The 60,948-nt window shown below is 38.0% G+C and overlaps 1 protein-coding gene across 1 annotated transcript; it reads left to right on the plus strand.

The window, feature by feature from the left end:
• Positions 1 to 10,625: 10,625 nt before the first annotated feature.
• ZC3H12C (zinc finger CCCH-type containing 12C) lies at positions 10,626 to 60,733 on the plus strand. Its single transcript, XM_067466558.1, has 6 exons — positions 10,626 to 10,935; positions 44,503 to 45,260; positions 52,036 to 52,175; positions 55,341 to 55,575; positions 57,586 to 57,692; positions 58,341 to 60,733. The coding sequence occupies exons 2-6, from the start codon at positions 44,575 to 44,577 to the stop codon at positions 59,735 to 59,737; spliced, it is 2,565 nt and encodes an 854-aa protein (XP_067322659.1). The 5' UTR covers positions 10,626 to 10,935; positions 44,503 to 44,574; the 3' UTR covers positions 59,738 to 60,733.
• Positions 60,734 to 60,948: the final 215 nt, after the last annotated feature.

Below are 60,948 nucleotides of genomic sequence, written 5' to 3' on the forward strand. Positions count from 1 at the left end.
TGTGTTCACTGTGTCTGTGAAGACATCTGCCCTTGCACTTTGCTTTTCTGCTGCTGAGCACACATGCTCAGTATGGAACACATCTCACCATGTTAAAACAGTGAATATGGCTCTTAATGAGACATTCTGCATTATCACAAGTTGTCTATGCCGCACACCACTGGAGAAATTATACTGTTTATCTGGTATTGCACCACCCGACATCCGTCGGAAATAGCAGCCAACAATGAAATTACCAAGGCAGTGACATCTCTGGCCCTGTTTGGATATCAGCCAGCACATCAATGCCTCAAATCAAGAAAGAGTTTTCTAAGATCTATAGAGATACTTGCAGGAAGACCCCAGCAAGCAAAAGCCCAAAAATGCAGCGCTAAAACCCAGAACCTCAAGCCATGGCTGATACTGAACAAGAGACTCCCTCCTGGGCACACAGAAGAATGGGCAATTTGGAAGGCACTGAACAGACTGCACTCTGGCACCACGAGATGCAGTGCCAAACTTAAGAAATGGGGCCGCAAGGCAGAGTCCACAACATGCGAGTGTGGAGCAGAGCAACCACAGACCACTTATTACAATGCAGTCTGAGCCCTGCCACAAACACTATGGAGGACTTTCTTATTGCAACACCAGAGGCACTCCAAGTGGCCAGCTACTGGTCAAAAGACATTTAGTATAATACCAAGTTTTTTTAATTTTGTTTGTGTTTTTAACTCCCTTACAGCTGGTTCACTTCTGACACAATAAATAAATAAATAATTTAGGTAATGCTGCAATTAACTTTTTTGCAGTGTACCGGACTAATGGGTAATTAAGTGTAAGAAGTGGCACTAAAGTCTGAGCATTTATCTTCATCCATTCCTAGTTCCCACCAGAGCTCACAAGCTCAGCATGAACGTATTTATTTATTTATTTACTGTATTTGTATACCGCCTTTCTCAGCCCGTAGGTGACTCAAGGCGGTTAACAGGGTAAAATTCAATGCTTACAATATCATACATACAATTAAAAACATAACATATAATAAAAATTAAATATATCAATAAAATATAAATTCATAGTGTCTCCTTGTTAAAAACATTGTCCAGTCTCATTGTCGTCTTTCCATTTTACTATGTCAGTTACTCTACATTTGGAAACATTTGTTCAAAAAGCCACATCTTGACTTTTTTCCGGAATGTTAAAAGGGAGGTGGCCAATCTAATATCTACAGGGAGGTCGTTCCACAGCCGAGGGGCCATCGTCGAGAAGGCTCTGTCTCTCGTCTCCGCCAAACGTACTTGTGATGAAGTCGGTAATAAGAGCAGGTCTTCCCTAGATGATCTTAAGGTCCTAGATGGTTCATAAGGGGAGATGCATTCGGACATGTAAGTTGGGCCAGAACCATTTAGGGCTTTATAGGCTAAAGCCAGCACTTTGAATTGTGCCCAGTAGCAAAATGGCAGCCAATGGAGCTCGCACAACAGAGGAGTTGTACGCTCGCTGAGCGCCGCTCCTGTTAGCAATCTGGCTGCCATTCATTGGACTTTTGAAGCTTCCGGACAGTCTTCAAAGGCAGCCCCATGTAGAGCACTTTGCAGTAGTCTATATGGGATGGACTACTGTGGCCAAGTGAGACTTCCCAAGGTACGGGCACAGCTGGCACACAAGTTTTAACTGGTCACCACTGAAACCTGGGGTTCCAGGCTCAGCGATGAATCCAGGATCACCCCCAAGCCGCGAACCTGCATCTTCAGGGGGAGTTTAACCCCATCCAACAGAGGCTGTAATCCTATGCCCTGTTCGGCCATACAACTTGTCTGGATTCAGTTTCAATTTGTTCGCCCTCATCCAGATCGTCACAGCAGAGCCACTGTAGAACATATGGGCTCTGCTTATGCAATGCTGGCACAACAAAAGCCAAGAAGATGGGTCTGAGAAGAAAGCCAGTGCCCTCGAAACATCAAGTCATTTGCTGTAAGCTTGGGAACTGTGATTCATGGATCTTCTTGTTGCACAAGTCATGGCGAACAGCAATGCAGGTCCTGGGGGAGGACTGGCTGTAGGCTGGAGGTGAGCTACTGCAAGCACCAGCAGCAGTATAACACCTGGCAAAAGTCCCCACCTGTCACATCTGCTGTAAGTAAGGTCATGCATAATATAATAAGCCCACGAGGAACTGGTGCCAACTGGTATAACTGCCAGGCATATGTTGCTGCCCGCCAAGTTGACCAAAATCCCCTTCCTTCCAGTTGTTCTGCTACCTGGTCACCCTGATTTTATCTTGATTCCTGGCTCATTTTCCTGGATTACCATTATGCTCATTTCTATTATAAGCTCACCGAGAAGTCGTGCTCTCTTGCTCCCACATCCGTTGCCTACCTCATGTCAAGGACTTACTCTAGTCTTATATCACAAGGGTCTACCTCCTGATCTTGGGTTTGTGACCTCAATATTTCAGGTAATGGGATGCTGCTGATCTGGCAACCCTATTATAGTTGGTCATCTACATTTGTGGGTTTGACTTGGAGATCTGATTAATCATTGATTTGATTAAAATGTTCTCTTTAGGAATATCTAAGTTCTCCAGTGTGGCCACCATTAACTGCTGCCATACACTGGAGGACCCAAAGTTTCCTAGAGGGAATATTTCACGCTAATCCATTACTTATATTTGTAGAGGCACAATTTTTTCGAATTACTTCATAGGTGGTGTGATAACCAATTTTTTATACTTGCAAGAAATCCATCATGTACATACAAAATCTACTTCTTCCTAGGCTGCCTCCTTTGGTCCTTGTGAGGGTTAACAATGTATCTAAAGATTCATGACAGAACACAGATTTCCAGAAACATGCTAGATGGAAACACTGAAAAAACGTTCCGCATTTCAGGCATTAAATGCTGTGTACACTGTGCTGAAGGGATAGCACTCTGAAAATAATGGTCACACAGATAAAAATGGCCTGGCATTTCAGCAAGGGTAGGAGCCTAAATATCTTGAAGGCACCTGACCCCGTCTGATCTTCAAAGTTAGACACAGTCAGGTCTACTTAATACTTGAATATGGGGTCACCAAGGAATATGAGATTTTGGAAGTTATATTTCAGAAGAAAGCAATAGAAAAACTACTCCCGGGTATTCCTTGCTTAAGAAAACCCAATGAAATGGTATTGTCATAATTTCACAGATGACTTGAAAGCACACCCATATGCACAAAGCACTCTTTGGGGTTGAGAAAGCAACAGAGGAGGAAGAGAACACAAAGAAGAGGAAATAATAAATTATTACAAGATGTCTGTATATCACTCTCTTGGGTTCTATGAAGCTGACCTTTAAAATGAACACTGCAAACACAATTATAAACTTGGCAAAGGTTTGCACTTAATGCAGGCAATTTTTAAATAAACATAAGCATATACAGAGTAATACATATCTTCCCAGGGTTCAATGCTCCAGTCTATGAGTTGCTCAGATAAGTGTTCCAGAAAGCCTTTACGTTCAAAAACAAGGCATCAGTCACAAAACATTCTTGTTTCCTGGATTCTTCACTTGCACAGTCCAGCAATACTGGCAATAGGAAACAATCTTAAAACAATGGTAAGTAGGTAGGTAGGTCGATCAATAGATAGATAGAAACGAATAATTCAAGCACAGCCTCTTCCATGCCACAGGGATCACACTAATAATTTTTTACCCAACTTTAAATCCTCCAGGTATATTAGACTCAACCTGTCATTGACCTAAGTCAGTATGACAAGTGATGGCTGCCAGTTATTACAGTTATTTTCCAATACATCTAAATGCTCCTCCATTCCTTACTTTGCTATTTGCTCACATCCTCTCTTCCTCAAATTGTACCATTTTAAGTCTCTTCTAGATTGTCTTATTTTTCACTATCTTATCTGAAAGATAAAGTGCCTGTGAAAGATTTATAAGTGCTAAATAATAAGGAGAAAATGAATAGATTGTTATCCAATAAATATGACATTTGGAAGTCTCTCTTTTTTAAAACTCCAGCTTTATGACACTGATTTCATAGAGAGAATTGTTCATAAAACAAGGAGTTTTCTGCACTCCAAGGCTGGAATCACCTCTGTACATAACACACATCCCAGTTCAAGATAAAATAGCAAAGCAGTTTGTTGAAGTGTGTGTGTATATATGTGTGTATATGTGTGTGTGTGCATGTGCGTGTGTGTGTGTGTGTATGTGTGCGTGTGTGTGTATATAAAGCAATCCAGCAAAATAGTGTAAAAACCAGGAATAATCCTCAGAGTTCAAAGTACATGAAATGCATCAAAAACCAGGAATACAAAAGCAGGTATAGTCCAAACATTCAACACAAGAACAATCCGCAGGAACATGAAACATGGAATCAGGAAGCGTGAACAAAAAGAAGCATAGAACTAAAAATCTCCTGGAAGGCTTGACTTGACTCCAAAATCAATGTTGTCTGAATTAAGGGAATACTCTACTGGCCTTTCAAATATAGACAGAAAGCTGTGCCGTTGCCCTCCCAAAACTGATAAGGGCTTCATCGTTAATAGACGAGCTGACCTTCGCTGTGCTTCATGAGACACCCTATGTTAATGGAACATTAATCTTCTATATAACTGTTGCTCATTAGCTTGTCCACCTGGAGTTGTCTTGCTCTCCCCTGAGCTCGTTTCTGCCTCTGACTTTGCATCTCTAGGGAACTGCCTTTCTGGAATGTGGGGCAGAGAGCTCTCATTCTTGAGACTTAAAATCTCCTAATTCTCTTGCTCATTGCAGGCTCAGAATCCCCACTGTCAGAATCAGGCTGCCTACCCGGCCCAGGATCCCCAGTGAGATCAGATACAGGCACAATGAAAGGCTGGACTACAGTAGAGTTTCTCTCCCTTCTTTTTTTTTCACATGCTCCATAACTTTATTGAGAAAGTTCTAGGAGTTCTAGAAGCTCCCAGTCAAGCAGGTTTATTAAGTATCTTGGCCTGGTGAGTGAAGGAAGCATCCCAATCTTGACTATGAAATGTCATGGTCCAGCGCTGTTCATTTCAGCAGCATAATTTAGATCAGGGAGTAGGGATGGAATGTGGTTAAATTAGTGGTAGTCAGATATTCCCGCTGGTCTACTGCAAAACACCCCAAAATTTACCTCTGCCTTAGTTCTGCTTCATATCTATCTTCTGGCAACTGTCTTGCCTGTCTTGTTGATAAACATTTGTGTGCCACCAGTAGAGTATACATTTATTATCCTATGAATGAGATTCTTCTCCAGCCTCCTCCTAGCAGGAGGAGATTTAGTCTTGAGATAAGTGAGCAGCTCTGAACACAGACTTTCCCTTACAAAAGGAATTCTCACTCATCAGTAGCATGAGGGGAAGGATTGACGCTGCGATACTTTAGAGAAGGTGCAAACCTTCTGTTAGAAATTTGGGGGGGGGGGGGACAAAAAGCATTTGAAAATTCCCTGTTTCTATCTCTTGGAGCAGTGCATGACAGCAGGCAGCTTCAAATCTCTCAGTCAGTCAGATTGTTCAAGAAGGATTTTTTTTCATCCAGGCAACACAGAATGTTATTGAATTACCAGTAGCAATAGATCCTTAATGAAATCTACCAATTTCCTTATTCCTTTTAATTATGTCAGAGCTTGCCATCAGCCTCAGACAAAAATCAACCAACATTTGAAAAGCTACAGACTTTTGGACCGATTTAAATTTGAATGGCAGCAGGATAGATAGCAAAGCTGGAGAATTCATGTGACAACCAAAAGGAACAAGATGACTGAGCCAAGACCCTCAGGTAGGTGAAGGAATGTTTGGGAAGCATGGAATGTGTGTGTGTGGAGGGGGGTAAAACGGGATAAGAAAGAGAAAGCACCAGATAATTTCTGGGAGTGAAATAAAGGAGGGATAAAGAAAGGTATGTGGAGGAGAAGATCGGGAATAGGGGGATTATGTCCAGTGAGTATAGACTGTGGAACCCTGGTGTATATTTCTCAGCTGGAGGCAGCTTACTATTCTAACTTCTGGTTGTAAAGCTAAATAGTAAAGAAACCTGACAGGGAAAATAACTCATTTGGAATGTCATATAAGAGTTTCTATAGATACCATGGATTGCAAAAGTACAAATAAATGGCTACAAGAGAAAATCAAACTCAAACAATCCCTAGGAGCAAAAATGATTAAATTGAAGCTATCATATTTTGGGAGATAACATTAGACACATTAGAAAAGATGACATTGCTTGGTAAAGTGGAAGGCAGTAGGAAAAGAGGAAGACTACATAGTTCAGTTCAGTTAGGTGATCTCTCGTTGTCCGAGTATGATGGCCCTCCAAGTGTTGTGTCTTAGTGGTGAGTCCATAGGTGACTGTGGAGCCCTATTCTTGACCCGCATGTTCTCTCGAAGTGAGGACATTGGTTTCCAGGTGGAAGGCAGTCCCGGTCAGGGTTGGCTTGACGAGCCTTCCTCTTGGCACATTTCTCCCTTTCGGTCTCCATTCATAACTTGTGGTTTGACTCAGCCAATTCGCAAGCCTTTATCAAGGCAGCTAATAACAGGATGTCTTGGAGGACTCCCATTCATAGAGAGATCCCCAATTGACTTCACCTCATCATAAGGTAAAGCCAATTTGACAGCAATGGACAAGAACATGGGATGTGGTGGAAGTGGGTCATTGGATGTGAAGATCACAGAAACCCACATTTGGAAATAAATAGAGGGTGAAAGTTGAAATACGGTGAAACTAATAGGGATGTCAGTGCTAGGTAATGAGTCTTTTTTGAATCACAGCATCACACAATACTCCAGTCATTCCAATCACTATAAAGACCTGTTCCTAAGCCATTCATTCCATGCATCTGTGGAAGAAGACTTAGGGTGCATCTGCACTGTGGAATTAATGCAGTTTGACTGCCATGGCTCAATACTATGGAATCATGAGAGTTCGAGTTTGGTGAGACACCAGCACTATTTGGCAGAGAAGTCTAAAGACTGTGGGTGCCATAAGACAGAAACAACTTGAAGGCACACAAGTAGTAAGAGAAAGAAACAGAAAAGAAGTCACAAAACTCCGTTCCTGAGACCAAGGTTTGTACATAACCGCAAGCTCCAAAGTGTCTAACATGACTACCTGAAAACTTCTATTGCCATTATCTACTGCTGATTTATCATCAGTCTATGAATGATAAGGATTCAAAATCCAACAATTATATCTATAATTTCTGCAACCTGGTCTAGGAGCTGAATGAAAAGACAGAATTCTTTCATTCCACCAGGAATATCCTGTAAAATAGATGTAATTAAAGTATGACATCTCCCTTGGTAATGTTGCCTGGTAATGTTGTTCTAAGTTGTATGTTATGGCAACCTCATACATTTCATAGGGCTTTCTTAATAAGAATGACGTGTGTGTAGTGTATGTGCTTTCAAGCTGCTTGTTGACTTGTGATGACTCTATGAATTTAATATAGCTTTCTTGGGCAAGAGATACCCAGAGGCGATTTGGGCAATTCCTTCCTCTCAAATATAGCCTCCAAGCTCTTGCTGTCCCTAAGTGGTATCCCATCCAATACTATTCAGGGCTGACACTTAGCTTCCATGATCAGATGGGGCCTGGTGTATTTAAGCTGACAATGACAGCTGTATAAATATATCAAACTTTTTAGGATGATATGTATGTCTACGAATATGATTTCATCATATATTTCATAGGAATTTCTTAGCCAAGGAACACCCAGAAGTGGTTTTGCCAGTTCCTTTCTTTCCGATATAGCCTTCAGTATTCCTTGGTGGTCAAATTTTTGTACAGTGGCAATTATTTCACATGCCAGTAAGGTAATGCTCAAGATCCTTCAAGGTAGATCCAGTAATACATGGAGTTAGAAAACTCAGAATTGCAAATATCCGCTGGCTAATGAAGGAAGGCAGTGAGTTTCAGAAAAACATCTATTTTTGTTTTATTGATTGTTGTAAAGTCTTTGATTGTGTGGATCATAATTAATTGTGGCAAGTTCTTGGTATTATGGGGATCCCAAGTCACCTTGTTTGTCTCCTGAGGAATCTGTATAACAACCAAGTAGCAACAGTAAGACCAGACCACAGAACAACAGACTGGTTCAAGATTGGGAAAGGCATACAGCAGAGTTGTATACTTTCATCCAAGCTATTCAACTTGTATGCAGAATTCATCATGCGACATGCAGGGTTTGACCAATCCAAAGCTGAAGTTAAAATTTCTGGAAGAAACACTAACAACCTTAGATATGCAGATGATACTACTTCTATGGCCGAAAGCGAGGAGGAGCTGAGGAGCCTTCTAATCAAGGTGAAAGAAGAAAATATAAAAAGCTGGGTTGCAGTTAAACATAAAAAACGAAGATTATGACAATCAGACTGATTGATAAGTGGCAAATAGAGGGAGAAAACGTGGAGGCAGTGGCAGGCTTTGTATTTCTAGACACAAAGATTACTGCAGAAGCAGACTGCAGCCAGGAAATCAGAAGACATTTATTTCTTGGGAGGAGAGCAATGACCAATCTCGATAAAATATGAAGAGTAGAGACATCACACTAGTCAAAGCAATGGGATTCCCTGTAGTCACCTATGGATGTGAGAGCTGGACCATAAGCAAAGCTGAGAGAAGGAAGATAAGACATTGCTGAAATGTGGTGTTGGAGGACAATTCTGAGAGTGCCTTGGACCCCAAGAAGATCAAGCCAGTCCATACTCCAGGAAATAATGCCTGACTGTTCACTGGAAGAAAGGATATTAGAGGCAAAGATGAAGTACTTTGGCCACATAATGAGTAGACAGGAAAGCTTGGAGAAGACCATGATACTGGGGAAAGTGGAAGGAAAAAGGAAGAGGGGCCAACCAAGGGGAAGAGGGATGGATGTTATCCTTGAAGTGACTGGCTTGACCTTGAAAGAACTGAGGGTGGTGACGGCTGAGAGGGAGCTCTAGTGTGGGCTTGTCCATGAGGTCACGAAGAGTCGGAAGCCAACAATGTTTTGTCGAAGGCTTTCATGGCTGGAATGGCTGGGTTGTGAGTTTTCTGGACTGTATGGCCATGTTCTAGAAGCATACTCTCCTGACATTTTGCCTGCATCTATGGCAGGCATCATCCGAGGTTGTGAGGTCTGTTGGAAACTAGGAAAATGGGGTTTATATATCTGTGGAATGTTTAGGGTGGGAGAAAGAACTTTTGTCTATTTGAGGTAGGTGTGAATGTTTCAATTGGCCACCCTAATTAGCATTTAATGGCCTAGAAGTTTCAAGGTCTTGCTTCCTACTGCCTGGGGGAATTCTTTGTTGGGAGGTGATTAGCTGGCCCTGATTATTTCTTGTCTAGAAGTCGCATTTTTGAGTGTTGTTCTTTATTTACTATGATTTTAGAGTTTTTTAATACTCTAAACAACAATAAACAACAAATTCCTTGGTGCTCTCCCACCCAAATCCCAATCAGGGCCAACAGTGATTAGCTTCCAAGATCAGATGAGAAAGATATAAATATGGCAGCTGTATAGATAGAAAGAACTTTTAGGATAATGCATGTGTGTGTCTGTCTGATTTCAAGCTGAAAGGAGAAAGAGTGAAAAGAAGATGAGAAACACAGCTGTATAAAATCCAGATTATCTGCTTTGAACTGGATTATATGGCAGTCATATAATCCACTTCAAAGCAGATGTAGATTATCCGCCTTGAGATTCTGGATTATATGACAGTATATGTGTGTGTGTGTCTGAATCTGATTTCAAGCTGAAAGGAGGAGAAAAAGGGAAAAGAGGATGGGAAAGGTCCCTTCAACACAGCTGTAGAAAATCCAGTTTATCTGCTTTGAACTGGATTATATGGCAGTATAGACTCATATAATCCACTTCAAAGCAGATAATGTGGATTATCTACCTTGATATTCTGGATCATACGGCAGTGTAGACTCATATAACCATTTTAAAGCAGATAATGTGATTTATCTACCTCGATATTCTGGATCATACGGCAGTGTAGACTCATATAATCCACTTCAAAGCAGATAATGTGGATTATCTACCTTGATATTCTGGATTACAGGGCAGTGTAGAGTCATATAATCCACTTCAAAGCAGATAATGTGGATTATCTACCTTGATATTCTGGATCACTGGGCAGTGTAGACTCATATAATCCACTTCAAAGCAGATAATGTGGATTATCTACCTTGATATTCTGTATCACAGGGCAGTGTAGACTCATATAATCCATTTCAAAGCAGATAATGTGGATTATCTACCTTGATATTCTGTATCACAGGGCAGTGTAGACTCATATAATCCACTTCAAAGCAGATAATATGGACTCAGATAACCCCAGTTCAAAGCAAATATTGTGGGATTTTCTGCCTTGATATTCTGGATTATATGGCAGTGTAGAAGGGTCCAGAGAGAAAGAGGGAGGACCCTTCCTCACAGCCCTTTATCCCTGAATATCAAGGCAGAAAATCCCACAATATCTGCTTTGAACTGGGTTATCTGAGTCCACACTCAGATAATGTGGGATTTCCTGCTTTGATATTCTGGAATATAGGATTAAGGGTTCAAAGAGAAGGAGGAAGAGGAGAAAGGAGATGGGGGAGGCCTCGGGCTTTCCTAGGGTCCCTTCCCCGCCTCCCCTCCCCTGGTCCGGCTTGGACGCCCGGTTAAGAGCCGAGGAAAAGGAGGCGGCGAGGCGAGGGAGGGAAGCCCTCTCTCCCTCTCCCTCTCTCTCCGGCCCAGTTCTGACGAGGCAAGGAGAAAGGGCTCCTCCTCCTCGTTTGGGAGAGCGTCCCGGCCTCTGAAGAAAGAAAAGGGCCGTGACGTGGAGCAGAGGGAGGCTGGGCTGGACCCCGGGCGGCGGCGGAGAGGAGGGGACGGAGAGGAGGCAGCAGAAGGAAGGAAGGAAGGAAAGGAGGAAGGAACGAAGGGCCCTTCGCCTGGCTGGCTGGCAGGGATGGAAGGTGAGAAAGGGAGACAGAGAGGAAGGAAGGGCCGGGCGGGGGAAACAACATGGAGGGAAGGCGAGCAGGCTCGCCCCCTTCCCTTCAGGAGCTGGGGAAAGGCCTCCAAATCCTATAATTATTCCCCCTTTACACTGCCATCATTTCTGTTTCAATCCCTCACTTCATAAAGCCCCTCATATTCCTGCCAGGGGGTTGTTTGTTGTTGTTCTTGTTGTTGTTGTTGTTGTTGTTGTTATTCTCCCTCTCTTTCATGAACCCTCTCATATTCCTGTCAGGAGCTTGTTGTTGTTCTCCCCCCTCAAGTTTGTGAATCCCCCCCCTCATATTCCTGTCAGGGGAAATAATAATAATAATGATACAAACAATACTAATGATAATTACTATTATTCTCCTGCCTCTACTTTCCTGGACCCCTCATATTCCTGTCAGGGGATATGATGATGATGATGATGATGATGATGATGATGATGATAATAATGATACTAACAATAGTAATAATTATTACTATTATTTTCCTGCCACTACTTTCCTGGACCCCTCAAATTCCTGTCAGGGAATATAATAATAATATAATAATAATACAAACAATACTTATTATTATTATTATTATTATTATTATTATTCTCCTGCCTCTACCTTCCTGGACCCCTCATATTCCTGACAGGGGATATAATAATAATAATATAATAATACAAACAATACTAATAATTAGTATTATTATTCTCCTGCCACTACTTTCCTGGACCCCTCATTTTCTTGTCAGGGGATATGATGATAGTAATAATAATAATAATAACTATTATTCTCCAGCCTCTACTTTCCTGGACCCCTCATATTCCTATCAGGGGATATGATGATGATGATGATGATGATGATGATAAATATTACTATTATTCTCCTGCCTCTACTTTCCTGGACCCCTCATATTTCTATCAGGGGATATAATAATAATAATAATAATAATAATAATAATAACTATTATTCTCCTGCCTCTACTTTCCTGGACCCCTCATATTCCTGTCAGGGGATATAATAATAATAATAATAATAATAATAATAATAATAACTATTATTCTCCTGCCTCTATTTTCCTGGACCCCTCATATTCCTGTCAGGGGATATAATAATAATAATAATAATAATAATTATTATTATTATTATTATTATTATTCTCCTGCCTCTACTTTCCTGGACCCCTCATATTCCTGTCAGGGGATATAATAATAATAATAATAATAATAATAATAATAATAATAACAACTATTATTCTCCTGCCTCTACTTTTCTGGGCCCCTCATATTCCTGTCAGGGGATATGATTATGATGATGATGATGATGATGATGATGATACAAACAATAATTATTATTACTATTATTATTATTACTATTATTATTCTCCTGCTTCTACTTTCCTGGACCCCTCATATTCTTTGTCAGGGGATATGATAATAATAATAATGATGATACAAACAAGACTAATAATAATTACTATTATTCTCCTGCCGCTACTTTCCTGGACCCCTCATATTCCTTTCAGGGGAAATAATAATAATAATAATAATAATAATGATGATGATGATAATACAAACAATACTAATAATAATTACTATTATTCTCCTGCTGCTACTTTCCTGGACCCCTCATATTCCTGTCAGGGGAAATAATAATAATAATAATAATAATAATACAAACAATACTAATAATAATTACTATTGTTCTCCTGCCGCTACTTTCCTGGACCCCTCATATTCCTGTCAGGGGAAATAATAATAAAATAATAATAATAATAATAATGCAAACAATACTAATAATAATTACTATTTTCCTGCCTCTATTTATCCCCTCGTATTCCTGTCAGGGGATATAATGATAATGATAATAATAATAATAATAATACAAACAAGACTAATAATAATTACTATTATTCTCCTGCCGCTACTTTCCTGGACCCCTCATATTCCTTTCAGGGGAAATAATAATAATAATAATAATAATAATAATAATAATGATGATGATAATACAAACAATACTAATAATAATTACTATTATTCTCCTGCTGCTACTTTCCTGGACCCCTCATATTCCTGTCAGGGGAAATAATAATAATAATAATAATACAAACAATACTAATAATAATTACTATTGTTCTCCTGCCGCTACTTTCCTGGACCCCTCATATTCCTGTCAGGGGAAATAATAATAAAATAATAATAATAATAATAATGCAAACAATACTAATAATAATTACTATTTTCCTGCCTCTATTTATCCCCTCGTATTCCTGTCAGGGGATATAATGATAATGATAATAATAATAATAATACAAACAATACTAATAATAATTACTATTATTCTCCTGCCTCTACTTTTCTGGGCCCCTCATATTCCTGTCAGGGGATATGATTATGATGATGATGATGATGATGATGATGATGATACAAACAATAATTATTATTACTATTATTATTATTACTATTATTATTCTCCTGCTTCTACTTTCCTGGACCCCTCATATTCTTGTCAGGGGATATGATAATAATAATAATGATGATACAAACAAGACTAATAATAATTACTATTATTCTCCTGCCGCTACTTTCCTGGACCCCTCATATTCCTTTCAGGGGAAATAATAATAATAATAATAATGATGATGATGATAATACAAACAATACTAATAATAATTACTATTATTCTCCTGCTGCTACTTTCCTGGACCCCTCATATTCCTGTCAGGGGAAATAATAATAATAATAATAATACAAACAATACTAATAATAATTACTATTGTTCTCCTGCCGCTACTTTCCTGGACCCCTCATATTCCTGTCAGGGGAAATAATAATAAAATAATAATAATAATAATAATAATGCAAACAATACTAATAATAATTACTATTTTCCTGCCTCTATTTATCCCCTCGTATTCCTGTCAGGGGATATAATGATAATGATAATAATAATAATAATACAAACAATACTAATAATAATTACTATTATTCTCCTGCCTCTACTTTCCTGGACCCCTCATATTCCTGTCAGGGGAAATAATATAATATTATTATTAATAATAATAATAATGCAAACAATACTACTAATAATTATTATTATTCTCCTGCCGCTACTTTCCTGGACCCCTCATATTCCTGTCAGGGGAAATAATATAATATTATTATTAATAATAATAATAATGCAAACAATACTACTAATAATTATTATTATTCTCCTGCCGCTACTTTCCTGGACCCCTCATATTCCTGTCAGGGGATATGATGATGATGATGATGATGACAATACTAATAATTATTATTATTATTTTCCTGCCGCTACTTTCCTGTACCCCTCATATTCCTGTCATGGGATATAATAATAATAATACAAACAATACTAATAATTATTACTATTATTCCCCTGCCTCTACTTTCCTAGACCCCTCATATTCCTGTCAGGAGATATAATAGTACAAACAATACTAATAATAATAATTACTATTATCCTCCTCCTCCTATTTTCTTAGCCTCTTCATATTCCTGTCAGGATATTATTATTGCTGTTTTTATTTTTATTTTTATTCTCCTCCCTCCTCAACTTTCCTGGCCCCTTCATATTTCTGATAGGGGATATAATAAACAAATAAATAAATGTATAAATATTATTCTCCAGCCTCTATTTTCTTGGTCTCTTCATATTCCTGCCAGGGGATAACAACAACAACAGCAGCAGCTATTATTATTCTCCCACCTTTACTTTCTTAGCCTCCTCATATTTCTGGGCTGCCTCATATTCTGCCGGGGTAATAATAACAACAACAACCACCACCCAACAGGAATATGAGGAGGCCAAGAAAATAGAGGCAGGAGAATAATTGTTGTTGTTGTTGTTGTTGTTGTTATCCCACTTCTACTTTCTTAGCTTTCTCATATTCCTGTCAGGATGTTGTTGCTGCTGCTGTTGTAATTATTATTATTATTATTCTCCCACCTCTACTTTCTTAGCCCCCTCATATTCCTGTCAGAGGATATTATTATTATTATTATTATTATTATTATTCCCCCTCCCTTACTTCATGGACTGCCTCATATTCCTGTCAGCGAATATTGTTGTTCTTGTTTTCGTTTTAATTACTACAGTTTTATATGTTGTGGAGTGATTTTAACATTTAAAAAAAACTCTATTGTGATTAATTCTATTTCAATGTTTATATGTTATAGGATTCAAATCGTAATTTGTAGGGTTTTAGAGTTATGAGTCTCCTTGAATTTCCTTTAAGAGAAGAAAATGGGATGGTAACAATCACCATACCCCCCCCCCCCCCTTTTAATATTCCTGCCAGGAGACTATGATATTATTGTTGTTGTTACAGTTTTAATAGTATTTGTTTGAACTATTTTGTGTTGAATTCTTTTTTAATGTTTATATATTTTAGGTTTTAAATTGTAATTTGTTCTGTGAGCCACTTTGAGTTTTATTTAAGAGAAGAAAGTGGGATATAAATAGTAATAATCAGATTCCTACTTAGGGAAGAATAGGAATTTCTTTTACAGAGTAGGAAATGCTCTCCACCCCTTCCTAGTTGTAAAACTACTTTGTTTCAGTAATTGATTGATCAATTAGCTTTTCCTTGTCATTTAATTACTTTATTTGATAGCATGTTTATTTCTCAGCACCACCCATCCTGTGTTGTAATAGTATGGGATTCTAAAATATATATAATTCAAATATAATGTATTGTCAAAGGCTTTCATGGCCAGAATTACTGGTTTGTTGTGAGTTTTCTGGGCTGTACGGCCATGTTCCATACATGGGGGTGGTGACGGCCAACAGGGAGCTCTGGCGTGGGCTGGTCCATGAGGTCACGAAGAGTCGGAAACGACTGAACGAATGAACAACAACAACATGGCCATGTTCCAGAAGCATTCTCTACTGACGTTTCGCCTGCATCTATGGCAGGCATCCTCAGAGGTTGTGAGGTCCACACAACCTGTGAGGATGCCTGCCATAGATGCAGGGGAAACATCAGGAGAGAATGCTTCTGGAACATGGCCATACAGCCTGGAAAACTCACAACAAATCAAATATAATGCTTTGGGAGTAAACCCAACTATTAGGACTTCCTTATGAATATGGGTCAATCTGGCCTGTTGTGGGGTGTATCTCCATTATAGAATTAATACAGTTTGGTACTACTTTAAGTGTCATAGCTCAATTGTCTAGTGTCCTAGGAATTGTAGTTTTACATGGTCGTTTGGCTTCTTTTCCCAATAATACTGGTGCCTCACTCAACTACAACTCCCAGCATTTTACAGCATAAACACATCACAGTTCAAGTGGGGTCAAACCGCATTAATTCTACAGTGTAGATGCACCCATGTTCTCACAACGATTGTATGAAGTAAGTCACAAGTTAATTTTGCCTCATTCAGTATGGGTACCAAAGTGTAATATGCATACAGTGTAAAATACATACAGGCTGTAATATAGTAAAAGATTGAGCTCCCTAGGTGTAAGACATACTTCTAGATTTGGGTTGGGGAGAGTGCAACTTAAATCTCCTCTCAGCCACGAAATTTACTGAGTGACCTTGACTTTGCCTTTTACAATAGCCTGCTTCATAGGGTTGTTGTGAAGGTAGGGAAAAGGGATGTGTATGTCAGCCAAGCTCCTTGGAGGAAGCAGGATAAATGTGTGTTCTTTTTTTTCTGTTTATATAGTATGTGTTTATCTAGCGTATGTGTCCGTTCTATTTATATATGTGTTCAGGGCTTAGTATTGTACTGGAGCACAGATAGTAAAATGTGAGTCAGCTCTATAATGTTCACCCAGCAAGCTCATAAATAAGGAAGAATTTTGATCAGGTTTTTCCAGGTCCGATATCCAATGTTCATTTCTCGGCAGTACTGTATTGCAACTTCCAAAATTAAGCCTGATGACCTACTGCTAGAAGTACAAATTTACAGAATGATTTAGGGAATAGATTGTGTCCCTGTAGTCCCTTGCAAGCAGCAAAACAAAGTAGTTAGTGGGTTTTTTCACTTTACCAAACAGACCCTGCAGCTCAATACTTGTCAATATATATTTATTCAGAAGTAAGGCCCACTGATTTTAATGAGACTTGGGATACATTCTGTAGTATTGAATTCTTGCAGTTTGACACCACTTTAACGGCTGTGACTCGATGCTATTGAGTCATGGGAACTTTTGTAACAAAAAGGATCAGTGCTTCACCCAACTACAACTTCTATGATTCCATAGCATAAAGCCATGACAGTTAAAGTTAAATTGCATTAATTCTACAGCATTGATGCACTGTAGTGTATGCAGGATTGTGGCTTTAATTAGTATCCAGTTTAAAAGAGAATGTGCTAGACAAGCTTTTAGTTCACTTACTACTTGTATTTTATAAAGTGTTATTCGGAAAGAAAACCGTGTGTTATTTTGAAATGTAACATATTATTAGTTAAAACGGTAGTAAGTACATGTGCCATTGATTTGACAGCAAATCTCAATGAAAGTACCGTACGTGGGCACTGTTGTAAAACAGGCACTTGCTATCCACATTTCAGTTGAATATTTTATTATGTTTTCACTTTTGCAAAATGTTATTTGCTTTTTTGAATAATAATGAATAATTTCATCTTTCAAACTTTTGGTATCCAAAGAGTTTGAAAGAGAGAGATGTGAGGTACTATATCTGTCTTTTTTTAATGGACAAAATGGTGTGTTTTTTAAAAAGGTTTTACATAGAGCAGTTTTTATTTTCCTTTTTTAATGCAATTGTTGAGACTTGATTTGAGCTGTAATTTCTTTCTCAGCAATCAATTGTCCTTATCATATTAATAATCATAATAATAATACCCTGTATTCATATTCTGCCCTTCTCCCCTATGGGACTCAGAGCCGATTTACAGAAGACATAGGCAAACATTCAATGCCTTACAATCAATGAGACACAAACATAGGCAAAGGCTAAGGCTTCTCCTTTCATTTCCGGCTTCTGAAGGCAGTGCTCATCTCTGGCTCTGGGGGAGGTGCTTTTTCTCCATTTTCAAGGCAGGGAGCCTGTGTTGTCACCTCCTTGTTGTGTGGTTGGCGAGATTATTTGGAGCATCTTTTTTGCCTTTTCCTGCCGGAGTGGTATCTATTTATCTACTCACATTTGCATGTTTTCAAACTGATAGGTTGGCAGGAACTAGGACTAACAGCAGGAACTTACCCTGTCATGTGGATTCGAACTGCCAACCTTCAGGTCAGCAGTTCAGCAGCACAAGAGTTTAACCCATTGCACCATGGCAGCCCCTTTCAAATTAAAGAGTTTGTTTGATAGGTGGAAAGTAGTTTGCGTCTTCTGTAAGTCCATTGTATATAATGTATTTTGTTAATTAGTTACTCAACATTATTACATAGTGTCCTAATTTTAAACACTTTTATACAGTAAAACATTGTGTTTCCTGAAATATATTTGTACATTTTAACAGAGAAAAATATTATTTGTCCCAGGGTTGTTGTCAGTCAGGGCCCTTCCAGACATGCCCTGTATCCCAGGATCTGATCCCAGGTTTTCTGCTTTAAACTGGATTTTATGATTTCACACTGCCAGATAATCTGGGATAAACAGAAAACCTGGGATCAGATCCTGGAATATAGGGCCTATCTGGAAGAGCCCTCAGAAGTGTGTGTATTAGAAAACGAATGACTAAAAATCAGTTGGTAAAAGGTCAAAGTTGTGTTTATTTCCATTGGGACTAAGAATTCTTCTGATAAATTCACCAAATCTAGTAACTATTTAATTTAATTTTCTATATACTCACGATACCTGGCCTGAATACAGAGGGAAGGCATCCAAACTTAAAGTGGGTTATTACAAAAACCAAACTGATTTAAACATCTGTCGTAGTAGTTTGGTGATTCATTGCAATCACTAGCAGATGGCAGAAAATCTAAAAAGGCAATCAACTTTGGGCTTGTCTGTAGACATGTGCTACTTACTTTAAAAGCCCTGTGGCACATATTTTCTCCTTCTCAACTGGGGACAACTGCTTTATAAAAATGCTGTGCTGGACTATACAAGCTTATCATTATTTCACATACCTCATGAAGTTAGTTAAATGGAAGGCTGCACAAACACAACAAGGACCAAGTACCGAAAACACAATAACCCCAAATAAAAAGCTCAGGGGAGGATGTCAGGGGCTCACATGTCTTTACACTAATGCACAGAGCATGGGAAATAAGACGAACTCCAGCTTTTAACACAACCCCACAAATATGATGTCATAGGCATTACTGAAACCTGGTGGGATGACTCCTATTGCTGGAATGTAGACATCGAGGGCTATAACTTCTTTCACAGAAACCAAACAAAAGGGAAAGGAGGTGGAGTAGCCTTATATGTCAAAAACTGTTACACTGCAGAAGAGATGCAAGACAGCAATCCGGGAAACCAGCTTGAAAGCATCTGGATAAGAATCAAGGGAACTGGGACTCAAAAAGATCTCATTGTAGGCATCTACTACAGACCTCCAAGCCAGGAGGAAGAATTTGATGAAGTCTTCTGCCAACAGTTGATCAAACAAGCACAAAGAAGAGATGTAGTGGTCATCTGATATTCTGATATTTGCTGGAAAATAAACTCGGCCAAGAGTACAAAGTCCAACAGATTCCTCGCTTGCCTTGCAGACATTTTCATGGTCCAGAAGGTAGAAGAGGCAACAAGGGGGCCAGCTAACAAATGCCGAGGACCTGATTGATGCGGTTGAAGTGGTCGGATCCTTAGGGGCAAGTGACCATATGCTCCTGCAATTTGAGGTACAAATTAAGGCCGAAACTAAGACAAGTCAAACCCACATTTTGGACTTTAGGAGAGCTGATTTCCAAAAAATGAAGGAAACACTGAGCAGCATTCCGTGGACACAGATACTAAAAGACAAGGGAGTTACGGATGGATGGGAGTTTTTCAAGAGTGAAATACTCAAGGCGCAAGTGCAAAGAAGCCAGAATGGATGTCCAAAGAACTTCTAACTGTACTAAGACTCAAAAGAGACATGCACAAGAAGTGGAAAAAGGGAGAAATCACCAAAGAAGAATTCAAAAAAATAGCCAACTCCTGTAGGGAAAAGGTCTGCAATGCTAAAGCATAAAATGAGCTCAGGCTTGCCATGGACATTAAAAACAATAAAAAGGGCTTCTTTTCTTAGGTCAGTAGACAAAGGAAGAACAAGGCGATAGGGCCTCTTCGAGGAGAAGATGGGGCAATGCTGACAGGGGATAGGAAAAAGGCAGAACTACTTAATACCTTCTTTGTCTCAGTCTTCTCACAAAAAGAAAGTCATCTTCAACCTCAGCAAAATGGAATGGATGAGGGATTAGAGGATATCCAACCCCAATTTGGGAAACAAGTCATCCAGGAATACCTGGCCGCTCTAAATGAGTTGAAGTCCCCTGGGCCAGATCAACTATACCCAAGAGTATTGAAGGAACTAGCGGAAGTCATCTCGGAACCATTGGCAATCATCTTTGAGAGTTCTTGGAGAACAGGAGAAGTTCCAGCAGATTGGAGGAGCTGCTGAACAGCTCTCACAGTCAGGAAGTTCTTCCTAATGTTCAGATGGAATCTCCTTTCTTGTAGTTTGAAACCATTGTTCCGCCTCCTAGTCTCCAGGGCAGCAGAAAACAAGCTTGCTCCCTCCACCCTATGACTTCCTCCCATCTCATTTCCAGGTTAAGGGGCTGAACATGTTTCCCCCCTTAATGGTATTTAACATCTTCATAAAACCTCTGAAAGAGATCTTCCAGAGTGGTTAATGCTGTGCCATCAATATGCAGATGACACCTAAGGACTACTTTCATTCTAAGACAAGGGGGCTTACTCCTAGTCCTAAACCAGCACCTGTCATCAGTAATGGCCTGAATGAGGACAGACAAGTTGAAATTGAATTCCGTGGACACAGATACTAAAAGACAACGGGGTTACGGATGGGTGAGACAGAAGTACTCCTCGTTAGTTAGACAGCAGATCTGAGAATACAGATTCAGTCTGTGCTGTATGGGATTACACTCTCCCTGGAGACACAGATTACACAATTTGAGCATTTATTTTTTGTATAGTCTGAGAAAAAATAGGGTACAAACAACAACAACAACAACAACAACGATAAAACTGTTGCAAGTCAATAAGTGACTATATTGGGCCAGATGGACCGGTCATCTGCCTTCTGTTAAATGTGTTTTTATGTAATCTTTCCTGTACTCCATTTGCAGAAAAGATACTTTTAAAATGTACTCCTAATCTTAATATTTTCTGAGAAGTCCTATCTGTTTGATGTCCATGTAGGTATTGTAGTTCTATGTAACAATGGACTCTTTCTACACTGACTCTGAAAAAAATCCCTATTTATTCCATAGCATCCTAGCTTAGTGAAGAAAAAAAACAATTCACCGTTACAGCAGACTATGTGAATATTTAAAAATATGTGGTGTGATATACAGCAAACTTAATCTATTTGATCATTTCAATGAACTGTCTCATATGTTCTGAAAATAAAATTTGTGTAAATAAATAAAATTGTGTCTCCCAGATTTAAAACAATTGCATTCTTAGCAATTTTACACGCAGTAAATTTTTATTTATCACTTCAGCAAAACTGAAGAACAGATGTACTTTGAATATTCTTTAGCTTCAGCAAAAGCATATCAACTACCTAATTTCCTCTTGGTTTATTGCCTTCTTTTGCGGGAAAAATAATGCGCAAGCTAGTATTTTCCACATGACAAATGATAGTGTATATGTTTTTAGACTATAATTACTTCATGTACATTACAACCGATTTCTAGTGAATGCATTACTAGAAAAGAATGTGATGGTCCTTCTGACTATCTTGTAGCCCCTTTAATTTGATGTGCACCTCTAAAATGTGCATGAAAGCGACCCATGCTGCAGTTGAGAAGATCTGTATGTGCATAATTACTATGTAAATATATTGCATCAGGGACAGTAAAGGGGAAAACCCAATATCTTCTTTGTGGTATATAGTGGTAATCTAAGAGGTTTAAGGCCCCATGTTAGCAAGTACATAAGGCTATGGCTGTATCATTTACTAGGTTTGTAAAAATGCAGCTTGTTCTTCTGTTTACTAACTTCTTTTGACAAGTTACTATTAGCATAATCATCAATGGAAAATTGGTTCTTTGGGGTTTTTTTTTATAAGGACAGTAACTAGGAGAGACAAGTAGTAGTCATAGAATCGTGGTTCACCAACAATGTATTGATTAACATTTCTTCAACAGCCCTTAGCTGAAGTATATAACCATGAGTTGTTCTTCAACAAATGCACACACAGTGTTGTCAGAGCAGAACAATTGGACTTCTTTTCTAGTTCTGGAGCATAACTAGATTGATAAGTAATTTTGACACTGAGAATCTTTAAGGACATTTTAATGGGTTAGCTGCATTGATGAAAGATATTAATGTCATTACTGATTTGTTCACAAAGAAACAACCTCAAGACATTGTTGTAAATGTTATGATTGTCAGTAGAACTTGAATAGGAGAACTATTGTTTTCTATTTCTTTACAGCACTCTGGATAGTTATCTGAATCTAAATTTCAGATTAGTCTCCCATGTTGTGTTTAGCAAATATAAAAGTAAGTATTTCTGAGTTTTATGTGTTCTGACTCAGTAGATCAGTTTCTCCCTCATTACTTGTACCTTTTTCCATCTCTTCTGTTCCTATCCCACAGTTCTTTTTGCCATCCACTGATTCCATTCTGTATATATTTTCCATTAGTTATAGGCATTTCCATGAAAGGTAACTTATACAGAATCTGTATTGTACTCCTGAGCACTTTTATCAGGAGATGAATCGGTTTGAAGAACACTAGCTACAACTTTCCTCTACATACCACCAACTAGAAAATGTCAAAACAACTATAGTAGTTTCTGGTTTCACTACCTTTCACGTGCTAAGAGAGAATTCAATCTAATTCAGATTTAACTACTTTTCTTTTTTTCTCATCTAGACAAAGGCACAAAATTGTGTTCTTTCTTTCTTAGCAATTTAGTCTCTACTTGGAGCCGTTCCTATGAGCAGTCACAGAAATTGCAAACATAGTCAGTTTTAAACATTGTGTATAAAGATAATTTTCTGTTCTTGATGGAACAGAAATTTTATTTCCTGTCTTTTGTTGCCCTTTTATCCGTAGTACCCACATCACCAAGAAAATAAGTGGCTTTTGCTTGCATTGATTGTATCCCCCCTCCCCAACCATTTTTGCTAATAAGAGAAGTAACATCTGAGACAAAATGTAGGCCTATGCCTCTAACATTGTCTATTTTCTTCTTCTGTATAATGTGTAACATCTTTGCCTGGTGAAGAAGCTAGTGAAGCATTCTTGGGAGTTTTCAGGATACATATTGTACATTTGGCCAATTTTTTAAAAAAGCAATATTTTGTGGATTTGACATTTCATTGCATTTTGATGCACGGGCAACATGGTTACCCAATGTTGACCATGCATCAAAATACAATGAAATTCCAAATCCCTTTAAAATGTATATCAGGTAGTTAGGATCACTTATGTTTTATTCTTGTTTATCTTTGACCTGTATCTAGAATTCTAGGTCTGATAAAAATAATTATAATTATTAGTACTGCATATAAGAAATTTATAAGGGAGATTTACAACATTTTTATTTTAAGAGATGAAGTTATTATTTTCTGAAGGTGGATTTCATTTTCTAGACAAGGGTTTGTATCTTAAGCCACTTCTAACACTTGCAGTGAGAAGACTTCATGTTATTCTCGTTTCAGATCAAAGCCCAGAGGAACATTATCTTGGTTCCAGAAATATTACAGAAAATAGAGGAAGCCATCTATAAAATGGCAGCAGAATGTTATCAAAAATTTTAATTGTCCTTCAGTATTAATAGACCCTGTTTTCCTAAAAAGCTAGACATTCAAGCTAAATAAGCAGCTACCCAAAATAAATGTTGTGCCCATAATACACATAATTACTTGAGCTGTCATTCATTTTACTGTGTCACCTGTGTATGTGCCTAGGGAGCCCCCCAGCTTTTGCTGATAACAACTAAAATCTTGATAAGTTCTGTGTTCGTTTTAGCATTTAAATTAATTATCTCTCTGTGACTGAAGAGCACTCAGATGTGCAAAAGTTCTTCAATGTATGTTGGAAAATGTGTAAGTAAAAAAGGGTTTTTATTTTTTTTAAAGGCTGTTGCTAAGTGATCTATCAGAAATTCGTTAGGAAAAGAAATCGACTGCAAAAAAGTTAGACATTAATGCCATTTTTAGCCATTCAAGATCTTGCAAACCTTTATACATATAGATATTAATTGTTCTGCCATTTCTCGTTTCCATGGCAAGATTGTCAGGTTTTTCGTTTGCATTTATCATTTTTAAGAGCTAAGGAACTTGTTAAAAAACAGGGTTGAGTTGAGAGCTGAGAAAAATTTTGTGTGTGCTCAGATAGAAACATACGTGTTCGGAAAGTGGTTTTGCATGCTATTTTATATAACGATTATGTTGTGTGCAAAAAAGGAAACTGTCTGTTTGGCCAAAAAGGACCCACAGTGATTCCATGGAAAGTTAAATAACAATGTTTGGCATACTCATCTTCACGAAACTTCAAGAAGAAATCTAAATTTTATAGTGATACTTCCTTCTCTGTGAAATTTTAATCAAAAATGATTCTATTATTATGATTGATGGGAAATTAATTTAGTATGTTAGACATATTTGTTAAACAGAGGTTTAAAAACAATAAAGCATTTAATGTGCTGTATAAGTGTCTAAAATAGTTTTAAAACATTCAAAAATTGTTGAACTGAAAATAGTTGATCTGAAAAACTTGATTTAATAATAATAATAATAATCCTAACTTTATTTGATATCAGTCTAGTTAATGATCATGTTATAAAACATTGGCATTTAGGGAATTTTAAAGATAAAATTATAGTAGCAAAAATATCCATATGGCAGCAGTACTATTTAATAATAATTAACACACACACACACACACACACTTCTTTACAGATATTGAGTTCGATCCCAGCCAAGGTGCAGTCCTATACACTTCATATTTGTATGTTCAGTTCAACTTCTTAGTTAACATTCTGCAACTATTAGTCCTAAGTAAGGCCCCTTCCACAAAGCTGAATAAAATCCCACATTATCTGCCTTGAATTGAGATATATGGCAGTGTGGATTCAGATAACCCAGTTCAAAGCAGATATTGTGGGATTTTCTGCCTTGATTTTCTGGGTTATATGGCTGTGTGGAAGGCCCCTAGGTAGACAACATTGAATCAATGCAAGGTAAGTGTATACTTAACATTTCTACATCTAGAACAGATCTAGTATGCATCAACCTTTAGTTGAGACTAAAGAATTGGAATTTAGGCCATGAAAATGTTTCCTTTAATTATTTTATTTTATTTATATACTATCTTTCTCTAAAAACTGTAACTTACTAAAACATTTACTTGAAGTGAACTTTGGTTGGTTTTTTGTAAATCAGTGGAGATGTTTTATTGTTTAGGTTTTATGTCATTATATAAATTTGTTTGAATATGTTTTGTTCCATTTATTGATATTAGGTTCTGTTTTATTTTCATATGTGGGGTTATTTTGGATTACTCGTTAACATTTGTTTGTTTAATTGAGCCATTGAATGTTTACCTTTTTGTATGTTGTAGTCTGCCCTGAGTCCCCTTGGGGAGATAAGGTGGAATAAAAATGAAGATGATGATGATGATGATTATTATTATTATTAAACATGCAGAAATGTTACAATAATGTAATTAAAGTTTGATTTCAAAACTCTTGACTTACAAGCACAACAGTAGAGAACTAACATTGTGATTACTTCCATCTCATTGGTTTTACTGGAAACTAAACTTAGTTGATAGTGCAAACCTATACCTCCTTGGGAAGAAGTTGCAACGAATTTAGTGAGAGAAATGTATAACTTTGTCTTGATTTAAGAATATGTCATATTCCAGAATTTTTAAAAGAAGTTGCTTGATTCCAGAGGGGGTTTTTTTGTTTTGTTTTTTGTATTCTTTTTTCCCCTTGTTGTTGGAGAGATATAAACTTTGACATAGTTGAGCTATGGTATATGATATGCAGTGAAGAAATGTGAATATATGAAACAAATGTGGATTAGCCATATCTAGGACAGATTTGAAACTGATTTTCCACTGTCCATCTGGGACACTAACCACCAAATATTCTTGAGTTCTTCAAATGAATACCATATAGATAAATATTAATATCAACAAATATCACTTTACCATGGCTGTGAATAAAAAGCAAATCCAAAGCATTTGTTCTGAATCACAGAAAGATGCAGTTAACAGAACTGAAAAATGAAACATAAGTGAAATGTTTTGGCTTCCATCTTCTTCAAGTTCTTCAAATGAAAGAGAAACCTAATACTTAACAACTGTGTATTGCCTACATATATAAATATTTTAGGTGTACATGTATATAAGTAACATGCACACACGCACAATAATTACAGAAATTTTGGATCACAAAGAAAGAATGCTTAACTGAATTATACAGCAGTAGCACTATTGTTGTTCCAGTACTGTATATTTTCATGTGTTAGTTGAGGGGCCAAAATTATGGATTTCAATGTGAGTACATTGAGGGTCATTCCATGGAGAGGGAGAGTACCAATGTAACCCCAGGGGTGCAGCCATTCTTGGCCGCCACTGCCATTTCCCTACCTGGGCATTTTAAAATGCCAGAGGCAATGCCATGGGGTTTTTTTTTAATTGTGTAAGAAGCAGCTTGAGATAACTGCAAGTTGCTTCTGATGTGAGAGAATTGGTCATCTGCAGAGATGTTGCCCAGGGAACATCTGAATATGTTAACCATCCTGTGGAAGGCTTCTCTCATGGAAAGCTGGGGCTGACAGACGAGAGCTCAAACTGCCGACCTTTAGATGGAGATAATAGAGGGAAATGGTGCTTCTTTTAAGTTCTCTTGGGTTAAACAAAGCTCTTGCCTTTCATCAATATGTTCAGAGAAGAGGATGATTCCTTTTTTAATAAGAGTTAAGGTACAATACTCACGTTAACTCATGGATAAGTCACTCCAAGTTTTTTTTTGGGGGGGGGGGGGATGATTTTTTTACTATAAAAATTCTAGAGTTACGCAGTACAGGGTAATTGTGCCCTCTGATTTTCTACTTGAAGCAAACTGCCATGATTTGGAGCAAACCTTTAAGGTTCCTGCTCTTGATTACCTCTTCTACTTTCAATGAGTCCTCTTTTTCCTGAAGACCCTGTGACTCCACATGATACTACAAGCTAAAACTGGATTTTAATTAAGTAATCTATTTTTTAAAAATAACCACAACATGTATACTTTCATAAGGTCCATACTATCCATGCCGAACTTTAGAATTAATGATCTTGTGATTAATGATCTTGGAGCTATACACCAGACAAGGCACACATTATTTTTCATTGTTGTTGCTAATTCAACAACATATTTTCTCCTAAATTTGATATAATGTTCATCAAAAGAGACTAGGAACTTTAAAATGAAATTAAAGTTTCTGTAATTTTCCCTAGTAAGTTGGCTATTCAAGTAAAAATTTTACATCATTTTGTTTTTGCAAGGTTAAGTTAGCTGAGTGTGAATAATTTGTGTTCTACTTCCTCCAACCAGAGGATGATCACAGAGGTGAACACAGTAGCTTTGCCTCAGGGCCTGTTGATGAAAGCTGAGGTCATAGAAAATCCAGCTCCCCACACAATGCTAAAAAGGCAGTGGGGCCGGGCCGGGACGGGGAAGGGAGGGGAGAGTATTAAGCTTTCTCCTCAGGCAATCTGCTTTAGCTGTTGTGAGAAGCATAATATTGGATTAGATTCGAGTGTCATTGTGCTTGGTTTGCAGAGCCAGTTACTGGATTACTTTGCTATGAAATAATTGAAATTTTAAGTGTCACTAGTGGTTTCTCTTTTGAGATCTGTTCCCCCTCTGTATTTTAGATTGTAGTTTAAAATCATGTTATCTTTGTTTGTTTTAAGATCCATTTTTTGCAAAAGGAAAAAAAAATAATCGCTTGATCTAGACCAAGATGTACTTGTATAAATGTCAGGCTGTTGTTTTGCATGAAAATGTGAGATTTGTTAATGTTCCAAGCAGGGACACATCACTACCCTGAAAACTTTGAGATTTGAATCTTTTGGGATATTATCTGCTAAATGGAAGGGTATTTTCAAGGAACCACTTAATACTGGCATATTTGTATATAAATCAGATTAGGTGTGCTGAACTTGATGCGACTTGCTGACCCAATCTTAAGATTGTTGTAGCAACAAAGAGGTGCTTAAGATGGGGTCTGCCAGCTGCTGCGCCAGTACAGTCTCTCAGGATGACATTGTAGAGTGTTTTTTCTGATACTGCAGATCTGCTGGTATAGCCTAAAGGCAGAGTTCTCCCCCTCCCCCTTTATAACTACTGATTATTTGTGGACCCTGTTGAACCTGCCACTCTTAGTAGAAACAAGAAGGAAGAACCTCTTCTTTCTTTGGATGTTCATTCCAGTTCAAGGGAAAGAAGAAATGTATTTTTCAGCCTTGATGCTAGGCTCTCAGTAAAGGGAAGCAATGGAGCACTTCTTCTGGAAAAGCTCATCAGACAGGCTGAGAAATCACCCTGTCTTCCCCTCATGTGACAGAAGGACAGAGAAAGCTTTCCTTTCCTCCCTTGGCCTGGAGAGCAGCATAGGTGAGATTTTTGTGCTGGCTTTGCAGGTAAGGGGTGATTCTAAAGGGCTGTATGCATCAGAGGTGGTCACTGGGAAGTGCTTAGTAGTTTTTGCAGTTTCCTCCGAACTGTGGAGGAAAGTGAAATATTGTAAGGAATTTCATTTAATTTGCTGACTTTTAATGTGTTTCTAAATGAAGTAGTTTGTTAAATGTTACTGTAATATTACAAAAGTGGGTGTATTGAGATGAAATCTGTTGAAAATGTTATATATGGAGCTCCACTGAACCCAACATATTGAGGTATAAGTGAAAGGAAAGTATTGAAAAGAAAAGAAAAAAGAAAAAACTAACTAGAAAAACAGGGAGGAGGCAAGAAAAATAGGAAGGAGAGTTGTTGACTTCCAATCTCTTCCATCAAGGTGGTGGATCGTTGTTAATTTTTAGTCTTTATTAAAATGTTCAATTCCCTCTCACAATAAAAAGGACTTATATTTAAATCATCATTATCATTTTTTCTTGTTTCAAATAGTCTTTAATTAGTCGAGTCAATGATTTTTTCTATATTCTTGGTAGCTCTTCAGTTGGTTTGTTAAATTGTCCATACTCATAATGTTTGCAGTTTTCAGTGGCAATTCCTCTATTGGTGGGAATTCTTTGATCTTCCATTTTCCTGCATAGATTAGTCTTGCTGCCATTGCAAAGTAATTGAATAGAATACCTTGATTCTTGTCCAAGTTCATATCTATCATTCCCAGAAGGAAGTATTCTGGTTTTATTTGAAATCTTATATTCAATATTTGTATCTTTTCATGTATATTTCTCCAGTAGATGTTCGCAATTCCACAGGACCACCACATGTAGTAAAAGGTACCCACATGTTTTTCACATTTCCGACATTCTTCTGTATATTTTTATAGCACTTCGCCAAATTTTGGGGTGTGATATACCATTGGTACATCACCTTGTACCATTTTTTTTAAATCATAAGAATATGTATATCTTAATTTTTTATTCCAAATTCTTTCCCATTCTTCCATTCTTATATTATGCCCAATATTGGCGACTCATTTGATCATACAATCTTTTACTTGTTCAGTCTCCATGGACCATTTCAGAAGAAATTTATATATGTTAGTGATTGCTTTTGTTTCCAGTTTTAATATTTTGTCCCAGATAGAGTCCTTTTCTGAGAATCCTATTTTCTTATCTTTATTATAGTATTCTTCAAATTGTCTATATTGAAACCAAGAAATATTCTTGAATGTTTTAATTATTTATTATATATTTATTCCGAACATTTTTACCCTGCCCTTCTCAACCTCTGGGGGGGACTCAGGGCGGCTTCCAATCGGCAATAATTCAATGCCGCATTATAAAATACAGAATAACAAATATAACAATTAAACATGAACATTAATAAATAAAGCCACATTTTAACCTTTTTTCTAAAGGTGAGGAGGGATGACGATGACCTAATTTCCCCGGGGAGCAAATTCCACAGGCAGGGGGCCACCACCGAGAAGGCCCTGTCCCTCGTCCCCGCCAAGCGTGTTTGAGACAAAGGTGGGGCCGAGAACAGGGCCTCCCCAGACGATCTTAAGCTCCGAGGTGGGACGTAGGAGGAGATACGTTCGGACAGGTACACTGGACCGGAGCCGTATAGGTTTTTATAGGTCAAGATCAGCACTTTGAATTGTGCTCGGAATTGGATCGGCAGCCAGTGGAGCTGGCACAGCAGGTGGGTGGCATGCTCCCTGTATGACGCTCCAGTGCGTAATCTAGCTGCCGCCCATTGGACTAATTGCAGTTTCCGAACAGTCTTCAAAGGAAACCCCATGTAGAGCGCGTTGCAGTAATCTATTCGGGATGTGAAAAGAGCGTGGATCACCGTGGCCAGATCCGACTTCCCAAGTTACGGGCACAGCTGGCGCATGAGTTTTAACTGTGCAAAAGCTCTCCCGGCCACCGCCGAAACCTGGGGCTCCAGGCTCAGCGATGAGTCCAGGATCACTCCCAAGCTGCGAACCTGCGAATTTCTTCTTGGGATTTTAAAATGTTGTTTCCATTCTGGTTTTTAAATATTTCTTTGTAAGTTGGCCATTTTTCCCAACCTAATTCTCCTCTTTGTAAAGCTTCTAATGGTGAGATCCATAATGGAGTTCTCTGATAAAATCTATTTTTATATTTTCCCCAAATTTTCACTAAGTCAGGCCTTATGAAATGATTTCCAAAATTCTTTTGTATTTTCGTTTTGTCGTACCACATGTATGCATGCCAATGGCTTCTCAAGTCAAAGCCTTCTTAATTAAGTTTTTTAAACTCAGGTTGGACCAGTCTTTTATCCAAAGTACTCACTTCGTAGTACAGTTGGAGTACAAAGCCACCTTTGTTTGTTTGTTTGTTTGTTTGTTAGATTTAGAAATGTTATTCTAGTTTTTTTCCCATCCAAATAAACTTTGTAATACCTTGGTTCCAGTTTTTGTATATTTGGCTATTTCTTAATATTGGCATAGATTTAAAAAGGAATAGCATCTTTGGCAAAATATTCATTTTTATCACTTTTTGTTTTGAGGAGTAAAATGTTGTATATAGACCTCTACTCTGTTAATGTAATCCATTTTGTCAAATTTGACTGACATTTACATTATCTAGCACTCAAAAATGTTTCTTTAATGAAAAGTGACATTGATACTAGTCACAGTTAGCTCTCAATGAAAACCTTATTCAATAAGTTTGGTTCTTCCTTATTAAAAAAAAAAAAGGTTGGTGGTAGGCAATGTGGGATGGTTATCACCAACATTCTCATCTTAAATCTATATCATCTAGCCCAGTGGTTCTCAACCTGTGAGTCCCCAAATGTTTTGGCCTTCAACTCTCAGAAATCCTAACAGCTGGTAAACTGGCTGGGATTTCTGGAAGTTGTAGACCAAAACACTTGGGGATCCACAGGTTGAGAACCACTGATCTAGCCATTCATCAGTGAAAACCCTATTCAATAAGTGTGGTTCTTATTAAAAAGAAAGGTTGGCGGCAAGCAATGTGGGATGGCTATCACCAACATTCTCATCTTAAATCTTCTCTATCACTGAGCTATTCTTGGATTGCAAGGCCTTTGTAGAGGGTTACACCCAGAAATAGCAATCAAGTTTGATATATAGAGCTGCTGTTTCCTAGGACTAAAGAGAATTTCTGGCCCCTCAAGGCACAAAGCCTAGAAATGTAGAGATCTAATATGTAAGCCACATTTTTCAATGACCTGTAGTAACCTCCTAAATTTCAGCATTGTGTTTTAAATGTACCAATGGCTAATGGCCAGACTTCTCAGTTGGCTAGATCTAAATGCTTTGGTGCAGAACTAGAGATTCCTTTGTATCATCTGCTGTGTGTCATTTCTAGTAATGCCATTATACCCTGTCACCAATGCAACAAAGGGATAACATTATTTCCTGCTTAGGTTTTTGTTGTTGTTGTCAAGTCCAGTAGGAATCAAGTCTAGTAGTTATAAACCTGAAATGACTGCATTTCTGGCAGTGTGGTTGCCCCGACATTTAAAACAATTATCTTGAGGAATTTCTAAACTTAGACAATGTTCAATTTTTTCAGGAAGTATCTTAGAAATGCTTCTGACACGATGAACCTAAACAAACAGTTATGTGATGGTTTTGTAATGTTAGTACACATGCCAAGATTTAGCTCCAAATCGGCTTGAAACAAAATAATTTCACTTCATTTTTTTAATACAGCAGTCAGAAAGTCACCAGAAAGCCTATATACGGTAGAGCCAGGTTGAATAAAACTGGTTGCTTAGAAATTGAAAAATTATATATTTATAGTGATTTTCAGGTTCAGTTAAACATCTATAAAATGTTCTGAACCATGTTCTAAAACATCTTGACATGTTTCGTTCTTACAATAACACCTAGAACACTGAAGTAAGATACAAAGACCCCACCTGACATACAGTAGAGTCACGCTTAGCCAATCCTCGCTCATCCAACGTTCTGTATTATCCAACGCAGTCTGCCTCCTGCCCAGATCCACTGTGGTATCAATACATTGTGATGTTTTGGTGCTAAATTCGTAAATGCAGTAATTACTACTGTATTGAACTGCTTTTTCTATCAATTTATTGTAAAACATGATGTTTTGGTGCTTAATTTGTAAAATCATAACATAATTTGATGTTTAATAGGCTTTTCCTTAATCCCTCCTTATTATCCATCATTTTTGCTTTTCCTTTGTTCTGCCAGCCTGTTTATGTTGGGTAAGCGAGACTCTGCTGTACATATCAGCCTCCATTTTAACCCTTACATTCCCTCCGCCCCCCCCCCCCCCACACACACACACACACTGATGTGTATAGTTCAGATGTTACTGCAAACAGTTGAGGAAGGGGATGTTTATTTACCTGTCTGTAGTCTACTACCTATAATTTGGAGATTGAGAATTCTTGGAATCACTGGCAAATAAATGTTTGGATTTGACTCACCACAGTACTATAGTGACAAAGTTCTATATTATGAATGGTTTCCTTCTGGAGTAATTTAATGACTGCAAAATTTGGATCTGGGATTCATTTAGAAATTGTCTCTAGTTTTAAATTCCTAAGACCATCATGAAACTGGGTCCTGAACTCTTTCAGAAATTTGAGCTACCTTGGCAATTAGCTTGTGCCACCCAGCTACCTGAAAGAAACACAAGGATTCTAGTACAGGCAATTAAAAAAGTGCCTAGAAAAGCAAAGGCCTGATCTTTAAGACTTGGTCTGCACAATGGAAAGCAGTGTCTGTTGCTCCTGGGATTTATGCCAGCTGTGCTTCCTGTGCTTCCTGGTTGGAGAGGGACTACAATTCAGTTATAGAGCATATGCTTTGTATTCAGTCCCTAGTAAATATGTAATTTTTTCAGAAATCGGTGTGAGGGATTCCATTTTTCCCTAGAAAAAAATGAATTTTTTGAAAAACCATTATATAAGAATTATTGGTAAAGGCACCAGAACCCATCTGACCTCCAAAATTATGCAGGGTCCACCCTGGTTGTACTTGGATGAGATACCACCAATGATACCAGGTGCAATAGGCTATACAGTGGGCCCTCAGTGTCTGCTGGGTTTGGTTCCATGACACACACACACACGGATACCAAAACCCATCTATCTATCTATCTATATACATACATACACATATACATATACACACACACAGTGGCACAGCAAAATGGCTTAAAGAAAATGATAAAATGAAGATATGCTTTTTAGATATTTTTGGCATATTTTCCAGATGTAGATGGTGGAATCTGTGGATAAAGACTCCATGGATAAGAAGGGCCAAATGTATTTCAGAAGACTCAACTGAAAGAACTACCTTTGAGTATTCCTTGCCTAAGGCAACCCTATGAAATTCATGGGGTTACCATAAGTTGACAGGCAATTTGAAGGCATGCACTATGCACTCCTCATTAGTTTAAGAACATAATATACATTTGTGTGTGTGTGTGTGTGTGTGTATCTCTTACTAGGTTTATTAAAGTTAGACTTTATTTAGACAATTACAAGTTGAGCCTCTCTTATCCTGAAATCCTAAAGACTCAAAAAGTTGAAACTTTTTGCTGGCTATCATCACCATCTATGGAGAAATACAGTGTGTCACATTTCCAGTGCCCACTGAGGTTTTTTTTTTTTTAATTCCAACAGACCTTGATGTGGGAAAGAGACAGGGAGAAGGGTCAAAGTTCCGCTTACACTGTAAAAAGCAGACATACCTAATTATTCCAAACTCCCCTTCCCAGCCAAAAGCAGTGCACAACAGGACAGTCACACTAGAATCAACTGTGAGGGTGTGTTTTATATGGAAGACTGGACTTTTTCCCTGTTGTACCAGAGGCCAGTACTAGCTGTCTGTCTTTCTCTTCTCTTCTTTCTTGGAAAGGAGCCTGCCAATGACTTACAAAAGTGCATTGGTCAATAGGCCACTGCTATTGCTTTTTAGGTGTGGTCTAGTAGATGGACATGCAGACCATTTACTAGACCTTAGGCAGCAATAAGGTATACTCAGAGCGACAATAAGCTGCTCTGAATCCCTCTACAATAGAGAGGGGGTGAGGATATAAAACAAAGTAAATAAATAAATTTAGTCTTAGGAATATCCAAGCCCACATGAAGAGGACAACAAGGCTGCTCTTGCCAGCTAGTTCATTTAGTCCTGGTTTCTGTGTTCTCTTGCCATTTCATAAAGTAAATTTACTTGAAACTCACAGAAGAATGGAGGATGAGATCTTTTGGGGCTTGTTTTTCCCCACAGAATTCTGATCCTGGTCTTTTTCCAACCAAGCTAAAGAAAACTACAGATTATAGGATATCACCTATCACTAGAGTAATCTAATGGGAATTCAAGAAAGATTGCTTTAGACCTAAACAGTGAAACGATTTAAGTACTATTAGGATAAAACTCCCTGATCATTGTCTGAGTTGCAGAACACCCATTTCCAGTGGCACAGGTCAGACATAAATAATATGTTGCCACTTGTTTGTAAAAGGCAATTAACTCCTCCAAGGAATATTTACAAAAAAATCATGTGGCACCTCAAAAATGAACATACTTGCTTTTTACATTTTTGTTTTGATAAGGAAAGCTCATTTTACCAGATGCATAACGTATATAGCAAGAAAAAAATGGGTGTGTGTATATGGGATAGATACACATATGATTGTACCTCAGCAGCAAAGGAATAATCTCTGTATATAAATTAGTAATATGCAACAATAATCTCAGGCTAGGCTACTAAACTGTGACATCCTCATATCAAGGAGTCTGAATACCCGTTTTTCATCACACAATAGTCACCAGCACATAATAGTCACACCTCCCTTTTGAGGAAGGCAAAATAGAACATTTGCCTTTTCCCACATAATAGGTGCACCCTTAGTTCACTCGCCAGGGCTCCACCAGCCTGCGTGACTGCCTTTGAAGGACCACCCATGCAGGTGAGTGAGGTGTCACCCACTCACATGAGTGTTTCCTTTGAAGGTGCAACCATGTTGCACCCTCACATGGACTATAACATAATGAAAGAAACCCCTCAAATGAGGCTTTTTCACAGCATAGTCGTCTCTGTCACATAATAGTCGCATCCTCCCCCTCCCCCCCCCCCCCCCATGGGAGGTGTACCTATTATGCAATGAAATCCAGTATATATTCTCAGAGCCTTTGTGGTTAACTTTATTCTTTTCTCCCTAAACTGTCTTACCTTCCTCAAAAACAAGCAATTCTGAAACTGCATCAAAACAGCAACGAAATAATCATGCTAACAGTGATACTGATAAAGGTATTGCTTGCTACCGGGCAAACCAGACTGGGATCCCTCATCTCACCTACAGATGTTTTTAATACGCTTAACATTATCCAATACCAGTAACTGAGGTAGTCTAAATACCACAGCAGGGACTGATTAGCTTTTTCAGATCACTGCCTTTATTTGCTGTTTGCAAAGAAGCTTAATCCAGTGCTGGAGATCAGGCTTCCTGCTGTGGTTTGAGGTAGTTTTCTCTTATTCTTTGTGTTCACAATGGCAGAATTTAGGGAGGGGATTCCTGTTTCTCATGAAAACCTCAAAATAGCCATGACTGTCGCAGAATATGGGTGGTGTTTTTTTTAATGAATCATTTAAAATGTTTCAGTTGTTGTTTAGTTTGTTCAGTATACTTTCTTTCCATCTTTCCAAACTTGTCTGCTGCATTACCAGAAATAGTTCAATAATACAATGAAGCTGTGGAATCTGCAGTTTATTTCAGAACTGAAAATAGGGCAATCTGAGGAAACTATATATGCATAGAAATACATTGTATTATGCTGCCTGTAGTCCTTTTTTTGGCCTTTATTTTAAAATTGAGATTCATTGTGTAGCGCATTTAACAAGAGCCATAAAGGACCATGTTTTTCTCTGTTCGATTTAACTTTTACTCATTATATCTGTAGGAACTGAGGAATTGGTCTTTCTGTACATTGATACTTTTCAGGATTTATTCTCATGTAGGATAGTGTAGGAAATGTATTGAATGCACCGAAACCCATTTAGGAAAGGATAGATGGAATGTGAATCTAATAATTCAGTTTAGGAAGTCAGTACCAGTTCTTAACAAGTGTGGCTACTCCTGCAAGGAGTAGTTCCATTCAAAGCAATTCTTCAGTTTTAGAGATACCTCCTTCTGCTAGATGTAAGGACATTCCTAATTTCTCGCAGTAGATGATTTAAATGTTGAAAAATGTATTTCAGTATTTCCTATTATCAAAAGTACTATCCACACATGCTGAGTTTTTCACCAGTTTGTAGAATCACTGTTCTTTTTTAGGAATATGTCAACCTAGATGAAGCTCATTAAGCCTGCATTGTCATAACTTATTCCTTCCTCAAGGTTTTCTGATTTGTTTTCACATATTGTTCGAGATTTCCCAAACAGATTTCTAAAACTGCAATTTTCCTTCCAGTTGTCATCTGTTACTTCCTGGTTCCATTAATAGCCTGTTTTGTAGCTTTTTCAGAAAATAAGCAAATGCTTCAAGTTAAATGAATACATTTGTAAATAATTTGGTACAAATGCGGATTTCTCCAGCAATTTTCTCATTTTGATTTTACTTTGCAAAGCTAGAGAAGAGTACAGGTATAATTATGCTACAGTTCCAGTGATGTGGTGTTTTCTCCCCACAAGATGTGAAATGTTCTTTGTAATAGTTAGCTGTAGGTTGTTGGGGGAGGGTTTTTTTTTGTTTTGTTTTGTGTCGTTCTAGTACAACCTTGCAACTTTTACTACTCAAAAATAATTCCCTTTCTTTGTTTCACGAATTAGAAACAATGAAGAAAAAGCTGAAGTCTGCCCAGGCCAGGTGTTTCTTGTTGGCAGCCTGCTCCCTAATGACTCTGGCTCTCATACAGCAGCTGCCTGCTAGTCTCTTTTGTATGGCCTATTGTTGCTGCACACCCCTCCTTAATACACATGCTGCCCGGGGCAGACCCCGAGAATGACATCAACTTGCTTCTCTTAGAAACCTACCAACCTGACGCAGGGTAGGGAGGTTGCCTTGCATCTGCCTGGCCAACTAATTGTGAGCCTTTTCTGGCCTGTGATTGGTTGGTCTTCTCCTCAGTAATAGGTTAAGCAAAGACATTGCTATTCCATCTGGTCAACCATTCATTGTTCTGCTTGCCTGCCTGGAAGTTTGCAGCTGAAATCAGGACTTGCTTTTGGAACTGCTGCAAAAAAAAAAGCCACCCAAAATCTGTGTGCTTTCCAGTGAACGTAAGTATTTGCACTTGCATTTGCCAGGGAATAATATTTTTAAAACTTCTTATCTACCAATTTATTAATCTGTATCCAAATCATAGGAGCACATTATGCTCTGGACATTTTGTTAAAAATCTGAAAAAATGCATTTTCCCCTCATCACATACTTTTTAAAATGTTTTATTCAAATCTTAAACTTTCAGTGAATAGTCAGGGGAAAAAGTAAGACTGATACATTAAGGGAAGCTTGAAACTGGTTATTGATGAATAACAATTTATTATTAATAATTGATTCCTTGTAGCAAGCTGAGATTCAACAGTCAACAAGTCCAAAAAATGCTTGTTTTTGATTTGTAAAGTGTATAGAAGCAAGCCTGGAAACTTTAGTTATCTGTATTTAGTGGTTGAATTGAATTTATGTGGCTTTTAAATGTATATTGAAATGAAAGATTCAGTCCAGCTTTCCTGAAACTGGACTTTGCCACTGACATCTGTGGTCTTAGTGATCTCAAAACTGCATATTGCATTGGTATATGATGCATATTTAGTTTTTTCAAAACTTTTGAGTTACTATTAAATTTTGAATTTAGGTGTTAGGCTAAGCTGCACTTAACAATTTATGTTGAGCCTGTCAAATAGGGAAGAAAAGGATATTTTCCAATATCAGATTGGATGGAAAAAAGGCCATAAGGGAGGGCTAAAAAGAGGCTTGCATTTCTGCCACATGCCCTATTGTGTGAACATATGCATAAGTCTATTGAAAGTTTTCAGAAGATGGGCAGGCCACCAGTTGCTGGTCTCCTGCAGTTCCAGTAGACATCTGTTGCCCCAGAGCATTAACCAATCTGTTCAATGGGACATCCTTCCTTTGTTAGAGTGAGGGCGGTTGTCTGCATCACTCTCTGAAATACAATGGTAATTAAATACATTAAAAGTCTTGCAAAGGATATTTATTACATATTCATTATTTTGATTTACATTGTTACAACGGTTTTGTTATTTATAACCCTGGCCAGATATTCCAATATTCATTTTGCATACTTAAAGCTCAAGTTGTCTGTCAGCCTAGCATCTCCTTTGAAATACAGTACAGGTTGATTATCTCTTCGCCAAAATGTTTTGGACTAAAAGTGTTTTGGATTTTTATTCTCCCCCCACCTTCCTGGATTTATGAATACCTCTTTTTCCATATATACATAATGTGATTTCTTGAACATGGGGCCCAAGTCTAAACACAGAAGTCATTTATATTTCTTACACACCTTATATAAGTAGCCTGAAGGTAACTTTATACAATATTTTAAATATTTTTGAATATGGAACATTGGAAAGGAATGGTGTCAATATCTTAGCCAGATTTTAGAATTCTAGATAAGGGATACTGGAACTGTAACGACATTTTTGGTGTTGATGATTAGTGGCAAGCTTTACTATTGCATCTGAGATGCAATAGGAGATATAGCCCAAACAGTTCTTATAGACAATGGCAAAGATCTGTACTGGGCAAACTGTAACATAGTCTTGAATCTGGTATTGGTAAATTCTCATTAATATGATCACATTATTTTCATGGTTCAAAAAGTAATGTAAATAAAATGGATGGTAATTGAAAGTAAGGTCATATAGTAAGTAAACCTCTTAAATTACATCAGTTGGCTAAACATTAATCTTACCTAAAATAGAGCAAATTAGCTTTGCATGCCACATTCAATTTAAGTGTAATATACAGGGTTAGTCAAAATGCATAGGCCAATAAGCCATTCAATTGAATGGCTTATTGGCCTATGCATTTTGACTAACCCTGTATTTCAATATGTCTATTCTGCCTAGGAAAAATGTTGGGTTTAGGTCAGTATAAATTCATTTCAGGATTTCAGTATAACTCAGCAAAGCTTCTTTCAATGCTGCATGGTGGCTAAGTGCTGAATAATTTCCTTGCAATGCTATACGCAAACAGTTGCTACCACTGCATTGGGGTACAAGTTATATTTGTTATATAGTGCATCCAATGGTTTCATCAAAGACTTAATAAGAATGTGGTTACAAACTTCTGCAAAGTTCCAATCACTGCATGTCATGAAAAAAAGATGTATAAATCACAATTGGAAAGCAATTTTGGAAACAGAAGCCATGGTGTCTGTTTATAGTGGATTCTGATAAATAATTGCCTGAGGCCGAAGTCCTGAATATATTGAAATGGGAGTAGGTTCCATTTCGACAGCAGGAAAGTTGAATCCAAATGCTGTGCCATTATGACTGTAAATTCTAAGTACAGTTTGTTGTACTGTGCTTGGAACTTTAGGAAATTATTTATGATAAACTTGGATAAAATTACGTTATACTAAAACAAGTTAAAATAGCCTTGGTACTTAAAATAACTACAATGTCTCATTTTGATTAGTGTATATAGATAATACTATTTCTAGATAACGTCCCGAAAAGATCTGTTGTTGATCCCTATATATACTTAATAATTGGTATTTATTGGGCAGGGGTGCTTTGATTGTGTTTTTTTCCTGCATAGCAGGGGGTTGGACTAGATGCTCATGTGTTCTCTTCCAATTCTGTGATTCTATGATATATTTTCAGGTAATTGTGTGATAAAACTTAAGGATTTTGTTCAAGTAAGTTCACTTATCAAGAATGTGGACAGTATTAAAACCCACAGGTTGTATTCAGCTTAATATTAATTATAAAATCAATCTTCATGACATCCCAGGAGTCTCATAACATGTGTATGGTGGTTAGCTTTGTAAATGCTACATTTCTCCTTTAGCAGCCAGTAATGTTTCATATCCTTCTTAAGACTAGTGCACCATCTGGAGCAAACGGTTATTTCTACAAAATCTTCTCTTTGATCTTCGTTTCTTACCAATTAAATTGAACAAAAATACTTGGATGTCAATCATAGATGTGTTAGCATGAAAGTAAATGTTACTGCAATCCATATTGTTTGTGCCCAGGTACTGATAAAAGCAAGTGAGCATTTCATAGTGCATGGATTTGGTGAAGGCCCATTATCTGTATATTACTGTTACAATGCATGAACCAAACTAAAGTTTCCAGCTCAGTTTAAATGTATTGCCCATTAAATATACTTCCTCCAGTCAAAGCAGATTGCAGGGTTTATGGAACAATGATGTCGGAGCTTCCAGATTGGTTTGGCAGCTGCATTGTTCTCCAAGGGGATACCAGACGCACTTAAGTCCCCATCTTTTTTCATAGGCTTTGTTCATACCAAATTATTCTTGCACTCTGCTAGCATTCATGATGGCTTGTTAAAGGAACGCATCCTAGCAACGAAAGGTTGGTTGCTAAGCAACATAGCTTTCCATAGGTTTTTCTTGTTTAAGATACTTTTTGGTGGTTCGGTTTTATGAAGGCCGCCGAAGTGTGGGTTTTGAACTGTATTCTTTTATTAGGATACTGTTGTGATTTGTTAGTAGCAATGGGCTGAGAGTAAATTGAGGAGTTAGTAAATCACCATGTTCTTCAGCTTTGCTTCCTGAATTTAACATTCATTTGGATGGCAGCATTGTTCAAATAAACCTAGAAATAGTTATTTTTGTAAAGTCAAGTCTGTTGCATCTTTATGTAGTTAATACTGATATTCTTTTTACTGGCAACATTTCCATTTTCTTGGAAATTCCAAGAAAATGAATAATTATTTTTGAAAGCAATTGAAGTAGATTACACAGGCGAATTGCTTTTCTGGTTCTGTGCTACAAACAGTAAGGTTAGGGTAGAAAAGCTTGGCTGAAGTCTGACATATATATGCTTAAAACTCAAGAAATTGTAACAGAAGGAGAAGGAAGAGATATTATGGAACAAAATACTCATTTTTGGCAAGAATACACGCACACACAAACGTATTAGCCCTCATTCAAAGTTTGTGTGTGAGGATCTCTCAAGTCCAACATACAGTAAGCGCTATCGGGTGTGATTTTGTTGGACAAGAAATGACTTGAAACAGGAGTCCTTGATACAAATCTTTGCCATCCCTGGAAAGGTGTGTAGCTCTCATCCTACAGTGATGGATTCAGCCTATGGGACATCCAACATAAAAGTAATCATCAATGCAGATCTGCTTTCTTTGTTCTGATTGACATTTCTGCATTGGAAAAATATAGTTAATCTTTTTTTTATTTATGTAGTTGAAGTACACAAATGTCTTCATATTTTTCAGAGGATCTTTCAAGAACATTTAGCGTGAATGAATAGCCTTATCTAGACCATGGATATTATTTCTGGCTATCATGTGTGCCTGGGATGGAGTAAAAGAATCCAAATTCTCTTAAGTGGGCTTAATCTTGTACCTTCTTATTGCCATCATGTGTCCCTTTGGGAAGAGAGATGCAAGTTAGAAATAAAATGTTGTTGTTTTTGTTTACATAGTTGAAGCTTTTAGTGAAAAATCTTTTTAGTGAAAACAAATAAAGATTGCACAATAGCAGTTGGTGGATCATAGGCTTTGCATCCACTGAATTAACGTCGTCCCAAATATGTTCTGCTGGTTGACCGGTGGGGCAGTGGGTTATACCCCTGTGCTGGCAGGACTGAAGACTGACAGGTTAAAGGTTCGAATCCGGGGAGAGCGTGGATGAGCTCCCTCTATCAGCTCCAGCTCCTCATACAGGGACATGAGAGAAGCTTTTCTCAAGGATGGTAAAAACATCAAAACATCCAGGCGTCCCCTGGTCAACGTCCTTGCAGACGGCCAATTCTCTCACACCAGAAGCGACTTGCAGTTTCTCAAGTCGCTCCTGACATGACAAAAAAAAAAAAAAGAATACAAGTAATTTTTGTACAGTGTTCAGATTTATCAATGGGTTATACTTTTAATGAGTAAATAAGGATGTTAGACAATATATGTGTGCTGGTAATGCAATTCTGCTTTTGTATCCTTATGATAGATTATTTGGTAATAGTAAACTATAAATTTGTGGGTTTTTTCCTCTTGCTTTGGGATTTTAACAATCTGAAACTGTAGAACCAACAATCATCCAGGGTTTTGTGCCTTTTTATTTCTCTTGCTGTCTGGTTTTGCAACACTGCAATCAAGATTTTTCAGTTCAGAAACAAAGTTGATAGTATAAGCTTGCATAGATTTACATCTGGGGAACTAGATTTAGTCTATGAAAAATTATGCTACCAACTTCATTCTCACAGTTAGTCTCTAAGATGCTACAAGATCCCTTCGCATACTAGATTCTTCAAGTTAATGTAGCAGGAATGTGGCGCATGGGGATCCAAAGATTCAAGGGAAATAAAAAAAGTCTTTTTTTATAGTAAAGGCCATTTTTACCAGTTAGAGCAGTGGTTTTCAATCTGTGGATCCCCAGATATTTTAGCCTTCAAGTTCCAGAAATCCTAACAGCTGATAAACTGGCTAGGATTTCTGGGAGTTGTAGGCCAGAACACCTGGGGACCCAAGGCTGAGAACCACTGAGTTAGACCATCTTGGCTGGATGCTGGAATTTGGCAGAATTGCAACAACAATAAAATGCTTAAAGAAAATGCTAGATGTCATAAAAGTGGAAACATTTGCAACTATTATACAGTGTGTTACAAAGATGTCGCAGGTAGCTGTTTATAAACTTTTTGAACTGTATAAGCCAGGGGCCCTCAAACTAAGGCACGAGGACCAGATGCAGCCCTCCAAGGTCATTTACCCGGCCCTTGCTCAGGGTCAAACTAAGCCTGAAATGACTTGAAAGCACACAACAACAATAATCCTATCTCATCAGCCAAAAGTAGGCCCTCACTTCCCATTGAAATACAAATAAGTTTATATTTGTTAAAATTGTTCTCCATATTAATTATTGTATTGTTTTAAGTGTTATTTGCACTACCAATAAGATACGTATATGCATAGGAATTCATTCATTTTTTTTTCAAATTATAATCCGGCCCTCCAAAAATTTGAAGGACTGTGACTTGGCCCTCTGTTTAAAAAGTTTGAGGACCCCTGGTATAAGCTATGCCTGTTGAATGTTGTATAGATATACCAGTGTAATAGCAATTAAATATACGAATGTGGGATTGATCTAACTTGGTGTTAATTCAGAAAAGCACTGAACATTTGAGTGTGATGAGGAACTGATATTTGAAATTTTGTGCTGTAGAATAACAATGTGTTTGAGTACACTGTAGTTCCATCCCTAATGACATTTCCTCTGAGTTGGTGTGTATTTTGGATGGAGGATATAAAGAAAGTGTTCTTGAAGTAAATGGACTGCCGCATTGTGTAAGGCTGAAACACTATTGTGTTGAGGACTTGACTTCTGGTCAAAAGCCTATGCAAAGGTCAGAGACGAGCCTACGTTTTTCCAAAATAATTTTGGAGACTTTGCAAATCCACATTTGCTCAATGTATTCATTGGACCTTTCCCAAATATGAGATCCACACCTCACCATGGGATGAGCAAAAGATTTTGGTTTTAATCTACCATTAGGAAGGCAAACAAACCAAGTGTAGTGACGATTTCAAGTTTTCCATTTATAAAAACTACTAATAGTCCTCACCATATTATTTCTTCTTTAGGAATACAGGCTACTTCATATTCAAAAATACAGAAAATCCAACAAAGTGGAGTCAAGTACATGCAGCAGCTTCATGGGCTTGAAGGATCACTTGGGACATGATGCAGGCCACCTCTATGGGGATACCGCAGAGACTCAAATAATTGCACCTTGGTCAATGGTAGAGAAGCCAACAATGGATAAAGTTAACTCTAGGAAGGAGGATGCTAATAAGGAGGCTTCTGAAGAAACTGGAAGTTCCAGTTGTGACTCTGAGGAAAGCACAAATTCTGATAATGAATCGGAACAATCAGCTACAATTGGAACAGAATCATGCTTCTTACCGAAGACGCACAGACGGCTATGTAGGTCTCCTTGCCTAGAACCACATATATTAAAACGCAATGAAATCTTGCAAGACCTTAAGCTGGAGGAAGCACAGATAGTGTCTAAAGAAGTTAAGAAGCCTCCTGACGTTGTAAAAGAATATCAAACCAAACTAGAGTTTGCACTTAAGTTAGGTTACTCTGAAGAACAAGTTCAGCTTGTCCTCAACAAACTTGGTACTGATGCTTTAATCAATGATATATTGGGAGAACTTGTCAAACTTGGAAATAAAACTGAAACAGAACAGAGTGTAAGTAATGTTAACAGTAGCTTAATGCGAGAAGCTTCTTCTGTCGAGTCACAGAGATCTCACTCTCCACTTCAGGAAGATGTGCCAGTGGATGGTGATAACCTGAGACCAATTGTTATTGATGGCAGCAATGTTGCAATGAGGTATGTTTGTATATTAATTATAGTTCTTGTACATATTAGATTTACATTTTAAAACAGCTGTAGATTTTATTTATGATTTCTCTTCTAATATTCATTTATTTAATTGCAGTATTGTAGTTTTATTTTTTAAAATTAGTAGTTTTATTGAAAGCTAAAACTAGCAAATAAGAACAGTGATATAGAGTAAGAATAGTATAGCAATTTTTAAAATGCAACTTTTTAAAGTACCTGTAAATTATGAATACGTCCTTTAAAACAAATATAAATAACCTGTACGATATTGCCCTCCACATCCAAACTTCACATGAATACGTGAATCTGTGAATATTAGTGAATCCAAATATTTTCAGTGCAAGAAGCAACAGAGATACTTAAAAGAGAATATGGTTTGTGCAGGAAACCTTAAGTGAATAACTGAATAACTGAAACCATAGATAAGTTAAATTGTATATATCTGTTCTGTAGATACGGGGGTGGTACAGTATTATAGATTCTATAACAATGTAAAATTTAAAGTGTGGGATGCTATTCACATTTTAAATAAAACAGAATGAAAAATGAATTGAAATATCCTATGTTTATAGGGAGAGAGCCAGCATGGTGTACTGGTTTGAGCATTGAACTACAACTGGTTTGAAGATTGAGCTACAACAAGGTTCAAATCCCTAATTGACCATAGAAACCCACTGGATGATCTTGGGCAAAACACACTGTCTCAGAGGAAGGCAAAGTTAAAAATCTGATCAAGAAAGCCTCAGGATAAGTTCACCTTAGGGTTATGAAAGTTGGCAGCAATGTGAAGGCACAGAACAATGTATACAGTCACCTTGAATCACATTTTAGGAGAAAGGGATATACATTCAATAAATAATTAGTAAGATTATTCAGTATAGTTGCAGATACTTTTAACCTTATAGAATATCACAGGGGCAAGTATTCTGTGTATATCCAGAAGATCTGCCTAACTAATCTCTCCCCTATCTCCTCCCCTCATGCTCATTTGCAAACTGGCTAGTGCCAGGGTACACTAGGAGGAAGTGGTCTGCATAGGGAAAAACCCAATTGTCTCAATATCTGCTGATGTGTGGGTCACTGAATACACTACTGCAATATTGTTGCTTTGTGGTTTTCATTACTTATTTCAGCAGTTCTGTCCCCTGTCTTCCTCACTCTACCCTAAATGAAATATGCATTGTTTCCTTTCTAGATCTAAAGCGCACGTGTTGCACCATTATTAGCAGAAAACATGATACGAATGTTCAGTTCTCCTTAGGCAGTAGATTCGCTCTTTCTGACTCATTACTGTCTCTATGAGCTAAGCCTAATATTACTCCTTCCTATGGTAGAACCATTTAAATCACTGCAGCTTGGTAATCAGAACTAATAAGTCCCACTCATCTCAATTAGTCTATTCTATAACTGCTTTTGAATTGAAGCCTATACTTCTCATATTACAGTAGTAATTTCTTGAAATAAACTGGGCCATTTAATAAATAAGTAAAAGTAACAAGTGTAACTACGATTTGTCTATTTGGATTATAACAATAGTTACTATTGCTCACTCTTTCATAGATCCACTTAAAATACCATAGCGTAACATTGTATAACATCCACTTGCTTTAAAAGAAATACAATAAAATGTTATGAATCCTCTTTTCCAAATATGTAGAACTGCCCCTCGTGAGGGGCTTTTTGCCACATATATTCATCATTGTATTATTATATATTTTCTTCCATGATACTGAAAAATCTCAGTGATATTATGGATATTAGTAATATATTATGAATATAAGCTTGATTAAGTAGAGAAAGGAAAGAAGGGGCACAGCTTTTTCCAGAAACTATTTAAAACACAAGAGTAAAACACTTTAAATCCCAAGGATCAGCACAAGATTTTTAGGCCCAGAATGAAATATTTAAATGCCATCACCTAAACAGGAGTTAATATATATATTTAAGATCTTAAAATCATATAATCATGCCTCTAATATAGGAGTCCCCAGGAGTGCAGTGGGTTAAACCCTTGTGCCAGCAGGACTGTTGACCGAAAGATTGGCCGTTCGAATCCGGGGAGCAGGATGAGCTCCTGTTTATCAGCTCCAGCTTCTCATGCAGGAAGATGAGAGAAGCCTCCCACAGGATGGTAAAGCATCCGGGTGTTCCCTGGGCAATTTCCTTGCAGTCAGCCAATTCTCTCACAACAGAAAAAACTTGCAGTTTCTCAAGTCACTCCTGACACACAAAAAAAATCATGCTTCCTGACAGCCATGGCCTAGGGATGTTATTTTCAAGCCCTGCCAAAAAGTCGTAACATCTATTGTGAAAACAAAATAGATGTCATTACATAACAGAAAGATTTAGTGTTGGTGCTGTAAAGTCAAGTATAATGCTTTAGTAAACCAGGGCTGCAAGCCAAAATAGCTGATTATCCATATCTGAAGGGACAAAATGAGCTTTCTCGGCAGCTTCTACAGCTGCAGCCAACAAGATAAGCCACTAGTTCCTCCACTGTGGGAACTGAAAGGATGATGAAAAATATAGCTTCAGTTGTATAAATGTGGGAGGTCCTTTCAAGCACAACGTTGTGGCTTTTTGAGTGTGTTGTCTTTTTCTAGAAAACACCATAAATGCTACTCCAGTGTGTTCAGAACTTCAGACTAATAGAAATGAACCCCTTCCCAAATAACATTCCAGTAATTCAGAATGTTACTTTGTGAAAATAATCCATTTCCATTACTGTTTGAAAAGTAACCCACTGTAATGTTGAAAGAATACTTGTTGCATCGATCATTACTTTTCTGTTGCTTTTGAATACTTTTAGGAATGAGGAAAAAACCACTGAATTGATAAGAGAGTCACTTAAAACTTGAACAATTCCTCTAAAAACATCTCTAAAATGTATTTTCAATGTGATTTTTAAAAAGTCACTAGAAATGGCAACTCACTACAACAGTAAGGAATGTCACCTTCACTTTTTATATTACTAATAATTCCTGCCTTTGTTGCCCTCCCAAAAATAACTTTTTGCTCCAGGCAATTACATTACATATTAGTCTCACATTTGGTGCTGGTTATTGATCATAATCATACAGAAATAAATACTAGTCTCACTGAAGCGATGGTCTGACCATTTGCCAGCAGTTCTCTGCCTTTACCTGTCTTTCTCCCACTGTTCAATGTCATGTGAAACAGGTCCCTTCATCCTGCTTTGGGATGGGATCAGCTTTGACAACAGTATCATGTTATTGTATTTATTCAGTATATTTCTTACTTTGCTTGCAACCTAAATTCTTTGAAGAAGTGAGCATTAAAGTATTTAGTCTTGTTCAATAAAGTAGATAAAACATATAGTATATCACTATAATAAATAAAAAAACCCAATGCCATAATAAATAATAAAAGTAAAGTACCATCGTATGTAATAATACCGAAGTCTATCCTGGGCATTGAAGGTTGCCATCATAATAACACTGCAGTCTGTTCAGAATTTTTGTATTCATGGGTCTTTTTATGTAGTTTCAATTTTCATGTTGACACATATTTTCTTCAAGACATTCCAGAACCTGATTGATAGAGCATAAAACGTTCATTAATACTCCAGAAGACGAGCAGAATTCAGAATGATCTGAACAGACTACAGAGATGAGCCAAAACTAACAAAATGAAGTTTAATAGAGACAAATGCAAGATACTACACTTAGGCAGAAAAAATGAAATGCGAAGATACAGAATGGGGGATGCCTAGCTCGATAGCAATACGTATGAAAAAGATCTTGGAGTTCTCATGGACAAGTTAAACATGAGCCAACAATGTCATGTGGCAGCTAAAAAAGCCAATGGGATTATGGCCTGCATAAATAGGAGTCTAGTGTTTAGACCCAAGGAAGTCATGCTACTCCTCTATTCTGCCTTGGTCAGCTGGAATACTGTGTCCAATTCTGGGCATGGCTATTGAAGGGAGGTGTTGACAAACTGAAATGTGTCCAGAGGAGGGCGACAAATGATTAAGGGTCTGCAGAACAAGCCCTATGAGGAGCGGCTTAAAGTGCTGGGCATGTTTAGCCTGCAGAAGAGAAGGCTGAGAGGAGACATGATAGCCATGTATAAATATGTGAGGGGAAGTCATAGGGAGGAGGGAGCAAGCTTGTTTTCTGCTGTCCTGGAGACTAGGATGCGGAAAAATGGCTTCAAATTACAGGAAAGGAGATTTCTAACTGTGAGAGCTGTTCAGCAGTGGAACTCTCTACTCCGGAGTGTGGTGGAGGCTCCTCCTTGGGAGGCTTTTAAACAGAGGCTGGATGGCCATCTGTCGAGGTGCTTTGAATATGATTTTCCTGCTTCTTGGCAGGGAGTTGGACTGGATGGCCCACAAGATCTCTTCCAATACTATGATTCTATGATTGAAACTCCTTGACCAAGAAGTTGCATATGACTTAAACCTAGATCTTGCAAAAAGGCAGCCACGGTTTTACATGCCTAAATTACACTCCTACACCCTGAACTTTTTTTTTGTCATGTCAGGAGCAACTTGAGAAACGAAGTCGCTTCTGGTGTGAGAAAATTGGCCGTCTGCAAGGACGTTGCCCAGGGGATGCCCGGATGATTTGATGTTTTATCATCCTTATGGGAGGCTTCTCTCATGTCCCCGCTTGAAGAGCTGGAGCAGACAGAGGGAGCTCATCCGCCTCTCCCCGGATTCGAACCTGCAACCTGTCGGTCTTCAGTCCTACCGGCACAGGGGTTTAACTCTCTGCACCACCGAGGGCTCATACCCTGAACTAAATAATGGATTTTATCCGGTAGTGGCCTTACTATAACAGAAAGTCTCTCAGGTATCAGAACACCTGGTCCTGGGATGAACCTGGTTTGTGGGATGAGGAACAGCAGGCTTATATAGAAAGGAAAAGGGGGAAAATCTGCTAAGGTGTAAATGCCATCATTACATATAATGCTGGATAGAATCTGTCATTGAATATGCCCCAGAATTTTTATCAGCGAAGGCACGTTTTTATTGAATTCTACATTTTTACGTCTGACCAGAAGGCTGAGGCTGATACACAGCAATTTTTAGCAAGTCCTGTTGAGATCATACAGGCATGAAAACTTGACTGTGAAATCAAAGTGCAGTTAATCGTAGATACCCCGCTGCCTTTAATGGAATCAGGCTTTCGCCCAGCAGGTCTTATAGCTTCTACCTTAGTAATGAACCATGCTAAGCTTGCCTTGAAAAGTACATCCAATTACACGAACTGACATTTCCAAGAAGCTGCTGGTGGTGAAAGAAAAACTGTTGCATCTACATAACATTGTTTTCCTATTGCGCATCTCTTGTTCCCATGCTGGCATGAACGTTTCCTTTACCATAGTACAAATCATGAGGAGAAATATGGCCATAAATTAGTGACAGTGTTCTCCCAACAAGGTTGCCTTCAAGTTCTATTTGAAGGCAACCTTGTTTTGCCTTGTATTATTATTGACATTGGTATTGTTTATTATTGACAGTAGAATATGAATAGCCCTTCAATGGTTAGATACAGCTATGAGTCGCCTTAGGGCTGAGAATGGAGGTATACAAATGAAGTAAATAAATACAAATTAATTGTGGATTTCTATGAATTCAAAGAACAAGGGTGATAAGTGTGTGATTTCTGTGACTTCACTTCCATTTTCTAGGCCAATAATACTTTAGAGTCATATTATGTATTGATCAGATTCGTTTAAGTGCTAAAAATGAGGTCTTGTTGTTGTTTTTTCCTAATAGAAGGGAACAATAAAGAGATGCTCACTGTATGGAGTTGATAAAAATACCTTTATTGATTTTGCATCATCCTTCCTAGCTTTCTCTTTCCTGTTGATACCTGAAAAAATGTGCCTGATTGAGTAGCTTTTAAATACATGTTAGTATTAAGTAATTTTTCCCACCAATGGCATTACTTTTTCTGTGGTAGTGGGGTTGCGTGCTAATAGGGTCTCCCATGTCATACAGGCTTTTTTGTTGGGGAGCCAGACTAAATGTGCCAAACAGCAACAGTCGTTGCTGGCGGCAGCAGTAGTGAAGGCTGACTCATGTTTCTCAAACTGTGGGTCCCCAAATGTTTTGGCCTTCAGCTTCCAGAAATCCTAACAGCTGGTAAACTGACTGGGATTTCTGGGAGTTGTAGGCCAGAACACCTGGGGACTCGGGTTGAAAACCACTGCTCTAAGAGAAGATCTTTCAGAGACGAAGGCAGTACCTTCATAGCTAATACTTGCTAGTACTGTGCAATAGGAGGCACAGAGAACCCTTTTGAATGCCTTTAACCATAAAAACCCTAGAATGAGACAATCCAAAAATTAAAAAGAGATCGAACCAAAAGATAAAACTCCTATTTTGTATGGCACTCACTGAGTTATTGGTATACAACAGAGGACAGCTATCCGTAGTGCTGTTGCTAATGGCACAGTTGAACTCTTCACTGAAAGGACATTCAGCTGTTGACATGCTCAGAGATGAAAGGAAAGTCTGAAGCTTCACAACCCATATTAAAGGAATGTGATGCGCATGGAGCAGGGAAAGCTAGACATAGTGAAAGAAGATATTGAATGTATAAACACTGCAATATTTGGAGTGAGTGAGCCTAAGTGAACAGGAATGGGACATTTTGAGTCAGGTAATTACAGTGTTTTGGTCTGTGTGAAGACACATTACTAATATTGCATTTATATATGCTGATTCGTAATGCTTGTAATACAACATATCAGTGATTTTTTTGGGGGTGGGGGATATCTTTTTCAGCCATGGAAACAAAGAAGTATTCTCTTGTCGAGGAATTAAACTGGCAGTGGACTGGTTTTTGGAAAGAGGCCACAAAGATATCACCGTGTTTGTGCCAGCATGGAGAAAGGAACAGTCTCGACCGGATGCTCTCATTACAGGTATATACTGCTCTGCTTAAATATCTTTATTGAGAAATCTCGTGACAATGGTAATATCACTCTTTTGATTGCTTAAACAAATATTGCAGTAGATTCTGTGCTTTAGAATAGCTATTGCGGTTACAATTACATGCTGAGGTTTAAAGCTTTCTTTCTATGGAAACTATTATCACTCTGTGGGTATGGTCTTAGGTTGATGGATTTATCAACAGCTGTTGACTTTGATAAGGACTGGAACCTATAGATACAGAATCACTTATATCTCTGAGCTGCAGATGTTTTGATTAGACAAAAGAAAAACATTCAATTTTTCTTTAAGTTTCCATGAGATACCCTGTTCTGGCCACTGATGGAACTAGAATGTTAGACTAGGTCGATCTTGGGTTCGATCCAGCACAGTGACTCTTAAGAGTATTATCTTCCTTCCTGAACATAAAGGGCTTAGTAAGTTTCTGATTAAGTATGCAAACAGAACTATATATTGTCAACAATGATGCCAGGAAGAATTTCCCTGTGAAGGATTATATTCCCTGCTACAGCTCTGAACTTTGTACTGAAATCTAATGGGAAATCAGCTGAATGGACAGAGATCTTTTTCCTGTTACAAAAAGGACATATCCTCCAGAAATCAGAAATATGGTTGGAAAATATAAGCATTGAAGAAAGATTACCTTAAAATGGTGCTCTAGCTTATGTATGCATATTAGTATGGGGTGTTTGGTGGATCAGTAGTGCCAGCAACACAATCTGGAAGAAGATACATGAAGTAATTTTTCATTATAAATCTGTTTATTTGGAAAAATTATAATTAAATTCAATCACATATTAAACAAAGATTCCTATATCCAGTTATTAAATATTGACATTAATCATGCATACACTGTCATTTATACATATTTCATAGAATCGTAGAGTCGAAAGGCCCCATGGGGTATCAGGTCCAGCCTTCTTCAGTCAGACTCATATCCCCAGCAGGTAGCTCCTAAAGATCCTATCATCTTTTAACTGAAAACTAATAGAATTATTTCTACCCTCTGGAGCAGCAGAGAACAAGCCTGCACCCACTTTTTGTGTCTGCTCTTGAGGTGTTTGACAAGTGTAATCATATCACCCCTCAGAGTTCTCTTCACCGTCTGCAGTGTTTTAAATAATTTTTAACATGATGGGCGGTATTTGAAGAATTACTACTATACTGAAATACAGGAAGCCTTCAAGTTAAGAACAAGATAGGTTCTGTAGGTTTGTTCTTAAGTTGAACTCCACACACACACACATGGTTTGAATAGCATAGGAAAAGATTAAAAGCGCTGCAGTGTTTGTTTTGCTGTCTGTGCCCATGTTCAGAAGATTTCACCTCACTTTGATTTTATGAATTCCGTTATTTTTTTTATAATGAATTTACCCCCTTTCTCTCCAATTGCTCAGACTTTCATCTTTTTTAATGACCCTTCACCCCTTTTTCTCTCAGCCTATTTTAATTATCTCTTCTCAGTTTTCTGTTTCATCTGTCGCCTTTTACTAGTTCTAGGTGCTCTTTCCAATCATCATTCTGTATTTCTTTTTCCTACTTTGCCATGTCTCCCACAACCATCTCCCTCTAGATCAGTAGTTCCCAACCTTTTTTTGACCAGGGGCCACTTTGACCAGGGACCACAAGCCAATATTAGTACCAAAAGGGTTATGATTCTGAATCAGTTAGTGGTCACCTTTAGATTCGCTTTGGTTATTTGGGGTGCTGATTCAGAAAATTGCATTGGATAGACCACATCAGCTCTTGTTTCTGATACAGAACATATGCCATGCAGTAGTTGCCATCTGCTCATTCACAGAAAACCATATTTAATCAGCCTTGGCACTATAAGAAGGTTTCGTGAGACCAGTCGCTCTCGCAGCCTCAAGAGCTGTAGACCATATTTTAGTTCTTGCGGACCATTGGTGGTCTCCACAGGTTGGGAACCGCTTCTCTAGACTTTCCCTCCCCCCCCCCCCATCTCTCTCTCTCCCTCGTATAATCCATGCACTTACACTATATCTCTCATCATTTCCCATTACCATGTACCAATAGAATACCTCCTTGCCTCAGCAGCTTGCTTCTTATGGACACACACTTTACCATAAGTCAGAAGTCATGGGATTCTTCTTTCTGGCTTCCCTCCCTACCGTTCTTTGCTGCCAATTGTGATTTACATTACTGTCTATTATAGCAGCCCTTCCTCCCTCATAATTAAACTCAAAGATAACAGATGAGAATTAGAAAACGGAGAGCACAAAAAAAGTCCCCTAGATTGTTTGCAGAGAAATGTTCTCACACTTACATTTAATTGTGGGGGGAGGGGGATACATTGCTCTCAGGCTTCAGTTTGGATGTTCCCCTAATGTAATTAAGGTCATTAGTATTATCACATTGGTTCTAGTCTCCTGGAAGTCCTTTTAGAACCTTCAGAATTATTGAACCCCTCATTTTGAACCTTTTCCTAATAATCTAAGTATCCTTCCAACTCATTTATTTTTAGTTGGCTCATATTGTTGGAAATGAATATGCATGCGATACAATAATGCCCTTCCAGTGGCTATGCTGGCTGGGGTTGATGGGATCTGTGGTACAAAACGTCTGGATAAGGAAGCTATATTAAGGCTTTTTAATCATCTCCTGCAACTGTATGCATGGCTCAAACCAGAAGCCGTTGCTCTTTGGTAAACGACTATCTTTGGCAAAATCTGCTCACATTCCTTTTTTAATAGCGATTGAAGTATATGTATATGTGTTTAATTGCTCAGTGACGCAATTTACAAAGATAGAACTATACTTTATTAAGTGGAAGGCAGATTCTTTTTTCCTGCTAACATTTTTATCTTTTAGTTAGGCAATCTGTGAAAACAGGAACACTTTTCATTTTGGTTATTGGAATTAACTGTAGTAAAATGTGTAAGCATGACAATAGAACCCAAGATGAATTGTTGTTATGTTTATATGTAGTCAATGTGTTATTGGATTATGACAATCTGCTTCCACTGGAATCAGAAGTGTTTTCATTTAGTACTTCTATATTGAAGTCATTGTTATCTAACCTGAAATGTTTTCATTTGCTATCATGTAAGATTCAGTTTAATCTTGGCTTCTCTTCAGTGTTTCTGCTTTTTCCCCTTCTCTCTTAATATTTCTAGATCAAGAAATCTTACGTAAATTAGAAAAAGAGAAAATTCTGGTGTTCACCCCATCGCGCCGTGTTCAGGGGAGAAGGGTGGTATGCTATGACGACAGGTTCATAGTGAAGTTGGCCTTTGAGTCTGATGGTATAATTGTGTCTAATGATAACTACAGAGATCTAGCTAATGAAAAGCCAGAATGGAAGAAATTCATTGATGAACGACTGCTGATGTATTCATTTGTCAATGACAAGTAAGTAATGCCAATTTTTCCCTCGCTACATAAAAACTCACTGGCAACAAGGCTTGAATTCCATTATAGATGCTTTCACGCCTACATACACATACACACATCCGTCATACCATTTTGGCATGTTTGACTATAGTCCTATATCTGACATCTGGTGCTTTTATAGAAACCTATATGCACAAGGGCTCAATTTGTGCTGAATATAGTGAAACCATGGAAATTATACAGGCATGTGCATGGAACTTTGCATTGAATGTCAACCTCACACATTATTTTCCATGAACAATAGAACAAGAGGATGAATACAGGCAGCTCCCCTGTTACACACAAGATATGTTCTGTGGGTTTGTTCTCATGTTGAATTTGTTTGTAAGTCGGAACAGGTACATTTTTAAAGTTTAATTCCAGCCATTTAGCTAGCTAGCTAACTTTGGGTAGCATAGGGAAGAGTGAATATTCCTGTGGTGTTTGTTTTCCTGTTCAGAATATTTGGCCCCCCTTTCTGTCCCTATGAGAAAAATAGGGAAGCTGCAAGCCATTCAATACTAATCAAGGTGGCTAATTGCAACATTCACACTTCCCTCAAACAGACAAGAGTTCTTTCCCCCACCCTGGACATTCCACAGATGCAAACCCCATTTGCTTAGTTTCCAAAAAACCCACAGCCTCTGAGGATGCCTGCCATAGATGTGGGTGAAGCATTTATTTATTTACAGTATTTATATTCCATCCTTCTCGCTCCACAGGGGACTCAGAGCGGATTACAATGCATATATACATGGCAAACATTCAATGCCATTTAGACATACAACATATATAGACAGACACAGAGGCAATTTAACATTCCAGCGTTTTTCGGCTTCATGAGAGTATGCTCAGTTCCAGCTACAGGGGGAGCTGCCGCTTCACCGTCTCCTTGTGTCACCAGGTCCTTTGATGGAGTACTTCCTCATTCTTCTGCATGCTGCTGGGAGGTTTTATGGTGTCGTGAATGAGTTAAATTAGCCTCCCCTCATAAAGGGGTACCTAAATTTCCTACTTGACATATGCAACTATCTTTCGGGCTGCATAGGTCAACAGCAAGCTAAACTATTAATGGTCGGGAGCTTACTCCAACCCAGGCTGTCTTTGAACTCATGACCTCTGTCAGTAGTGATTGAATGCATCTGGCTACTATCTATCTGCACCACAGCCCGGTCTTCAGGAGATTATGCTTCTGGAACATGCCATACAGCCCAGAAAACTCACAGCAACCCAATTCTGCATTGTTTGTAATTTGGGACGTTTGTAATTCAGGGACTGCCTGTGTATTTGTCTTGCAAACTAAAGCACTGGATCCATTAAAATCAATGAGATGTAGCCTAATTTATACCACATCCATTTCAATGGATCTGATTCCATTAAATGTATCTAATTTAAACAAATATTAACTCAGATGGATTGGATGGCCGTCTCTTCCAATTCTCTGATTCTATGGTACAGTGAAGTTTCAGACTATCTGAAAGACCATCTCTCCCTATATGAGCTTGTTCATGTTTTGAGATTCTCAATGAAGAGCTTTCGCCCAGCCCCACCATTGCCACAGGCCTGGACTTCTCCATGGCTTTCCCCAGGTTGTGAAATTCTCTATCACAGAAGACGAGGCTGGTCTCTTCTCTGCTCTTCTTTATACCAGCAAGAAAAGACCTGTTGATTTAAACAAGCTTTTGGTGATTAAATGACTTAAGAAAGGTCTTTTAATTATGTGTTGTGAATGTGGTCCCTTTTTAAAAACTTCTGTTATGTTTGAAATGCTTTTATACTGTTTTAAATAGGCCCATACATCTGATTAACTAACCGACATGTTTTCCTTTCTTGTCTCTCGTGATTTCAGCTTAAAAGTGTTTTTAAGTTATCATATCTATTAAAACTAGCAGTATGGGCCTATACATGGTTTTGTTCATTTTCTCAGAGCAGTATGCAGAACATGTCTGAAGCGCCTTGTTGATTTTAATTGTATTATATCTTCTATAGATTCATGCCTCCAGATGATCCACTTGGACGCCATGGTCCAAGTCTAGATAATTTTCTGAGGAAGAAACCTGTTGTTCCGGAACACAGGAAGCAACCATGTCCATATGGTAATGTCTTTTAACCCAGCTCAGCTTATTTTTTAAAGCATTGTTTATTTGTTTCCATGTAAACGCTGATAATAACTTACTGCAGATTTTGGTTTTTTTTACTCCAGTCTTTTCATTGAACAATGGTTCCAGAGTTAGAAAGCATCAGGATCTGTAATTTGCAAAATCAATCTGATCAAATTAGAGCTTGGAGAAGTTACTATTTATACTTCAGTTCCATAGTTTCTCCATAATTTTAGGAGCTGGGGTTTTTAAAAGTTTCCAAGTTCTAGTATGGTGCGGTATAGACCTTAATATACCTATATTTCCCTGCTCAGTCAAACATTTTTTGGGAAGCTGATGTGATGTCTCATATAAATTCGTCGGTCAGAAAATGGAATATTGACCTCTACCCCCTGGTTGTCATGGGAAAGAATTATTGCTAAAGTCCAGAAATCAAAATTGCAATTAGTGGCAGGCATCACATTAATAATACTATTAATACTGTTTCTGATTTAATACCAGAATATTTAATTAGCTTGAAAGCATGTCCAATATCTTCTGTTTTATTTTCAGTATCCTTTCAAAATATCTCTTAACATTGCACTAGAATTAAAATATCTCTTCCTTCCCTTCTGTTTGTTTAAACCTTCAAACAAATACATACAGGGAAGAAATGCACTTATGGACACAAATGCAAGTACTACCATCCAGAAAGAGGAAATCAGCCTCAGAGGTCAGTAGCTGATGAACTTCGTGCCATGTCTAGGAACACAGTTGCCAAAGCTGCTAGTGAAGGAGGGCTGGTGAAGAGCAACAGTGTTCCTTGTAGCACAAAAATTGATAGCACTTCCGATCTCAAGCGAGCTGCTCCAAAGAGGCAATCAGACCCTAGTATAAGGACTCAAGTCTACCAAGACTTGGAGGAAAAGCTTCCCACCAAAAACAAATTGGAAACCAGGTCTGTTCCTTCTTTAGTTAGTATACCGAATTCTGCTGCTGCAAAACCCCAAAGTACTGCACCTTTAAGCAATGGCCTTCCATCTGGAGTCCACTTCCCACCTCAGGATCAAAGACCACAGGGACCATATCCTCCAGTGATGATGGCAACCAAAAATCATGGAACGCCCATGCCTTATGAGCCGTATCCCAAATGTGAGTCTCCTGTGGATGTAGGCTACTACTCTATGCTGAGTGCATATTCAAACCTAAGTCTTTCTGGTCCACGAAGTCCTGAAAGGCGTTTCTCTTTGGACACGGATTACAGAATCAGTTCTGTAGCTTCTGATTGTAGTAGCGAAGGGAGCATGAGCTGTGGCAGTAGCGATTCCTACATAGGCTACAATGATCGGTCCTACATGAGTTCTCCTGACCCCCAACTGGAAGAGAATCTGAAGTGCCAACATATGCACCCCCATAGCCATGTAAACTCACAGTCTTTCTTGCAGAGCTACCATGATACCCTCTCCAGAGTTCCGAGTTACAGTCATGAAGAACCAAAGCATCATCACAAACCTCCACTCCCATACATGGCTGTACACCTTCACCACCCAAGTGTTGGGGCTCGTTCCAGTTGTCCTGGCGACTACCCTGCTGCTCAAAGTTCTCAACATTCAAAGAGCGTACACCTGGGGAGAGCCCTTGCGTCCACAAGAGTAGACAGCATATCAGACTCACGTTTGTATGATAATTCCCCCCTGAGACAAAGAAAATCATACTCTGGTCAAGAGGGACTTGGTAGTTGGGATAGGCAAGGCTATGGAATGGATGCGTATAGCTTTCGTCAAACCTATTCCTTGCCCAGTAACCCCTCACAGCCATGCTATGAGCCATTTGCTTTCCAAAGCTTACCTGAGCAACAAGAACAGCCTTGGCGGATACCTTACTGTAGAATGCCTCAAGACCCTCCAAGGTACTTGGACAGCCGAGAGAAAGTCTACATAAACCTGTGCAACATTTTCCCCCCCGACCTTGTGAGAATTGTTATGAAAAGGAATCCTCACATGACAGACGCTCAGCAGCTTGCTGCAGCCATTTTAGTGGAAAAATCGCAGTTAGGTTATTGATGACATGATGATGATGCATCTTTGTGGTGTCTATTAGTTCAGTTTCAGCTGTAATGCTGAGGGAGGTTTGCTACAATAGCATTTCTGATCTCCTTCTCAGCAAGGAGGTTATATAGTAATCCATTTATGTGAAATACTGTGCCATAGAATCTGTATGTAAAACCCCATGCATTGGAAGTGACAGACTTAGTTTTAAACGCTCACACGGTTTTTAAAAAAAATAATATTTCATAGCTGGGAGGTCCTTCCAGTTTAATATATTATTATATCTGCGTTCTCTGAATAGATTCTTTGGTGCATCTGGGGGTTTATATGCAGCACTTTCTAATATTGTTATGTATTTATATTGGGGTGTTATGTCTTTCAAGTGCAAAAAAAATATCTTTTAAAAACTCCAGATAACTGAAGAGGATTTTATGCACCTAGCCAATGTTTTTTCTTCAAGCCAAGCTTATGAACTCTTTTTTAAAATTGCAATTAAGTTATTTAATTTTATTGTGTTATTTTTGTGTGTGCTATAATCATTTTATTTATAGAAAGCAAAGGTCTTCTACTTCACAGATTTTATTTTTAAGGAATTTGCGAGTTACCAGCTTTCACACTGAAATGAGTAACGAAATTAGTACTTTATAGTATGGCACTTTTTATTTTATTTTAATTGAAATTATTTGTTGATTATTTTTTATTTTTTCTGTAAGCAGAAGCAATCAGTTCGAGAGAAACCTGCTATCACTAATTTATTATGTAGAAGGCAAAAGCCTTGTGTGCAAGTTTTGAAGATGTTAAGTTCAATTGATTCATACTTGTCTAAAATCAGGCCACCAATCTGTCGGTGTAGGCAACAACTTTACCCAGCCGATGTGTAGTTCCATTCATTAGAAATGGCAGTGACATTGAGATATGTTTAAGGTGTGCCTCTTGCTCCTTTAATTAATGTGCAGGTATACTGGACAAAATGCTTTTTTCATAAAAAAAAACACCTGTTTTTAAATGAAATGAATTGTTCTCAATGCAATTTTTGTATATAAGATATTGTATATTTTTCATCCTATTTATCAAACTGGCCTGAGAAGGTTTTTATGTTGTGTTGAATATATGCAACATGTTATTAACTGCACTATAGTAATAATAGTATTATAGTATTATAACTGGGGTTATTCCACTCTTTCTTGTGACATACTGGCCAGGATCCAATGGTGTTGCTGATAGAA

Source organism: Anolis sagrei, chromosome 3 (assembly GCF_037176765.1).
Source record: "Anolis sagrei isolate rAnoSag1 chromosome 3, rAnoSag1.mat, whole genome shotgun sequence".
NCBI classification, from domain to species: domain Eukaryota; kingdom Metazoa; phylum Chordata; class Lepidosauria; order Squamata; family Dactyloidae; genus Anolis; species Anolis sagrei.

What these genes read in the sequence shown, in the direction of transcription:
- ZC3H12C (XM_067466558.1), top strand. Translation starts at nt 44,575, where the DNA reads ATGGGCTTGAAGGATCACTTGGGACATGATGCAGGCCACCTCTATGGG. An exon ending in GGCAGCAATGTTGCAATGAG is followed by an intron (nt 45,261 to 52,035) that starts GTATGTTTGTAT and finishes TATCTTTTTCAG; the next exon opens with CCATGGAAACAAAGAAGTAT. An exon ending in ACCGGATGCTCTCATTACAG is followed by an intron (nt 52,176 to 55,340) that starts GTATATACTGCT and finishes TAATATTTCTAG; the next exon opens with ATCAAGAAATCTTACGTAAA.